Below are 72,089 nucleotides of genomic sequence, written 5' to 3'. Positions count from 1 at the left end.
CAGATGACTACAAGGAATATACATCCTTCCATTCTCTACCATCTTCTTGGATGAGAAGCAAAATATCTCCAAGCAAAATAAGAAAGTCCAGTTGCCTTTTGAAAGAAAGCACCTTTGGGACAGTTATTTTGAGGTATTTTAGGAAAGCTCTCTTGGCTTAATATTTGAGAAAGGTAAACTTTTTAAAAAGAAAACACTTTTTCTGCTGCTATCAAGTGGACTAAAGTTGTCTCACGAGAATATATTAATTACAGTACAGTAGTCAATATGTTGTTCAGTGACAATATGTATTTGCACTGATGTGAATACTTAAAAGAAACTTCAAATCTTACCATTTAATCTCAATTAAATACACACCTTCTTGAAGATTACAGTTTAGAACTGTAAAGGAGCCCCATTTTTTTTAAAAAATTTTTTTTGTCCAGGCACTTAGCAACATCCTAAAATTTGAAGAAGCAAAGAAACAAAAAATGGCTAATGGAAAAATTATTCTAGAGTTATATTTAGAAAGAGTAGCTACCTCTACTCCTTCTTGGACATTCTCAGCATTCTACCCATTTACAAAAGGAAGTTATATAACCATACTTTGAAAGCCTAAGGGCCATAATTTAGTCTTCAACAGCATGCCAGTATACAAATTAGTATTGATTTTATTTGGTTAATAATTTTAACATTGGATCAAAATGTAATTTTACATCTATATTCAGTTGTTTCATGTTTTCCCTCTTCTATTACATTAATGATTCAATCTGGTAATGAAATATGGAGGTGTCAGTGGAATTTAGGCTGTCCTATTACCTTCACTTCCACAAAAGATCAGCTCCCCCTGTCTTTCCTTACCTGCTCCGTAATGTCCAAGTTTGGATGAGGAGGCAACAGTTTTGCCAGAATGGCGTACATTTATTGACCATAGCTAGCAAAGAACCTGAAGGGGGAGGGAATTAGAAAAACAGGCTTTCCCTGTAAGTGCCCTGAATTATCTTCATGGTGAATGGTTGCTGTTCCTCAGCTCACCATTGCAAAAGAATTGGAAAGACGTGCTCAAACTCTGGAAGATTTATATTTATATTTATTTATCTATTAAATTTATTTGTTGCTCGTCTTTAACTTCCTGAATGGTTCAGAAGGGTATGAGTAGCAAAGACATCCACTTTTTTTTGCTTATTATGCTTTCTGCTTATCATGTTTTGATAAGCATGTATGAGCACTCAAAGATACAGTCTTGGGAAAAACCAGTTGCTTCCACAAACGCCTCCCTATTAGATACCAAGCCTCCTCAGGGTGCCGCCAGTCAGGGAATGCCGACTGGTGGCCCCCAGGGGGGCAGCCTTCTCTGTGGGCGCTCCGGCATTATGGAACCAACTGCCGGTGGAGCTCCGGACGGCATCAGATCTCCGAACCTTCCGTCGTGGCCTGAAGACCCACCTATTTGAATTAGCTGGTCTGGCCTGACGGGGGATTATGGGTTTTAAATTGTGTTTTAGAATTGTATTACTGTTTTTAACTGGGCATTGGTTTAATTTTTTTTAATTTTTGTATTGTCTTTTTTATATATGCCCTGTGAACCACCCTGAGTCCCTACCAAGGAGAAGGGCGGTATACAAATTAAATAAAACTAAACTAAACTAAACTAAATCTCAGGGGGTAAAAAAACCCCAGAGTTAAAATAAAGCTTTTTCAAGCAATTACAGTAAATGTCCATCAAGTACCTTAACTCATGCGCAGTGTAAAGCCATATCTATGATCTCCTAGACCAGGGGTGTCCAACCTTGGCAACTTTAAGACTTGTGGATTTCAACTCCCAGGATTCTTCAGATAGCTATGCTGGCTGTAGAATTCTGGGAGTTGAAGTCCTCAAATCTTAACTTGGCAAGGTTGGACATCCCTGTCCAAGGGTGTGATTCATCTTACAAAATGTCATCTGAGTTTGCTGATGAAAGAAGGAGAAATATACTGATGTTCGCTGTCTTATTCCTAATGACTTGGCAAAGATTAGATGAAACTGTAAGTTGTTTGACAACTTTATCTGGAGTTCTTTCCCAAGCAAATGACCAAATGTTGAGAAAGTTTGGATGTAAGTGGCCCAAGGTACAACAAAAGTTGCACTTGAGGAACACCCATCTTGCAGTTTATTGGTGACAACACTCATACCTTTATAAAACACAGCCAGTGAAGTAGCACGATTGCAGAGGCTTCAGCCTCATGGTATTCATGATGGAGAAAACATCAAGTTTCTACCAGCTCATGCTTATTGCTTCTGCTTTCTGTCTGGCTTATGTCCTGGCTAAAATCATCCAACTGTATCACATGAGACACAAGCAGATTAAGGCTTATAAGAATTTCCCAGGCCCTCCTCCTCACTGGCTGTATGGCAACATCCATCAGGTAAGAAGTGGTAAAATATATGGTGAGGAGATGGGGCAGAAGAAGACAGTGAATTTCTGACACCGTTTAATCGCTAACATATCTTGAAATCATTTGAAGATTGTAATTGTCCCTTTAATTGTTGAATATTCTTAAATAATTGATTGTAGCTCTGTTTCTGTCAGATGAATAACTTCATTCTGATGTCTGTGTTCCACAAAGTAATCTAAGGAGTGGCTAAGTTATTTATTCTATTTATTTATATCACATTTATCTAGCTGCCCATGTCTCTAATTCAGGGAATATACTAAATTTTCTTAAGTGTGCATTGTATTATGAGTGCCTTTTACACATTCTTATCTTTGTTTACATTACTCAGGCTGATTTAAGTGGATGAATATTCTGACTCTGAAGAGTGCCAGAGTTTAAAGACACAACTTTGCAACTACATTGTAAACATAATTTTCTCTTTTCTTTTCTTTTCTGTTCTTTCCTTTCCTTTCCTTTTTTCTTTCTTTCTTTTCTTTTCTTTTCTTTTCTTTTGCAGATACCAGCCCAGAAAGAACTAAAACATATGTTGGAGTGGTCTGAACAATATTCTTATGCTTTTCCCAGATGGTTCGGAAGCTTTTTTTCTGGTATAGTTGTCAGTCACCCAGAATATGCCAAAGCTTTGTTTGCCAGAGGAGGTAAGTGCATGTTAGTTAGAACAATGACTATTTCCCATGCAGTTATATGCATATAGAGATTTTCACTAGACTAGAGAACGACACCCAGGTTCTGTTAGATGCTAATGGAGACATTTCTGTCAGAGTCTCAGTTACCTTTCAGCTTCTCCTATAAAGTTTATAGTAATAGTAATATAAGATCATGCTACAAATGACAAAAAGTGAGTTACCTTCTTGTATATATTCACTTTATACACCTAGGTCAGAACCAAGTTCAAGTTCATCCTTGACCATAAAAACTGATTGAGTGGTTTTGGATCAGTCACTCTTTCTCAGCCCTACTTATCTCAAAGACTTGTAGTGAGGAAGACCGGAGGAGGGAATTTTGTGTATAGCAACTTGAGCTCCTAGAGGACAATTGGGGGTTTAATCTAATGATATGAATTTTTATTTATTTTTTATTTATTTTAATTCCATTTATATCCTGCCCTTCTCCGAAGACTCAGGGCGGCTTACAAGCTTAGCAGTAGCCTTCATTCTATGTATATGCCTGCTTATTAGGGCTTTCATACACCCCCCAAGCGGCATTATTACAAAGTCAGCTTAATTGCCCCCAACAATCTGGGTCCTCATTTTACATGCATAATGCACTCATAACTTCAGCAGAATGACTGCTGCAAATGACAGAGAAATGGGGATAACGCAGTGTTAAAAATAGTCAATTCTGTGATTCTGTACTAGGGCTCAAGAAATGGCCAAGGACATCCAACAATAAACTTACTTTTAACGTTTAGAATATTTTTTTAATGGAACTTTAATAAGGCTCTGCAATGTCTTTGAAAAAGTTGCTTCTCAAGATGTAAGAAGCATGTCTTTCACATTGGCTATTCCTGGCAGTCCTCCTACATATGGAGGTATCCACAGCCACTTCACTTTTCTCCCAGCAAAGCACTGTAAAGAACTCTTTTGAACTGCCCTAATTTTTAACAGGCAGAATGGACTGAACTTTAATAGTTGAAGTGAAGTTGATATTCTTACTATATACAATGGAAATGCTTCACAAAGCACAAAATGATGGTTTTAAGATTTTTGTAGCAACACCAAAAAACAGTGGCCCATTATTTTTGTCATGAACTTTGATAGCCACTAATTTTCATGTAAATTACTTTGGTTGTCATATGTAAGCTGTATATACATCTGTGCCTCACTAACTCTGAGCCACAGATGTGTATGTATATATCAGTTATTGATTCTCTCATATTTGTTCAATGAAAGAAAGATGCAGCATACTTCTGATGTGAACTTTATCTATGCCAAATGAGTTAATTATTTCAGTATATGTTTAGCATTGTATTATAACTTTGTTCTGATCTTCTTTGAATTTTCTAGATCCAAAGGCTGAATTAATCTATGAACCTTTGATTCCTTGGATTGGTATGTGTAAAAATTAAAATCAATTGTAAATATTTTTTCTATTCCCCCCCCCGCTTTTTTTTTTACAAACATAGTTAAATGGACAATTTTAGTATGTTGTTTGTGGTAGTATAGCTTTGCAATGTTAATTTGATCTTCTCCAGTCTTCTGCAGGCTGGTTGTATATAATGGGACCAAAATCTGGAACTAAATTCAAAACCACATCTGAAAGTTATCAAATTGAGAAGGCCTGATTTAATTTACAAGAAATTCAATTTGATCATAAGAGTCTGATTATCACATCTACACTTTAAGCAATTAAATGACGTATTGAAGAGACTTGTCTCAGGTCATCCGATGCCTTCTGTGCCTAATGGAGGACTAGAACCAATCAAGTCATACCTTCTCAGCCCAAATCAGTATCAGACTCTTCAAAAACCTTCTCATATTATGTAGTGATAGTTTTGTTAAAAGAATTGCCGTGAAGGTAACACAAAGCAAACTGACCCTGCAAGTGGGGCAACACTAGGAAGAAAAACAACAAAGTATAGAATAACCTTTAATATTTGATTTCCCTAACATTCAAAGAATGGATGAAAAGCTACAGGGAGATAAAAAGGTAAATTTTATCTATGTCCCCGATGAATAAGCAAAAGAGAGATAAAGAAATCATATTCCTGTCAGGAATTCTAAGACAACTTGAAATGATATGCAACAGTCCTTGAGCTCTGTGGACGAAATATGGTCATCACTGTCAAACAAATATCAAAAGATGCAATTCTGGTTGGCGCAGACCCATTTTTAAAACCCTGCTGACATTTCTGATGAGATTTGTTTCATGGGATTTTGAAAGATGGGCCTTGACCCGGCAGGTACATTGACTCTGTCTTAGCACTTTCAAATATGTCAAGCCTGGGATAAACTGCCTATCTATTCTGAGCGCAAACGATCTCTTAGCTCAGTCAGAACAGATGGAAGAATACCATCATCACCATCACTGCCACTATCACTTAATTCATTGTAATTTATCTTTTTCTTTTTGTATCTATAGGAAAAGGACTGATTACCTTAAGTGGCACAAAATGGCACCAGCACAGGCGATTGTTAACACCAGCTTTTCACTATAATATTTTGAAGCCCTATGTGGCATTAATTGCAGATTCCACCAAAATTATGCTGGTAAGGAAAGTTTTCCCCCCCCCGTCAGACTGAAAAAAGTGACTTATGACAGTTTTTCACACTTATGACCACTGCAGCTTCCCATGGTCAGGTGATCAAAATTCAGATGCTTGGCAACTGACTCATATTTATGTTGGTTGCAGCGTCCTGGGGTTCACCTTTTGTGACCTTTTGCCAAGAAAAGTTTCAATGGGGAAGCCAGATTCCCTTAACAGCCATGTTACTAACTTAACATCTGCAGCCATGTACTTAACAGCTGTGGCAAAAAAAGGTCATAAAATGAGGCAAAACTCATGTAACCACTGTCTCACTTAGCAACAGAAAATTTGGGCTCAGTTGTAGTTGTAAGTCAAGGACTACATATAAACTATTCCAGAGCAATTCTAGAAAATGAGAATGGGAAATCTAGGTTGTTGCTAAGTAAATAATATGGTCATATCTATGTAGTTATCTGAAGCTGAGTTGAACTCAGTGGTATATTGGACAGCAGTTCACTAAAACGGCACATGGCATGGGAATCCTATAAACAGCTTACACTGTTCCATCTCTATTTTCCACACTAGGATAAATGGGAGAAACTGACTGCAAAGGAGCCCACAAAGTCTTTGGAAATGTTTGACCATGTTAGTTTGATGACTCTTGACAGCCTCATGAGATGTGCATTCAGTCACAATAGCAGTTGCCAAACTGACAGGTTAAAACTTTTACAGTTATACTTTCTAGTAACATAAGTATTGGATAACATTGATCATATGGGTTTTTAATTGGTTTTTTATTATTCTATTATTGTTGTATTTTAATTGGGCATTGGTTTAATTTCCTTTTAATTTTTGTACTGCTATTTATATATGCCCTGTGAACCGCCCTGAGTCCTTCGGGAGAAGGGCGGTATAGAAATAAAATAAAATAAAATAAAATAAAATAAATAAATATTTGTGTAGCACACATATTTTTTGTAAAAAAGAATCATTTTTTTCCTCCATCAGAGATCTGGATTGTTATGTCCAAGCTTCATCTGACTTAAATCTTCTATTATTTCGGAGAATTACCTCCACTCTGCTTTGGAGTTATTTTCTATATTCATGTACCCCATCAGGGGAAAAATTTAAACAGGCTTGTAAATTGGCACACCATCATACAGGTAAGTCTTGTATTCTTTGGTAAGATTAAGATAAAATTACTGTGAGTGTGTCTTGGGTTGCCAGGATATATGAAGATGGAGGAGGAGTGGCTGTAGCCTAAGGTCAACTTTTGTGTACTGTTTCATTAACTGAAAGCAAACATGTTGAAAAACACTTGGAGTGAAACTCTTCCTTCTTATGCCATTCTATAAGAGCTATTATATGACAAGTAGAAACAAATAAAACATTGTTTTATTTGGCAGCAAAGTAGTTCAATCTTCATTCAAAAGTTAATAACTTGCATACATTACTGTATGATGCTTAAAACAGCATATTTAAATTTTTCACTTACTTCACAGTGCCAGCCTCTGTATGTCTTCTTAGAAGCACGTCCCATAGACTTCACTGAGGCTTATTATAACATAAGCAATGTCTTCTGATTCTGCTAATTAGGGGGATAAGCCTCATTAGGGTCTTAAGATATGTCAGTGAAATCCTTGACCTGCCAACACACAATAACCTCTATTCAGCACTAGTAAAAATTGACTAGCATCAGGAAGACCTTGTTGAATTTTCTTGGGAGCCTAATGAGGAATTTCGGTATATTCAGTGATTTTATTCTGAATATCTCTTAGCTTGCATATTGCAAATTTTATATTCTGGATCAAAGCCGTTGTATTGTAATTAATCCCTTGTTAAGACTTCTATGGTCTATATAAGCAGATGCCATTACCATTAACAGCTCTCTCTCCAGATAGCTGAAGTTGTGGAAACACCCTTTATCATCTAGAAATAACTTTATTGCATGTAGAGTAGAATACAACAGGTGGGGTGCATTAAGATGATGTTCGAACAGTATTTCCAAGGTCAGAAGATGGTAATAACTCACAGCATCTGCATGTGGATCTGGAGCACATGTCTGCTGGTTATTACATGTCTGCCAGTAATGGAGAATGAAAATCTCCAGGGATGAAGAAGGAGGAAGTCCATCCCAGAAAAGGGGAGGGGAGAGGAAATACATCATAGGGTAGGAGGGGTTCTGGCTGCCCACATTGTAATTTCCCCAAAATGGCCACGTGTTGGCAGCAATTTTGATCCAAAAAGCTTTTATATTTCTACAAGTCCACCACATGTGAAAATAAGTAGCTTCTAAACTACCACACCTCCAACATTTAGACTGTAGATTAGGATACATGTTGGACAGCTTCTTGGGATCCAGATGCCATCTACAAAACATTTTATAAAAATTTTCTCTTAAATTTTGAGCCTGGGTAAATTTAACATTTCTGACTCAAATTATCTCCCAGGTGTCCAACGAAATAACTTTTCTTCTTGGAGTCACGATCCAACCAGGAAAGGCGACAAATTCAGTCTTCAAGAGGCAAAAGCAAGACAAGTTCTGAAATAGTCTGATGAAAGTTTTTGGTGCCTTTCGATTCTTGAGCTTGATGGTCCTTAAATAGAACAAGGTCTCTGACTTGAAGATTGGGGTGAAGATGAGACCTTTGTGACTGGAGCGTGAGCTTGTTGCTCCCCGCCATAATTTGAAGCAGGGTTGGATACAGGTGATTGCTGTAGATTGCCTAGAGGTGGAGCAGGATGCATAGCTGTATCATGCTTGTTGCTATCACATTCTGTGCACTTGACAAAGGCTTTACAATTTTTAGCAAAATGGTCAGCACCTGTAGCATATTCCAAGTTTTTGGAGAACCTCTTTCCGCTCTTGTATAGTCTTAGCTCTAAGCTCACAACATTTTCTAAGAGGGTGAGGTTTTTTGTGAATAGGACACTGACGATTAGGATCTTCATTCCCACCACCTGAATCACTCCATTGAGGAGGAGATGGTACAGGATGTGAGATGCCGCCACCTGAATCACTCCATAGAGGAGGAGATGGTACAGGAGGTGAAATGTCCGTCTTTCTTGTAGACACAACTCCACGTGAGTCTCTGTGTTGAGCTGCTGTGTTAACATACCTTGATGATGATGATGATGGAGCAGGCACACTGGGTTCATCGAAGTCGAAGCTGGGATCGTTGTTCATCCAGGCGTGGTGGCTTATGAACCTGCAAAAATATGAGAATGGGGGAAAGGAAACATTATTGCGTAGTTTGTAGTCTGAGCCATGCCATTTTCAGTCCACCTGCAGGCCGTATGGAAGTTTTGACACCACTGGATTGACACCATGGGAGGTGTCCAAGTAGCTTAGACCAGGTAGACGTGGGTCTTTTTTTGCCAATTCTGTCTCCATGAGGAGATCATTTAGTTCCTGGAGCTTGAGATTGTCTTTGTTGCCTATCTTCAGAAAGTTTTGTAGTTTTTTGAATAGAGCCTTCTCTAATGCTTCTGGGCTTCCGAAGGCGGTAAGGTTGAGATCAACAACAACAGCTTTAAAGGTTGCTTTCCAGGATCTGTAGTTTTCTGGACAGTCATCAAACCTTGAGATGCTGTTGGCAATGAGCTTTTGATGAGTCATGCGTCTGGAGTAGTCAGAATGGTCTGGTCTTTCACTCCTTGATGCCAGAGAAACTTGTGGGCCCCCTTGGGTGTGAAAGTTCTCTGGTGAATTAGGGTGAGGCATACCAGGATAAAATGATGTTGCACGAGCGTTCAGCTGTGGTGTAGCTCCTGAGGCTTGTGCTGCCTGTCGATTCAATTGTTGTTCATTGCTGGAAGTTATGTTGTCATTGGCAAGATGTGATGCAGTTTGAAGTGTTGGCGCACCTGTGATGTGGGGTTGAGGAGGTGCAGGCCTTTGTAGGCTTGGGTTCTGTGTGTTATTCGTAGGAAGCGCAGTTGATGCACCTGCTTGTGTTGTTGAAGAGGTGTAGGCCCTTGCAGGTGTGGGGCTTCTGTGCTGTTTGTAGGAAGCACAGTTGGCGCACCTGCGTTGTGTTGTTGAAGAGGTGTAGGCTCTTGCAGTTCTGTGGCCTCTGAGTGGTGAGTCAGGACAGCATTGTTCATAGGAGGTGCAGAAAATGGCTCTGCATCGATGCAAACATTATGCCTTAACACATATTGACTGGTGCATTCCATCGGATCTTCCACTTCTATTGGGATGGAACAATCTGGATCGGTGGCTTCCTGCATTGCCTGTTCATAGACCTTCAGCTTTGCTCACGCAGCTGCTCGTTCCTTTTCTATTTGCAGAATTTTCATTTGGGCTTCCTCCTCTGCTTGACGGCTTTTCTCTGGGCTTCCTCCTCTGTTTGACGGGCTTTGCTCTGGGCTTCTATTTCAGCTTCCCTTCTGGCAAAGGAAACAAGCATGTCCTTTTCTTCTGCAAGCACATGGGCTTCTACTACTTGTCATGTATGGATGAAGCCCTGGAGCGAGAGGATCTAGCGGAGCATACTGTGTTTCTACTTGATGTGGACTTATGAGATCTGGTCTCCTGCAGTTCAGCAATATGGATTTTTGCCTTATTCTTTACATCTTGCACTAGGAGATCTCTTTGCTGGTTCAGTTCCTCATTCTTGGTTAGTTCTGCTGAGGAATCATCTACATTAGAGTCATTCAAAAAACCTGTGTATTTTGCAGACAACCGCTGGTAGCTCTCATATGCTGCAGATAGACGACTTATAGAGTCTCTTAATTCAACAGGATTATCCTTAAGGCTTAGCAAGACTGACATGCAGTATTCAGTTCTATTCCATAGTTCTGACAGATTACTGGAAAATTCATCTCTAGTTGCCTCATAATTTTCTCTGAGTTTCTGGGTTGGTTTTGTTGTACGCTTAGGTTTTACAGCAGGATCTTTGTACAAATCAGGGTTGTCTGGTCGAACCAGCTCTTCTGAATCAGTGGGACACTCCACCATGGCTAGGATAGGTACAGAAAACTTCTTAGGTATTTTTAACTACTTTGGTGAACTTTGCTCTTTGACCACCAGGAGACGTCTTCTGCGTGGTTAGAGACTTCATGAAAGTTCACCCTTTGCCCACTGGGGGGCAACTTCTGTGTGGTTCGTTCACGGAAGTTCACTCTTTGACCACTAGTGGGCACCGTACACATGCCTGGGGACAAGCCTTTTATTTGCTGAGCAGACGCTGGGGTGCTGCTTGCGTAAGTGGGTACTTCAACGAAGTTCACCCCTTGACCACTGGGGGTCACTGTTTGGAAGCAAGCCTGTTATTTGCAGATCAGCCACTGGGGAGTGTGCTGTTCTGCATGAGCAAATACAATTCTGTTATTGTCCCTAGCCTTCACTTGGACACAAGATCAGCCAAATTGCATCTTCTTAGGACCACAAGTTGTAAGCCAGTCTGGAACCCTTAAGGAACTGCCTGTCCGTATTAAGAATGTCAACCGTAGGCTGTAAATTGTGCCGTTAACGAAGCTTAATTTGCTCCTTGTGCTAGCAAGACTGGGCAGGATTGCCTTGCTTTAGGCCTTCAGTTGCTTGGTAACTTAACTGTAGGCTTGCTGAATAATCTCTTTTCTGGAGATTCAAAACATATTTTAGGATTGTTAGCTAAATCACTTGTTTTTTTATATATACAAAGATGCTTTCCTGGCTTGCCATAAGTGTGAATCAACGTCTTCACATGCTGCCTGCTTTAACAGAAATCCAAGCTGGCAAGCTGCTGTATTAGCCTTGCATTCCAAGGGTGAGGGCCTCTTTCACTCATCAGTAAACCAGGGGCTTGGTTGCCAAAAGGCATTTAATTGTTTTATGGCCCTTTTATGGCTGCTTCTCAGCAGTCTACTGAACAAAGGGAGCCCAGCAAACTAGCAAATTTTTGCATTCGAGCAAAAATTCAGCTCTGAACACAAATAGGATTTGCAACACAAGATCTCTGTTCTTCCCAATGAAATTTGGGTGACTAGGAGATTACAAACAGTCTCTGCATTGTAAACATTCAAAGTACATCTTAGCAGAGTTCATTTGCATTTCAAGGCCTCTCCAATTACTTAAGACGCTGGCTAGTGATTCACTGGCAAGGAGACAGTAAGATTTTAACAAGCCTTTTTGGCTGTTCTTCTCAGGAAGATAGGAAGAGAGAACAATTCACAGAGACACAATCCCAAAGGCACGGCTCTGCCTCTTGCAGAATCATCTGGAGAATGGTGAATTAATCATCTCCCTTTTATTGCAGGCATGCACTATTTTGAAACGCCTTCTTGCTTGCAGTTAACATGCACACATATGAGATTCCAGACAAAAGGAATTCACATTACATCTTCTGACTATTCTGGATCAAAGCCATTGTACTGTAATTAATCCCTTGTTAAGACTTCTATGGTCTATATAAGCAGATGACATTGCTATTAACAGCTCTCTCTCTCCAGATAGCTGAAGTTGTGGAAACACTCTTTATCATCTAGAAATACCTTTATTGCATGTAGAGTAGAATACAACAGGTGGGGTGCATTAAGATGATGTTCGAACAGTATTTCCAAGGTCAGAAGATGGTAATAACTCACAGCATCTGCACGTGGATCTGGAGCACATGTCTGCTGGTTATCACATGTCTGCTGGTAATGGAGAATGAAAATCTCCAGGGATGAAGAAGGAGGAAGTCCATCCCAGAAAAGGGGAGGGGAGAGGAAATACATCATAGGGTAGGAGGGGTTCTGGCTGCCCACATCATAATTTCCCCAAAATGACCACGTGGTGGCAGCACATTTTATTTGCAATAAAAGGAACCAAATTAATCTTTCAGGACAACATAAGAGCCTTTTTTTCTGAAGTCAAGGGATAAAATGAGGTTGTTGTTGTTAGTTGCAAAGTCGTGTCCGACCCTTCGCAACCCTATGGACAATGTTCCTCCAGGCTTTCCTGTCCTCTACCATCTTCTAGAGTCCATTTAAGCTCACGCCTACTGCTTCAGTGACTCCATCCAGCCACCTCATTCTCTGTCGTCCCCTTCTTCTCTTGCCCTCAATCTTTCCCAGCATTAGGCTCTTCTCCAGTGAGTCCTTCCTTCTCATTAGGTGGCCAAAGTATTTGAGTTTTAGCTTCAGGATCTGGCCTTCTAAAGAGCAGTCAGGGTTGATCTCCTCTAGGACTGACCAGTTTGATCGCCTTGCAGTCCAAGGGACTCGTAGGAGTCTTCTCCAGCACCATAGTTCAAAGGCCTCAATTCTTTGGCACTCAGCCTTTTTTATGGTCCAACTTTCACTGCCATACATTGCAACTGGGAAGACCATAGCCTTGACTATACGCACTTTTGTTGACAGGGTGATGTCTCTGCTTTTTAGTGTGTTGTCTAGATTTGCCATGGCTTTCCTCCCCAGGAGCAAGCGTCTTTTAATTTCTTGGCTACAGTCCCCATCTGCAGTGATCTTGGAGCCCAGGAAAATAAAATCTGTCACTACCTCCATTTCTTCCCCATCTATTTGCCAGGAATTGAGAGGGCCGGATGCCATGATCTTGGTTTTCTTAATGTTTAGTTTCAACCCAACTTTTGCACTCTCATTCTTCACTCGCAACAAGAGACTCCAGTTCCTCTTCAATTTCTGCCATTAGAGTGGTATCATCTGCATATCTTAGGTTGTTGATATTTCTTCCAGCAATCTTTATTCCAACTTTTGATTCATCTAGCCCTTCCTTTCTCATGATGTGCTCTGCATATAAGTTAAATAGGCAAGGTGACAGTATACAGCCTTGCCGGACTCCTTTCCCAATTTTGAACCAATCAGTGGTTCCATGTCCAGTTCTCACTGTTGCTTCTTGGCCCACATATAGGTTTCTCAAGAGACAAATAAGATGGTCTGGTACACCCATCTCTTTAAGGACTTGCCACAGTTTGTTATGATCCACACAATCAAAGGCTTTAGCATAGTCAATGAAGCAGAAGTAGATGTTTTTCTGGAACTCTCTAGCTTTCTCCATGATCCAGCGTATGTTGGCAATTTGATCTCTAGTTCCTCTGCCTCTTCAAAATCCTGCCTGTACTTCTGGTAGTTCTCGATCCACATACTGCTGAAGTCTAGCTTGTAGGATTTTAAGCATAACTTTACTAGCATGAGAAATGAGTGTAATGGTGCGATAGTTTGAACATTCTTTGGCACTGCCTTTCTTTGGAATTGGAATGTAAACTGATCTTTTCCAATCCTGTGGCCACTGTTGAGTTTTCCAAATTTGCTGGCAAATTGAGTGTAGCACTTTTACTGCATGGTCTTTTAAGATTTTGAATAGCTCAGCTGGAATACTGTCACCTCCACTAGCTTTGTTGTTGCTCAGCTTTTCTAAGGCCCACTTCACTTCACATTCTAGGATGTCTGGCTCGAGGTCAGTGACCACCTCATTGTGATTATCAGGGACATTAAGCTCATTCTTGTATAGTTCTTCTGTGTAATTTTGCCATCTCTTCTTAATCTCTTCTGCCTCTGTTAGGTCCCTGCCATTTTGGTCCTTTATCATGCCCATTTTGCATCTCTCCAATTTTCTTGAAAAGATCTCTGGTCCTCCCTGTTCTATTGTTTTCTTCTATTTCTTTGCACTGTTCATTTAAGAAGGCATTCTTATCTCTTCTAGCTATTCTCTGGAATTCTGCATTCAATTGGGCGTATCTTTCTTTTTCTCCCTTGCCTTTCGCTTCCCTCCTTTCCTCAGCTATTTGCAAAGCTTCCTCAGACAGCCATTTTGCTTTCTTGCATTTCTTTTTCTTTGGGATGGTTTTGGTTGCTACCTCTTGTACAATGTTGCGAACCTCTGTCCATAGTTCTTCAGGCACCCTGTCTATCAGATCTAATTCCTTAAATCTACTTGTCACCTCTACTGTATATTCAACAGGGATATGATTTAATTCATACCTGACTGTCCTAGCACTTTTCCCTACTTTCTTCAGTTTAAGCCTAAACTTTGCAATGAGAAGCTCATGGTCTGAGCCACAGTCAGCTCCTGGTCTTGTTTTTACTGACTGTATAGAACTTCTCCATCTTTGGCTGCAGAGCACATAGTCAATCTGATTTCTGTGTTGACCGTCTGGTGATGTCCATGTGTAGAGCCTTCTTTTGGGTTGTTGGAAAAGAGTGTTTGCTATGACCATCGTATTCTCTTGACAAAATTCTATCAGCCTGTGCCGTGCTTCATTTTGTACTCCAAGGCCAAACTTGCCTGTTATTCCGCTTATCTTTTGGCTTCCTACTTTAGCATTCCAATCCCCCATGATGATAAGGACATCATTTTTTGGTGTTAGTTCTATAAGGTGCTGTAGGGCTTCATAGAACCGGTCAATTTCATCCTCTTCAGCACTGGTGGTTGGGGCATAGACATGGACTACTGTGATATTGAATGGTTTGTCTTGGATTCGAACTGAGATCATTCTGTCATTTTGAGGATTGTATCCCAGTATTGCTTTTCCTACTCTTTTATTGACTATGAAGGCTACTCCATTTCTTCTGATGGATTCTTGCCCGCAGTAGTATACCTGATGGTCATCTGAATTAAATTCACCCATTCCTGTCCATTAGTTCGCTGATGAGGTAAACATAGTGAATTTCTCATTCCTGGCATTTAACTCATCTTGTATTACTTCACAGAAAAAGTAATTGAAGAGAGAAAGAAATCACTGCATAATGAAAGAGAGCTTGAAAAGATCCAAAAGAAGCGACATTTGGATTTTTTAGACATTCTTCTTTGTGCCAAAGTAAGAAACTATAAGAAGTTTTTTTTAACAGCCTCTTGCCTCACACTGTTATGAAAGATATTGCAATACAAAATGAAATATTGGGAGTGTTTTTTTACAATGGTAAGTAGAACAACTTGGACATAAATTTGATGTGCTAATGAAAAACTCATTAGATCTGAACAGGTAGTATAATAAACTTGGGACAATTAAACTTGGGACAATTAGAGCCTTGGTGGAGCAGTGGGCTAATGCCTCCTTAACTAACACCAGCTGCCTGCGATTAGTGCAGGTTCGCATCCCACCAGGCTCAAGGTTGACTCAGCCTTCCATCTTTCTGAGGTAGGTAAAATGAGGACCCAGATTGTTGGGGGCAATAAGCTGACTTTGTAATAATGCCGCTTGGGGTGTGTGTGAAAGCCCTAATAAGCAGGCATATACATAGAATGAAGGCTACTTCTAAGCTTGTAAGCCGCCCTGAGTCTTCGGAGAAGGGCAGGATATAAATGGAATTTTTTTTAAAAAAATCGAATCTTTATCAGTGGCTTATTTGCAATGTTTGTAAAAAGAGAGAGGGAGAGAGAGAGAAAGATGAGAAAGTCAACAGTACCAGAGAAAAATACAGTTACAGCAACCTTTAATTTAAATAGCTTGCATTTTGTACACTGCAGATAGGATTTTTCTGTATCAAATGGTTGCTGACTCAAAGCTTTTGTGCAAATAAATTATGGGACAAATGGGGCTGCTAGGCCAGGGATTTGATGTTCTCCCTAAAAGTTGCAGAGGAGTGAAAATTTCATCTGATCTGTTACTGCAGCACTTAAGAGGAACAAAGTTTATATGGTAATTCTGATTTTGTTTCTATTACTGAACAAAATGTTCAAGGCTATAAAGGGGAAAACTTCCCTGTTTTTCCTTTTATAACACTTTTCAAGCCATACGGCATGCAGATGCAATGGGAAACAGAAGTAATTCTCATTTCCATTAATGAGGTAACACTGGAAATTTGCTAAACAGGGTAAAAGGCAAATAGCTATGGGCTCATTTATTATGCCCTGCTCATCTTGCCATGAAATCATATTATTGTTTTTAAAGGACCTGCCCATGTGACAGTTGCCTTGGCCTCATTCCCAGCCTATTGTAGAGACAATGTTTTCCTTTTACCAACATTTTTCGCTGAGGGTGCGATCTGTGGCACTTTATTGGCTAGGGTAGGATAAAGAGTCTTTGAAGTGTACTGGTTTTTTTTTTCTTTAAAAAAATCCTATTATTATTTACAAATACAGAAGGGAAGATAGAAGGTAGGGTGGTAAAATGTCATAATTCTTGCAAAAATAGCACTAAAAGAATCAGATGTATTTGTGGTATTATTTGGAGAGGGCAGGGAGAAAGAAAGCAAAATAAAATTTTTTATCACACACTCTGCTAGAGAGAAGTCCCCTGAGGAGGGCTCCAGCACAAGTCCAAAAGTTTGGAAGACTAAACCCCTGGTCCTTGTGACTGGCCCAGATTGGATCCTGCAACATTATCCTGGAACACGTATATTCACCTTCATTCGTCAAAATAAAGACTCAAAGGCAGCCAGTTTTAGAGCAGTCCCTCTTCCTTCCCCTCTCTTTGTTGCTTTTGTTTCTCATGATTCATTCCATCTTTTTCTTTGATAATCGTAACCAAAGTTTGCAAGTAAAGGTAACCATATCATTGATGCAGCTGAAAATCCTACTTCACCTTGTAATCACATGTTGCACCAATTATCTGTTTTCAGGCTTCTTTCAAAGCTGGTTTGAAAGCACTATTTCAGAACAGCACTAAACTCACATTAAAAAAAAGTGTCCACTTTCTAATAGAGGGACGATCAAGAGAATCCTGTCATATTGCACTAAGGTCTGGTTTGGAAGCATCACTGCTTCGGACAGGAAGGTGGTGCAGAGTGGTGAGGATGGCAGAAAAGATTATTGGAATTTCACTTCCTTCCATTCAGGACATAGCATATAAGCAATGCTTGAGCAAGGTCTACAGGATTGTCTGCGATACTACACATCCTCTTCACGACCTGTTTTCCTTGTTACCTTCTGGGAGGAAGCTTCATGGTATTTGAAGCAGAACATCTTGATTCAATAATAGCTTTGTTCCATGTGAACTCTTTTTTTTAATTAAAGAGTTTTACAAAAACAAAGTTTTACAATATATCCCCAAATCCCCCCCCACCCCAAACCCGCCCACTTCCCCCCCCCACTTCCCAGAGCTAAATACAGGATTATAGTTATAGTAATCATATTCTAAATAAAGATTATGCATAATATACAATTAACCAAATTCATAATGTGCTTTAACTCCCTTTTAACATGACTACAAACAAAGTACCAATAACAATATCCCACTAAAATCTACTCATAAGCTAAATGGAACTTTTTAGTCCCATATTTGTTCTGAATATAATTTATCCATCTCCTCCAAACTGAAATATATCTTTCCTGTGAATGATCTTTCAAATAAGCAGAAATCTTAGACATTTCTGCAAGATTCGAAACTTTAAACACCCATTCTTCTATAGTAGGCAAACTATCCTTCTTCCAATATTGTCCCACCAGTAACCGTGCTGCTGTTATCATATTCAACATCAAATTAGTTTCTTTAACATCACAATCTACAACAATACCCAATAAAAACAATTGCGGAGAAAACTTTATCTTTCTCTTAAAAATCTTTTGAATGTTCCACCAAATTTTGATCCAAAAAGCTTTTATATTTCTACAAGTCCACCACATGTGAAAATAGGTAGCTTCTAAACTACCACATCTCCAACATTTAGACTGTAAATTAGGATACATGTTAGACAACTTCTTGGGATCCAAATGCCATCTATAAAACATTTTGTAAAAATTTTCTCTTAAGTTTTGAGCCTGAGTAAATTTAACATTTCTGACCCAAATTATCTCCCAAGTGTCCAACGAAATTGGTTCCTGAATATTTTGTGCCCACTTTATCATACAGTCTTTAACCAATTCCGTTTCTGAATCCAATTCAATTAAAGCATTATATATCCTCTTTATATGTGCACAATTTAAATCTCTAATTTGTTTTACTAAGTTTTCATCTGTAATTGTGATGCCAACCTTCTGATCCAGCTTCCACCTAGCTTTCAATTGAGTATATTGAAACCAAGAGTAACTTATGTTTTCTTGTCTTAACTCATCTAATGATTTAAGTTGCCAATCATGTTCCATGTGAACTCTTAAGTTTCCTCTTTCTGCTAATATATAGCAGCTAATATATAGCAGCAAAAAAGTGACTTTTAATCATTTTTCACCCTTACAACTGTTGCAGCATCCCCATGATCATGTGATCAAAAGTTGGACACTTGGCAACTAGTATGTATTTGTGACGGTTGCAGGTCATGTGATCACCTTTTGCAATCTTCTGACAAGCGAAATCAATGACTTCATGCTTTATTTTTTTTTCTTTAAATGAATGCTCATTGAAAGTGGTCCTTGTTGATTCTTCTTCTCTGTTTATCAGTATGAAGACGGAACTGGATTATCTGATGAAGATGTCCGTGCTGAAGTGGACACTTTCATGTCCGCAGGCCATGGTACCACAGCCAGTGGCTTCTCTTGGCTACTATATATAATGGCTAAGTATCCAGAACATCAGCAGAAATGCAGAGAAGAAATCAAGGACATATTGGGGGATCGGGAGGACATCCAGTGGTGAATACAGTATTGTTTGTTTTAGTTTTCTTTCATTAGTGACTTGATTTAAGCATAACACTACATAAGTATTTTTAAGTAAATAAAAATCAGAACACTTGGAGGCTGTCAGAAGGATGAATTGGTGAGAAGGGATGTTTAATCCTTTCGCTAATATCACCATATTCTGCCTTTTTTTGGGTCCAAGAGGAAGCAAAGGGAAGGACAGCCACCACCATAGTTCTTTATGTTATATTTAGACCCATAGGATTGCCTATACTATCACTGTCAGTCAGTGCTATCATTATCTATAGCAATAGGCTACAAGAGGAAGGATACTGTATCTTGCTGTCTGTCTACTGCACAACTTCTTCTGCACTCTATTTCTTTAAACCTATAGATGAAAAACAGCTGGAGATGGGGGGTGTAGGGAGGAAAATTGCCCATCTACTTGTTCATTCTCAATTAAAGCTCCCAAATCTATTTTTCAATGAACAGAAAATAACTAGCCAAAAGATTGTTAGTAGCTTAGTGTTTAGTCTATTATTCTTGAAAGAGAATAAAAGACTTGCTACACACTTGCTAGTTCTGTCTTAAATGTTAAGCAGCAGCTCAAATTTGCATACTGATTTTATACGCCAAATCATTTATTTCCAAAGTTCCAAGATTTATAGAAAAGATGAGTACAATTGGATACCATATGATACCTGAACACAATACACGACACAGTCATACTTACGTGGTTATGATTCAGTGAGATGTAACTATCAGTGAAACATATTAAAATTGGCCATTTTAAATTTAAAATATTCAGAAGTTTAAAGATGTCTTTTATCTTTAATCTTTATTTTTGTTTTGTTTTATCGGTGGTGAGGTCAGCCCCAACAACTACACAGGAAGCTAAATCTACTTTTGTTGTGATGGTTTCTAATGACAGAATCCTGCAAGTCTGATTGTGTTGTATCTTCTCCACCTCCTTATAGTTCAGTGAATTATGTGGGTATCTGATCCTCTTCCAAATGTTTATCTGGACATTCTGCACTTATAATAAAACACTTCAGCCCTTTTTCCCTGGGCAACAGCCTTTGGATACTTCCATCAAGGTCATCGTCCTTACTTTCTACAGTGAGACTGGTCCATATGCCAAGGAAGGACTTAATCCTCTAGCTTTATATTCTTCTTCTAAGAAGTGGCATTCGAGAAATTAGTTTGGTCCGGCTAGTTCTCAGAAAGGCAGGTTGGGTTGTGTAAGTCTTATCTCTCACCCTGGGAAGATAGATGATGACAGCAGGAACTACCAAGACAGAAGGTAGAGGTGGGATGTGAGCACTCAGAGGGATTCTGGGGACACGGGTTTGAAACTTTGATCCTCTGCCTTATGACCCTAGACATCAAAAGCTAAAAGACTTTGCCCATTACTGAATTGAAGCACTATATACCCATCCTTGAATCAGCAGAAAACTATGCTAGAATTGAAACCACTGTCCCCATTGTCAATCCATGCCAATCCCTGCTTCCACTCCTTGCACTTACTTTCCACCGATGTAATGGATAACAAAACCTAGTACCTTTTATGCACATTGAAGCTGCCCTTGGATAACCTAGAATGGCAATGGGGGATGGGGCGGGGTGGGGCGGGGGCAACACTATTTTACATCATTGCAGTTAAAGGTAAATTAAGCTTGCCTCATTCATGTCCTGGGGATCAGATGAAGGCAATTGTCACAGGTGGAAGAAAAAAGGTGATACCATGACACATTGGGGTCAATGTTAAGTGTAAGTAAATAATAAAATTGCTTGATTTAGTTCCAGGCAATACCCTCCTTTAGCACCTAGCAGTTAAGTAATAGAAAGGTTAATTGTTTTTCTCTATACCTTTCAGGGATGATCTTGGTAAAATGACCTATTGCACAATGTGCATAAAAGAGAGTCTTCGTATATACTCTCCAGTTCCAGTGGTGTCCCGAAAGCTCAGTAAACCGATTACTTTCTTTGATGGACGCACTTTGCCTGAAGGTTTGCAATTTTTTAATTGAAAACAAAAATGTTACTTTCATTCCATTTTGTGCTGCTCAGTGTTGGATGAATATAAATACGATTGAAAAAAGGGTAAAATCACAGTACCAATGATAAAATGTTTGACACACTCCGATCGAGGCAAAATGTTTCCTTCCAACCTTCCTCTTTGCCTTCTAGGAGATACAGTTAAGAAATTTTAACACATTCATATTGTATACTGTAGTAAAATGTAAAGCAGCCCATGATAGTTAACATTTAGAATTCACTTGAATGTAATCTTTGCCTGTTTAAACCACACCAAAATAGTTCAAAATTGCACCAAGAGTTCTGAAATTAAACAAATTAAACACTGCGTTGTGTCCATAAAACTATACTGATAGCACATCTATCTAAAGAGTTACTCTAGTTAGAATAAGCAATTGCCATTATAACAGAATTATTAAAAACACTCAACTTCAACCATCTGAATTGATTGAAGTTCTCTGATACCTTTGTTCCAAGAACCTAAATCATTTTTTCAGGCATTAGATAATCACTAATTGGAAGTCTGCAAAACAAACTGCCAAGATAGCAACTTTGTCTGATTTCTAGAAAAACTAAGCAAAGTAAAATCTTGGATGAGAAATTATTAGAAAATTTGGGGCTGTTTAACTTGGGAGCTTAACAAAACATCCTAGAACAAGACAGTGGGAAACCATGTCTATATTGTTACCAAGAAAATGTGTGAATGTACTAGGAGTTGACTTGGATTCTTCACCATCATCTAAAGTTATGGTTCTGATTATACAACATTATTTGGGTTTCTTTTCTACAAAATACTTAGACTCCGCTTAATGGTAACTTCATAGTTATGCTATAAAGGTCAAGATAAGCTATTGCCCAGTTGCAGCTGGAATGAAATTGGATATATTTAAGAGTGATTTGGATACTTAACTGGGATCAGGATCTACCCTTTTCCTATTGTCAAATATGGAATTCTTTTGCATCTTCAAACTAGTTATTGACTGTATAGGTATTTATACTTTTATATGTAGGATTACTTATTTATCATAACACAAGAGAAATCCATGGAACAGATCCATAAATTAATAAAAATGTGAGCAGTTTGCTTAACAGTGCCTATGAACATTTTCTTTGAAAAATGTAAATGCCAAATTTCTCTGGCTGGATAGAACTGGATGCAGAATTTTTCTCATCCTGTCTGGTTGATCTTGTTTCAGCCACTGACAATGTTTTGATCACTGTGATTCTTTATTTTACAGATATTATAGTTGCAGTTGACATTTATTCTCTTCATAAAAACCCCAGCATTTGGCCAGATCCTTTGGTAAGTAGGGTTTTTTTTAAAATCAAATGATGACAGTGATAAAGGGGACTAACTGTTGTAAATAAAATTTGTCACTCTTTATCAAGACTTTTATAAGATTCTCTATAGTGCAGGAAATCCCATTTATCACCTTTAGGATCTTGTATTGACTCACTATATTTTTCAGAGCAAAGCGCAAAGTTATTCTGAGATGCTTCAATAGCTTTATTATAGCACAAGTACTGTAATTAGAAAAAGGGTTGTAAGCATAGCAGATTCACTTTTTATTTCCCCCCAATTTTTATTGTTTTCTTATTCCAGGAGTTTGATCCCATGAGGTTTTCATCAGAGAATGTCTCTAAAAGACATTCTCATGCATTTATTCCTTTTGCAGCTGGAGCAAGGTGAGTCTATGATCTACTTTTTAGACCATTTGTTTAAAAATAAACATTCCTGTCAGTGTTTCTCATCCTTGGCAACTTGTTGGGACTCTGGATGCAAATTCTGAGAGTTGAAGTCCACATATCTTAAAGTTGCCAAGGGTGAGAATAGCTGCTCTATGCCTATCCCTATTACTTGTGGTCTTTTAAAAAATCCTATGAAATGTTCTTACAGCTAAGAATGACAGACAGATACCAGTATGTTACATAAGCAAGATAATCATTCCCCAAAGCTATGCAATCGACACAGCTGTTTTTTAAAATTAAATGTGAAAATGTTTTTCCAGTTAGGACAGACCCTGTACCTGCGGTTGTGTATTCTAGCATCCAACACTGCGTTTACAAGCCTGTGTAACATGGAAAATCCCAGCCAAAGGTTGAAAACAGGGTATAATTTAAATATGATACTCAGTCCTGGATTATAATTTCTTACAGTGCTTTCCTGCTTAGTTACTTCAGTTAAATTCAGCCCCTATAGATTAAATGCTTTCACTGAAGAGAAATATTTCATGCATTCACACTTTAATTTAATTGATTCAATACATTGTCGTCATGTTTTCAGTTTTAAAGATAACTATAAATGTTTGCAGTTTTCATTACACTCTATATTTAATTTGCATGCATACTAACTGGTAGCTAATTGGGTAGGAAAAAACAAATCCCACTCTACCTTGTTCTGCATGTCAACCAACCTCCTGTTATATTGAGTATAACACAAGGGGTTTCTCTTTCTCCTTAGGAATTGCATCGGACAGCAATTTGCCATGAATGAACTAAAAATAGCATTTGCTCTGACGCTGCTTCGCTTCGAACTAATGCCCGACCCAGAAAAAACTCCGATTCCAATCTCCCACATTGTCCTCAAATCTGAAAATGGAATACACCTCATTTTAAAGAAACTCAACTGATCCTGAAAAATTATTGCAGGAGTTGATACCAAGAATGCTGTAAGAAAATGGGCCATTACTGACTGTGCAAAACCACCAAGAAGCATGATGCATACTACAGCTTTTTTAATCATAATCAGTCTCTCCACTTCGCTAAAAACTATTCTCATTTTTAACTTTAATTACTTGTAAATTCTTAAAAACTCATCCTTCACTATTTGTCAGATGAATGTATACCACCTGTCATGAAGTCATGTGCTCCCCATCTCAGAAAGTAAAATATTGCCTAGAAAGCTCTGCTAATAAGTTACACCTTAATATTTCATGCAATAATTGTCCAACAGCAGCTTAATTGTAGAACCCAAGCCTTTAATTTCAAATTGTTCTATGCTTGTGATTTCCCCATGCATTTAGATAGCAATAGTAATAGCAGTTAGACATATACTGCTTCATAGTGCCTTACAGCCCTCTCTAAGTAGTTTACAGAGTCAGCATATTGCCCCCAACAATCTGGGTCCTCATTTTACCGACCTCGGATGGATGGAAGGCTATTGAGTCGCTCAGAATCAAACTCCTGTCATGAGCAGTACTGAATTCTAACTACCACACCACCATGACTGACCAATTGAAAAGGTGAGAGTTATTGGGCTTCACAGTATTCTTTGTTTCCTTCTACAACTTTGTCTCTGCGGAAAGGATAGTAGTTGAATATAAGAGAGCAATACAACAATGAAAGGAAGCATCAACTGTACAGCAATACAGCAACAAGGCAGAACAAACTGAAGAGAGCTGAAGAAGCTTGTTGGATGAGAAGCGAAACATCTTCCAAGAAAAACAAGAAAATCTGGTTGCTTCATGAAAAAGCATCTTCGGGACAACTATGACCTGGATGACTGAGAATCTCCTTGGAGACAAAGACATATATTCCCACTCCCCAGTTGAATACTGACAAATCTATTGCAACAATAATAGATTTCCCTTCTGCAAAGCAGGTCCAAAATTTATAAGCTTGTACATCTATTTGCAACCCAATTGAGCTGTTATACATTACATATACTGTATGAAAACAAAAATAGTTAACAGATTAAACAATAGCAAAGTTAAAGTTCAAAGTACTGTGTTAACAATATGTAAAATGTAATTTACTCCTAGAAAGTCTACAGTGTTTTCTTATTTACCATAACTCACCCCAATCATTATCTCTGAGTCCAGGGTCAAATACTCTCATTTGGTTCTTAATAGTGAAAACTTTCCTTTTTCATTGGGAACTTTCCCTTTAATTGCATCTCATTTCCAAAGTTCATAAGTCTCTGTTGTAAATATCTCAGCAACATCCACTAATAATTCTCCTTGATAACACAGCTATCCTCTTGCCAAGAAAGTTCAGATTGTTTACCAATGGGTATGATAACTCTATCTTCTTAAAAGAGTCCAGTTCATCACTCATCAAATCTGTCAATTTTAAGTCTGTAAAATCCAGATCTCCTTCAAATTTCTGCAACAAGCCTTCTGCTTGTTAAAATTCTACAGGATTAGAGTATACCAGCCTTCAACCAGTCAGTTAACTTTTAAAAATAAGAATCAAATTAAAAGAAAAAAAATCTCTTTGAAACATGCAGTTAAAAGCCAAGGTAAGTTTAAAAAACCAAACAGCTGAGAGGAAAGATGAAAACTGAGACTCTCCGATCACTCCTGCCAGGAATTGCAAGCTCCAGGAGTCCTCTTCCCAGGACTGTTCCTGGTTGTCTGATAGTCGTCTTGGGTTATTCTTGCTGCTCCCATTCAATCTAGGGAGCCAGGTGCCAAAGAACCTTGCTTGGCAGCAAAATCAGCTGTTCATCAGCAGGAGAAGCAAATCCCCACCACCCCTCAGCATGCTATCTTGGAGGCCTCTCCACTTGTTCTACACAATTTTTGGAGGAGTGGTCTTAACAATAGTTCAATTGAGGCATGCTTTTTTATTTCAGCCTACACATTGGGAAAGCAATTTGTGGGATTTTCTTCCTAATGTGCTAATGTGTTTGTTGATTTGGAGTATTATGATACTTAATTTGTCTGATTTGGGATATGATGATTCTTAATTTTGGTATTTGGGAATGCCATTTGCTGCTTACAACAGTCAGAAAAAAATGCTTTGGCAAGATCTGAATGTTAAAGAAAATAATTCCTATATCTACCACCACATTTGGTCATAAGTTGAATATTTCAGGGGTACTTCAGAGACCCTTATTCTAATTTGGTTTAAAGGTTAAGGAGAACTGTGAATACAAATACTCTACTGGGCCCATTTTGAATCTGGACTAAAGGTCTGGAATATTTATTCTGAATACAAGAATTATAATAGATTGAATATAAATGAATTGCACAGATTGACTGGATTTAGATTTGTCAGACGTATGGAAATTGTATATCATGTATGGGAAAACAAAAATAGAAGCAACCATTTCTTGTCCTATATAGTGTTAGGAAAGAAAACAATAGAATTGGAGTAGTCAAATCATGGTGTAGCAAATTGTTAGCCATAACTGAACTTCTCAGCCTGCTAGTGATGGCTCATTATTGTCCAGAAGCAAGAGCAGATTGAAGGGGAAGGGGAAGCCATAGTCTGAATATAAAAATGAAGACTTGCTGCTTGTGGTAAAGAGGAAGTGTACAAAGGTCATTGTTTAAGCAAACATAGTCTTGTCCTTAAGGTAGATGTTGATTGGGATACCTATATCCTGTCTGTGAAACTACATGTACTTCATGTAATTTTCTTCTGTAAACTTGTCTGATAAGAATGTGCAGGATGTAACCATATAAGGAACAATGTATAACAATGTATAACTAGGAATTAGAGGTATATAAATATGTCTGTTCATGAGCCCTTCGGGGTTCAGACCCTTTGCTTTGTTTAAACCTTCTGAACCTGTGCAATAAACCTTTCCTTTCCTGAAGAGCTTGCATGAGTCTCTTCTTTCTACAACAGTTTCATGGCGACCACGAAGAGACTCCATAGCGAGGCGATGTTTCTCTGAGGGCAGCCCGACCCCTCGGATCTGACAAGAGGCCACTCCTGAATCATTCTCCAGGTGCCATGGGGGAAAGCACCTCCGGGAGACAGCAGTGACACATCTGCGGGGCCGATGGTGCTGACGGCTAGTCCAAGATCCCTTGAGGGAAGGAAAGGAGGTCTGAACACGAATCCTGGCCAGGACGGGGGGGGGGAGGAAGAAGTGTGAAGATGCCTCAGGCGAGTATGTGTTAAAGAGGAAAAGTACCTATCTCATTTGAAGATAGAAGAGGGGGACTGATCATCCTCCTGGACTCGGGACAGCAATCCTAAAGTAGTCCTTGTTAAGCTGTGTATGTTTTAAAGTTGTAAAGTACCTATCTCACCTGAAGATAGGAGAGGGGGACTGTTCACCCTCCTGGACTCGGGACTGCGATCCTAAAGTCCATGTTAGACTGTGTGGGAGGTTAAGCCATTGCAGTTCCTATCGGTGACCGTTGGAACGTCCGGCACTGTAAGTCAGTGTCAGTGTTCTTAGAATGGGGAGGGAGAAGATCACAGAGGGACATACAGTGCATATGTCCCCTGTGCAGGATATGGTGGAAAAACAGCCTGCTCATGGTGGGAATGTGTTTGTGAATATACCAGGGGAGGATATCAGGGGTGCAAGTACTTGACTAATGTCCACCGAATGGCTCAAAGTAATCGTGTGGTACTGGAAGTCAGCCGAGAGATGCCTAGTCGATATGTGTATGCCATAGAAATTGATGGGACAGGGGAGGATCCAAAGGGGAGGATCCAAAGACCTATATCACAATTGTAAAACAAGTATGATGGAGAACATATGATGGAGAACAAAAATCTCTAGGATGGTCAGTATATGACAGTTTAGCCCGAATGGAAAAATCAAAAGACCAATTTGAGGTTTCTATGAAAGCAACCAATCTATTTCTGTCATTAACAGAGGAAATAGCAAAAGCTCTGACTGTAAAGAATTGTTTTGTATGTGGAGGAACGAATCTGGAGGAACAGTGGCCATGGGAGGTGATGGAAGCTAACCCAGAAATATGTAACAATATGACAAGGGCAGGTAATATCACTCAAAGAATGCATGTATATGGCACAATGTGGACTCTCACAACAAATCTGGTTGGCTGAAACTGCTTTACACACAGAGGGGATCTGCAAGTGGGAGATCTTATCTGTTTGGGGGATTGGGATGAACAGTATAAGGTATGGACATCTTTGGGAAATGCCTCTGAACCTTTAAAGTTTGATATGACTATCATGCCTTATCTGAACTCCAACAAGGAAGAGGAATGGGTAGCCCCCAGTGACATGTCCTGGATTTGTGGCCCCTTTGCTTATGAGGTGTTACCTAAGAATTGGTCAGGATCATGTGTATTGGGTTGGATAAAGCCCTCATTCTTTCTTTTGCCAATACGATCACAACAGGTGCTTGGTGTGCCAGTCTATAATCAAATGGGAAATCGAAGAAAAAGAGAGGTTGACACAGCCTTCTCTAATTTCCCTTGTAGAGAATCCGATTATTATGAGAAAATGGGGGATTTGTGGAATTCAGAGAGGATAGTTTGTGTGTATGGCCAAGCAACCTGGGCAGAGGATGGCACCTATGGTTACAGAACACCAATCTATATGATAAACCGTATAATTAGGCTGCAGGCTGTTGTGGATCTGGCATGGCAACGCCTAGATACAGCCTTGAACTTGTTAGCTGTAACTACTGATAAACTCCGGACAGCAGTCTATCAAAACCGATTGGCTTTAGATTACCTATTGGCAAAAGAAGGTGGAGTGTGTGGAAAATTCAATCTTTCAATTTGTTGTCTTCAAATTGATGAAACTGGACAGGTAATCAAACAATTAACCACTGAAATGAAGCACTTGACACACAATGCAGTTCAAACCTGGAAGGGTTTTAATTTCCAAGAGATTTTCAGTGGATGGTTTCCCAAACTTCCAGGGTTACAAGCAATCGTGGCTCTCATAGGACTGATAGCTGAAGGATGTGTGTTGATTCCTTGTATCTTGCCTATTTTTATAAGAACTATACCCAATAGCTTAGCTTTACTTGCTGAAAGAAAAGCTACTGCACAGGTAATGGCAATGTGGGAATATGAAAGGTTACAAACCAAAGAAGACCTCTGTTGAGACTCATCATCACAAGTTGAGATAAGTCTCAAAAGGGGGGAATAAAGAGGAAGTGTACAAAGGTCATTGTTTAAGCAAACATAGTCTTGTCCTTAAGGTAGATGTTGATTGGGATAGCCATATCCTGTCTGTGAAACTACATGTACTTCATGTAATTTTCTTCTGTAAACTGTTGTCTGATAAGAATGTACAGGATGTAACCATATAAGGAACAATGTATAACAAGGAATTAGAGGTGTATAAATATGTCTGTTCATGAGCCCTTTGGGGTTCAGACCCTTTGCTTTGTTTAAGCCTTCTGAACCTGCACAATAAACCTTTCCTTTCCTGAAGACCTTGTTTGAGTCTCTTCTTTTACAACAGTGGAGACAGTAGTAATGGCAGCATTAATGCCGAGAACCAAGGATGCAGAAATTGGTATTTCTCTGATCACAGGGACCACATCCTTACCCCTTTTCCACCATCATTCCCAGTCTGATAAAGGCTGGTGGCTTCTGGGAATGGGACAACAAATCTAGATTATAGGAATTTGTCTAGAGGCCTCATTCCTATAAGTGTGATTTTTTAGCAGATGGTACACATTTTCTTTTATAAGAGGGTGTACAGGAAAAAGGGGTGTAAAATAACTGTGAAACCATGTGCATAATCTTAGGCATTACTTCCAGCTTGCCTTGGCTTAAGCAAGGATCCCTTACCATCTGTGAAGGACAGGAATTCATGGATATCATTTTTAACTTTCTCCACATCCTACAATGAAGGAAGATGTCTTTTCTTGGACCACAAGAAAGCTTTAAGCTTTGCTGAGTAGTTAACACTATTTCATGGTGAAAGGGTGAACTTTTGTTATTTTTTCCCAAGTGCACTGAAAATATGGTGATTTTTTAAAAAAAGGTGAAATTTGTCAGACGTTCTGTGAATTCCCATTTCTAGCCCCAGTAGTAGGAGAAATAATTAAAATGTAGTGTTTTATTTCTTTTTTATACATTTTCTGGTGGACATACCAGCCTGGAAGATACTAAGCAGGGGCTCATCAAACGGCAGCTTATAGAAAGGTCCACTTGTGGAAACCACATGGTCCTGAAGACCCATAAAAAGAAGAGAATTGCTTTCTCAGCACAAAGGAGAGAACCAAGGGAGGAAAATCTACTAATCAGGGGCTGTGGTAACCACTCTCTGGCCAGAATACCTGACTAGCATCCTTGTCAAAGGGGAGGAGTGATTGAAACACAGACAGCAATTTCTTGAACAGGATTCATTTCCAGCTTCTTTCAGTCTGGGAGACAAACAGCATAAGACTGCCGTGTAGAATTATCCATAGAATACTCTTTATTTTAATCGGCAAAGATAATCTTTATGGCTTGGTAGTAATCCTTTTTTGAACCTTATATATCATGCAAAGTGGCATTCACAAGAAATCCAGGATAAAAGTGTACTGCAAAAGATTGGCAAGGAGTGGTTTGAAGCTGTTTCCTGTTGCACATATGTGAAACAAGATATGTTTCTAGAACATCTAGAAGACTTCCCAAATTTATGGGTTCAGAACAATAAAGGGGTATGCTAAGTAGTTATGCTACTTAGGATCTAAAGAGATCCCTGTGTCTTCTACCCTGATGGCATTCCAGAAGGCTTAAATCTTGGCTGTTTTCCTAGGCCTTATTAGAGGGATTTTGCAATTAAGGAGTTTGCATTTAGAGCTGCCCAGGTGGAAGTTGATTATTTTGTATATTTCATACTCTGTATAATATATTGTTTTAAATTGTGAGCCTCCCAAACTTCCAGACACACTTTGGAGTTACGGTCTAAATCTAATAAATATATTTTAGACCAAAAGTGTTCTTGGAAATAAAGATGGTCTGCAGTTGATTGCAATGTGCAGCATGCCATAACTATTTTCATATAAATATTTTTGAATGCAAAATGTAAGATAGAAGAAGGAACCTGGAGGTCACAAAGAAATATGATTGTAGATATGTTTATTGAAAATCCCAACTTTAAACCTTGATATTTCTGAATTTCTATGGGAGCTACCAAATTTTCCACATAACTCAGTAGAACATTAGATGATTATAGATCATTTGAGGGGTTCCTCAAACAAGAAAACATCCCAGTAGTCACAGAAATAAACATCTTCTTATCTGTGAAGCTCACTTTGCACAAGTAGAGAAAATCCAACCACAGACACCTCAATTACAACAGTAGACAAATCCAGTAATGATGGCGTTTATGCTGTTGGAGTCGCATCAGGGCAGGCAAGGATCTATTAGATGTTTTAAAGTTATCTTCTACTGAAAAAAGAAGCTTGTTCCCAAAGCAACTCAGAAACTTTGCTGATCCAAAATTCAGTTTTGTTATTTTCCTTCCCATAAGTCAGTAGGATGGAAAGTAAAACAAAGAGATATAGGAGTGAAATATAGTATAATAAACAAAACTGTTATCTCATTTTTCAATGTAATTGTAAAAGGTCCAGTATCTTGCAGCTGTACTTCCATATTGTTACCCAAGCACCTTTCTGGTCATCTGATGATGTATTCAAGAAGTTTAGGCCTGGACTTCTGGTTTTATGACTGTAGCACATGGCCGTGTGAAAGCAGATCTCTGCTACCCATGGCTAGTTTTGTCCTGCCAGGGGGACCCTAGATCAGTTCAAAGTCACCCCGAAGAGGTCACCGTGAAGGACAGGCACCCTGTTGATCATGAAGCGATAGCAATCTCTTTGTTTGATCCGGGGGAAGCCCTCTGAACCCAACAGGAGAAAGGATAGCCACATGCCAGTGTCTAGCCCAAGCTACCTGTAGCTGAAGTCCAAGAGCACTAACCAGAACAAAGGTGAACAGTGTGCTTGGAATTGTGAGAGTATTTGATCTTCTCTCCCTTATTTTGCAACTAAGTCACTGGGAAAGATTCCCAAAGCAAAAAACCTCCGAAAATGAGGGGAGGGGACACATTCCCATTCCCCCATAGACGGAAGCGGCGAATTAACCTTTAAGGAGGAAAGAAGCATATTGAAATTAAATTTAAAACACTACAATCTGATCAAACTTAGAAACATAAAACAAACTGCTAAGATTTATATTTATATTGATATTGACTTTATTGAAACCTTGACAATTGAAAATTATAGTGGATTATAAAAATTATATATAAAGACAAGAACTATACAAAATTGGACTGTTTGGACTTTGAGTTCTGGCCAGCTTGACAAGGCTAATTACAGAGACTATGGCACTTATGGTGGATTACTCGAAAAGGGGAGATAACATGGATATGATATATTCATCAAAAAATGGTAGAAAACCACACTTAATATCTACTCTTGAAGGATTCAGCTGGAAAGATCAAAGACCTCTAGAAACAACATTTCAAGACAAGACAAATACTTTCCAAGAAGAAATTTATGGAATGCTATGACAGATACAAATCACAATAGCTCCAACAGGTGGGAATCAAGGCCGTTTTTTTCCTGATCTGTGCCAAGGCAGGCGAAGCCATCAGTATGTGGAGGGAAACATGCGCCTGCCTGACTCCCTCCCCCACCCACTATTGGTGACTCTGTACAGCTGGCCCCGACCTCCACTGACTAGAGCAGTGTTTTTCAACCACTGTTCCGCAGCACACTAGTGTGCCGCGAGATGTTGCCTGGTGTGCTGTGGGAAAAATTGAAAAGTAATTATAAAATACTTTCTTTGTGTTTATTTGATTCCTATTCAAGAGAATTACTTTATATATAGTCAATATAGGCGCAGAGTTAAATTTTTTAACATTTTCTAATGGTGGAGTGCCTCGTGATTTTTTTCATGAAACAAGTGTGCCTTTGCCCAAAAAAGGTTGAAAAACACTGGACTAGAGCCCGTCAGCGGAGGTCGGGGCTGGTGGTACGGATTAGTCAGCTGATCAGCGGTCTTGTATGTGTCCTCCTGAGCCCACGGCATCGCGCCGACCCACCAGGAGCTCTGGTGACTCCATAGGGCCAGCCTCAACCTCCACAAGTGGAAATCGAGGGGAATTGCCAGGAGCACGAGATCGGCATTTCTCAGCATGCACTGATCTCGCACTCCTGACAATCTCCATCTCTTTGTTTCAGCTTGCTTGCCGATTCATTCTCCTGCGTGTCCCAATTGCCTTCCTTGCAGCAAGTATTTACTGGCCTCACTTAAGAAGCAACCTCAAGCTCTCAGAGAAGGAAGGGAGGGAGGAGGGGAGGGAGGGAAGGGGAGGGGAGGAGGGAGGGAGAGATGGGATTGAAGGAAGGGAAGGGAAGGGCTTTGACATTACAGATGTTCTTCTTGGAGGGGAGGTCTCCAGGTGGACAGAGCAAGGCAGAAGGGAGACTTCTGGAGACTTCATCTTTGCAGCAAACTCCTCTGCCACTATACACATCTGATAATGGAGAGAAACATTATCTAAGGATGTTTTCCATTAGAATTCCCTTTCTAGTGAGATCTACCCTGACACCTTCACTACATGCATTGTCTCTCTTGTTTGAATCTGCTTAATTGTAATCTCCTTGATTAGCTACAGTTTTCAAGCAGTTATAATCTCTTTCAATCTTGATCTATTTGATTTCTCCAGAGTTTCTTATTTCTTCCTGTCAGTTGTAATATGTTACACATCAAGATCCTTGGCCCCAAAATTTTAATTACTTTATTTTTCATAGCAAATTTCTGCCAATTTGAATCAAAGCATAGCGCTCTCTGAGCTTTGTTGCAAAGAAACAAAAAACCTTTAAGATCACTCCTCTCTATACTTACAGGGCAACCCACTACTAAAATATAACACACACACACACACACACGTAGCCCGCTTATCCTGGGGCTCCACTTAGCAAGCAGCATATTTGCCCTTCAGAGTATAAACAGTAGCATGCCTACTGAAAAGTTTGGTTTCCCTTCTGCCCACTCACAAAAGTAACAACTTTTGGGGTGTCTTTTGGGGTGGGTTGTAGTTCTTACACAAAGGCTGAGATTTCTTGCACCAGAATCTTGGCATGAAGTTTTTGCAACTGTTCCTGTATCAAGAGTTTTAGTCATTCCTTTATATTGGACTTAACACTGCTCATCTTAATTATTACAGTAGCGGAGAGAGAGAAAGAGAGAGAGAGAGTGAGAGAGAGGAAGAACAGCAAACCAGCCATCTGACCATTAAGGTAGTGGTGCATATTATTATGGAGAAATTCCTTATACCTTCATCAGTGCAAAAGGAAAGTGATTTAGCAATGGAACCACCACTGAAGAAATCAAAACTGGCACCAAATCGAAAATACAGTGAAGATTATTTGAAGTTTGGATTTTATTTCCTGGAAGAGAGTGATCAGCAGCTTCCTGTTTTTGTTATCTGCAATGAAGTATTATTCAAGGATTCCATGAAGCCTTCTTTGCTCCAGAGACATTTTACAACAAAACATAAAAAGCACAGTGAAAAGCCAGTAGCATTTTTTTGTGAAGAAGAGAGATGAATTTATAAAATGCCGTGCTGCTTTCGTGAAGTCCACTACCATCTCCAAAAAAAAAAATGTCTGGAAGCATCTTACCAATTGTCCTTGATAGCAGCTAAACAAAATAAGCCTCACACAATTGTGGAAGAAGTCGTGATTCCCTCTGCCACTGCAATTTCCTCAATCCTCTTTGATGGAAAAATGACTGCTGCTATTCGTCATATTCCATGTTCTGATAACACCGTCCAAAGATGAATACAAGATATGGCCACAGATGTTATCCAATAAGTGGTGGAAAAAAATCACAGCAGCAGAAAAATTAGCATTTCAATTGGATGAAAGCACAGACATCGCCGATGAGGCACAATTAGTTGTCTTTGTGCGTGTTCCTGATTCGGACGATATACTGGAACACATATTATTTTGCCGTGCACTACCTAGCAGAACGACTGGGGAAGAAATATTCACAATAATTTACAATTTTTTCACTGAATGTAGAATATTATGGACTTTGTGTGTAGGAATTTGTTCTGATGGTGCAGCAGTTCTTCCAGGAAGAGCTTCAGGGGTGATAGCACGAACTAAGGCAAGAAACAGCTCCATTGTTTCAAATCATTGCATCTTGCATAGACATGCACTTGCCACTAAACGGATGAGCCCAGTGTTACATGAGACTTTGGCGGATGCTGCAAAAATAATAAATTTCATCAAAAGCCGGCCATTGAATGGACGTTTATTCCGGCAATTATGCAAGGATTTGGATTCTGAGCATATCACTCTTCTCTTTCATACAGAAGTATGTTGGTTGTCAAGAGGTGAAACATTATCGAGTTTATTCGAGCTACGAGATGAAACGCACCTGTCCTGACAAATGTTTCATCACCCCTAGCAGAAAAGTTTCAAAATGTCTTTTGCGTATCCTGCCTTGCCTATTTGGCTGACATATTTAAAAAGCTAAATGAACTTAAAAGGTCACTGCAGGGCCACGGTCATAACATGTTTGTTATGGAAGACAAAATTTGTGCCTTCCACAAAAAATCTCCCCCTGGATAGGACAAATAGAAAAAAAGAATATTGCCTCATTTCCCAATGTGTCAGAGTTTATTGAACTAAATTCTATTGTTGACACTGAAGGCATTGAAACAGCCATCAAAAATCATTTGGAAAAATTACACAAAGAGTTTGTGTTGTATTTTCCATTTGTCTCAACAGGATGCGATGCTAGAATTTGCAGGGTTGCATCACCCTTCACCATGGGCAGGGGTCGGCAACCTCGGCTCTTTTATGACTCGTGGACTTCAACTCCCAGAATTCCTGAGCCAGCTGGCTCAGGAATTCTGGGAGTTGAAGTCCACGAGTCATAAAAGAGCCGAGGTTGCCGACCCCTGACCATGGGTAATGTTCAGAATTCTGACCTTTCCTCTCTGTCGGGCCTGGCACGCCCGACATTCGGACGGGCCGCAGGGTGACTCGCCAGACCGCCGACTCCCGCGGAGCACCCCGCCAGGCCCCGAAGCCCACTGCCGACGCCCACGGAGCAACCCGCCAGGCCCCGAAGCCTCCCGCTGGCTCCCGTGGTCACCCGGAGGGCCGGCACAGCATACGGCCCCCCCCCAGCACTCCGGCAACCGCCCGCCCGCTACAAAGTGTCCTACCGGGCTCCAGAGACGTTCGCCGGCTTCCTCGCCTCTCCGCTGAGCTGCCGGGCTCCGGAAACGGCCGGCCACACCCACGCCATCCCGACGTATCGGGGATAGGAGCAGCTGGGAGAACGGCGCAGCAGCGGCCCGCCTGTCAGCTGGGGAGGCCGTGGACCAGCCAGCTGGCCCCCGGAAGCTGCCAACAAGCCGGGAAGGTGTGCGGCCGCCGAGCGTGGCCACGGGGCTCTCTCCTGGCCTCCAGGGACCGGAAAAAGGGACGGGGACGTCGACACGGCCCAGAAGCCTCTGGGACTAACCAGGAGGCCGGGGAGGGGCCGTATGATGGAGCGGCCGGTGGCTGTCCAGCGCCCGAGCAGCAGAACAGGAACGGGTGCCTGGGTAGTCCAGGGGGTGGCGGAGACTACCGGTGGGCCGGGGAGGGGTTCAGGGCACAACTCGCGGCTGTCTGGGGAGGTGAGGGGAAAGAAGAGCCTAGGCGGAGCTCTGGGGGAAAGGAGGGAGGTTTGGGCTGGGGGGTAACTTACCGGCTGCAATGGTGGTGGGACGGGAGCCAAAAGGAGGGAACCTTGGGAGGCGGTGATTAAGTAGGGTGGGGGTGTGGTGGTGCAATTAAGGGTGTGGTGGTGGGTGTCGGCTTTGCCGGTTACTTAACAGCGTTGACTGTGCTGTGAAGTCAACGCTGACTTCGTTTGTCTTCGAGCAACTGTTTATGCGGCTAATAAACGTGGCTTAGGAGAACCAGCTCCCGTTCCGGTTTCATTTTTTTGGTGACTCGTCGGACGGGGCCTGAAACTCTCCAGAGCAAGAGGCCATTCTGGAATTGATATCAAACCGCAGTTTGAAGGAACTTTTCAATGAAAAAACACTGACTGAGTTCTGGAGCCAAGCTGCAAAACTATGCCCAGAAGTGGGGGGAAAGGCTATCGCAGCCTTATTGCCATTTGGTTCCACATACTTGTGCAAGAAGGCATTTTCTTCCTTAACATGTGTAAAAACTAAGGAAAGGAATTGCTTTCAGCTGGAACCTGACTTAATTCTGTCAGTAAGCACTCTCCAGCCACGACTGCAAAGATTAATGGCAGAGAAGCAGGCACAAGTTTCCCATTAAAAGTGTGGTAAATTGGTTCACCTTTTTCCTGTTTTTGTTTGGTTAGTAAAGTTTTTGACACTTTGCTAAGCCACTGGTAGGGACGCGGTGGCTCAGTGGGTTAGGACGCTGAGCTTGTCGATCAGAAGGTCGGCAGTTTGGTGGGTCGAATCCCGAGTGCCGCGTAACAGAGTGAGCGCCTGATACTCATCCCAGCTTCTGCCAACCTAGCAGTTCAAAAGCACGTAAAAATGCAAGTAGAAAAATAGGGACCACTCTGGTGGGAAGGTAACAGTGTTCCGTGTGCCTTTGGCATCTAGTCATGCTGGCCACATGACCACGGAGACGTCCTTGGACAAGCGCTGGCTCTTCAGCTTTGAAACGGAGATGAGCACCGGCCCCTAGAGTTGGAAACGACTAGCACGCATATGCGGGGGAACGTTTACCTTTACCTTTAATCCAACTGGTGGTACTTGAATATTGTCATGTCCTAAAGGTGGCACTCTCCTCTGCCTCTGCACATGCACAGGGAGGGCTGTGATTTTCTCCAGGCTGGGGTCTGGGCAGTGTAGCGCTGGACAATGGGAGGGAGGGAGGGAAGGAAGGAAGGGACAAAGAAGGAGATAAGAAAGGAAGGAAAGAAGGAAGGGACAGTGGGAGAGAGGGAGGGAAGGAGGGCACCAACCCCAGTCCCACCCCTCTCCACCAGAGACCCATGGATTCCCCACCCACCCACCTGTACACAGGTACCCTGCAACCTGAGGAAGGGAGGGAGGGACAATGGAAGGGAGGAAGGGAAGGAGGAAGGGACAAAGAAGGAGGTAAGAAAGGAAGGAAAGAAGGAAGGGACAATGGGAGAGAGGGAGGAAGGAGGGCACCCACCCCAGTCCCACCCCCCTCCACCAGAGACCCATGGATTCCCCCCACACAGGCACCCTGCAATCTGAGTGATGAGCTGCCCCCCCAGCCATTGACTTTGCTTGTCAAAAAGTTGCAAGAGGTGATCACATGACTCTGAGACACATTTTTTTTCTGCCCAAGATGGCGACGGTTGTTCTTTGAGTTCTGTGCTCTCTGCGATGGGCTCCAAATGTGCTTTTGGGGAAGCCCAACCATGGCGTGGTGACCCGATGGAGAGTTAGAGGTATTAACAGCAGTTGGGGCCACTTTTTGGCGGCGCGGAGGCTCTCCTCTCTTTCTTGTAATCCGTTGGCCCGAAGATCGGCCCAGGTGTGGTTATGCCTCCGGAGCGTTGTTGCTTCCTTGAATCAGCTGGTGAGCTCCCTTCTCCCTCCCTCCGGAAGGCCTCCCGGCCTGAAGATCGGCCAAGGTGTGGCCTTGTTATTCGGTGTGCTGCCGCTTCTAGGAACACCAGGGGGGCTCCTTTTCCCCCCCGGAAGACCTCCCGGCCCGAAGATCGGCCGAGGTGTGCCCATGCCGCCCGGAGCGCTGCCATTTCCATAGCAGCAGGTGGGCTCCCTTTTCCTTCTGGAAGGCCATTCAGCCCGAAGATCGACTGAGGCATGGCTGTGCGGCTCGGACTGCTGCCACTTCCACTGACAGCAGGTGGGTGCCGTTTTTAGCTGCGCAGAGGCTCCCTTTTCTCTTGGGAGGCCTCCCAGCCTGAAGATCGGCTGGGGCGTGGCTTTACGATTTGGACGGCTGCTGGACACTTTTGCTCCGCGGAGACATGGACAGTGAGTGGGCACCCTTTTTGGTGGCATGGAGACCCCTTTCTCTGTTTCCTGCTGGGCTGAAGATCGGCCAAGATGTGGCCTTGCTGTCTGGACTGCTGCCGGGCACTTTTCTGCTGAGGATAGTGGCTTAATGACTTGTGGACTTTCTGTGACATGGCCCTCGTGCTTTGTTCGGTTGGGGGGACTTTGGTTTGATCCCCCTGGATTGGCTGTTGTATATTGTTTTGGCACGAAGGACTGCCTCCTTAATGCCTGGTTGGTTGGAGCAGGGTGGAATACGAACATTTGTGCCCACTCCTAAGACTTCCTATTGCCAGTTGATATGGTACCGGGATCAGGCCGTGGTGAGAGGGCGGTCTGGATTGTTCATCAACCACCCACTGATGTGAGAGATCAGTGGATGGGTTTCCCTGGCACTCTGGACTCAGTCTACCCTAGGTGGGCTTCCCTCAGCGGCGGTGAGAGAGCGGCTGCAGTTGCTCCACCTGGTTGACTTGGGTGACAGCCAAGTTGAACTGAGTTAGGGGACTGAGATATATATCCTGGCCCTATAACATCATCATAGTCATCTAATTGCTCATTTGGTTTATTGCCCTATGCAGTTTTTATCGTGTTATGGTCCGTTTTCAATATTCTAGCACGGACTTGTACACTCTCAGGGGGGCTCCTCCCTCCTGGATACGACCTATCGCCATGTCCCTTACTTCCCTTAAGGACGGGCCCAATTGTTGGGACCCCGAGAGGTGGCTGGGCTTAAATAGGGGCCTCTGGTGGAAATGCATTAAGAGGCCCCTCGTATGTTTTTTAGCTGGCTGTTTTAAAGGGTTAGGGAGGGGGGAATGGGAGGGGGGAGGGAATTGGGGTGTGTTTCATCAACCGGCTGTCAGTCTGGGCCTACAATAGTTCCCGGTGAGATGGGGTTGGGGGAATGGGCTTTTGGTTCCGCTAGTATTGGGGTGGGATTGCAAATCCCCACGACGATTGGGAACGGCAGCAGGCGGTTACACGGAGGGCCGCATCAATATCTCGACTGCACCCCCGCTGTCTTCGAGCAGTGGCATGTTCTGACCCTCCGGTTAGTACTCTTTTATCCGGGGGTGAGGGGGAGCAGGACCCTGAGCTCAGACTGGTGTATTTTAATGCCAGATCCATTGTGAACAAGGCTCCCCTCGTCCGGGAATTGATCGAGGAGGAACACGCAGAACTGGCATGCATTACGGAGACCTGGCTGGGCCCAGAGGGCGGTGTCCCTCTGGTTGAACTGTGCCCTCTGGGTTTCTGTGTGCTACACTAGCCTTGGGCTCAGGGCAGGGGCGATGGGGTGGCGGTGGTTATACGGGAGACCTTATGTCCGCGGGAGACCACCATTGTCCAGATAGGCGGGAGTGAGTCCCTTCTCATGAGATGTGGCCCTCTGGCTCAGTTGGGCCTGTTGCTAACATACCTGGCGCCCAGCTGTGTAGCAACGGCCCTGCCTGAGCTGCTCGACACCCTCTCAGGGTTGATGGTGGAGGTTCCCAGACTTATAGTTCTGGGAAACCTCAACCTGCCTTCCCTGGGAGAGTCGTCAGAGTTAGCTCGGGAGTTCATGGCTTCCATGACAGCCATGGACCTGACGCAAGTAATTCAGGGCCCGACTCATGGGGTGGGTCACACTCTTGACCTGATTTTTCTATCTGGGCAATGGTTGGATGATCTGGGAGGGGGCTTGCCAACTATTGTCCCCCTGTCATGGTCTGATCATTTTCTCCTGTGGCTGGTCTTCTGCTGTGTCACCCCCTGCCGCCAGGCGGTGGAACCGACCAGGTGGTTCCGTCCCAGGCACCTAATGGACCCAGAACAGTTCCAGATGGTGCTTGGGTCCTTACCTATCTCCCTCACTCACAGCCCGGTCGATGCCTTGGTGGATGCCTAGGAAAGGGCAGCCACCGAGGCACTCAACCATGTTGTACCCTTGCGACCCCAGACCCGGCACAGATCCCGTTGGGCCCCATGGTTTTCTGTGGAGCTCTGGGAGATGAAGCATCGGAGACAGGGTCTAGAGAGCGGTTGGAGATCCACCCGGTCTGAATCTGACCGATTGCGACTAAGAGCCTTCACAAGGTCTTATCTCACTGTGATGAGGACAGCGAAGTCTAATTACTTTGCTGCCCTCATCGCGTCCGCAGATAATCGCCCAGCCGCCCGGTTTAGGGTGACTCGCTCTCTCCTAAATCAGGAGATGAGGAAGGAACCCTTACAGGGACGGGCTGAGGAGTTTAGTCATCATCTGGTGGACAAAATCGCTCAGATCCAGACCGGTTTGGATTCTGACTGGGCAGAGTCTGACATGGAGGAATCAAGCTGTCTTGAGCATGTTATCTGGACTGAGTTCGACCTTGTTTCCCCCGATGACATGGACAGGATCATGAGGAGACTGAGCTCTACCACTTGTTTACTGGACCCGTGCCCCTCCTGGCTGTTTTATGCGGCTTGGAAGGAGACACGAGGCTGGTTCCAGGCAGTAATATCTGCTTCCTTGAAGGAGGGTATCTTTCCTGCCGCCTTGAAGGAGGTGGTGGCAAGACCCCTCCTCAAGAAGCCTGCCCTGGACCCGGCTGTTTTGGCAAAGGTTGTTGAGAGTGTGGTGGCGCATCAGCTTCCTCTGTTCCTGGAGGAAATTGATTATCTTGACCCGTACCAATTGGATTTCAGGCCTGGGTACAGCACGGAGACGACATTGGTCGCACTGGTGAATGATCTCTGGTGGGCTCGGGACAGGGGATGTTCCTCTGTCCTAGTCCTTTTAGACCTCTCGGCGGCTTTCAATACCATCGACCATGGTATCCTACTGCGGCGTCTCAGGGGGTTGGGAGTGGGAGGCACTGTTTTACGGTGGTTCTCCTCCTACCTCCTGGGCCGCTCACAGTCGGTGTTGACGGGAGGGCAGAGGTCCGCCCCGAGGTCTCTCGTTTGTGGAGTCCCTCAGGGGCCGGTCCTCTCTCCCCTCCTGTTCAACATCTACATGAAACTGCTGGGCAAGCTCATTCGTGGTTTCGGGGTGGGATATCATCAGTACGCTGATGATACCCAACTTTTTCTTTCCACCCTGAACCAACCCAGTGATGCACTCGACGTGATGTCCCGTTGCCTGGAGGCGGTCCGGGTCTGGATGGGGAGAAACAGGCTTTGTCTCAATCCTGACAAGACTGAGTGGCTGTGCATACTGGCATCTCGGGTTAACCAGGTTGTTCCATCACTAATGATGGGGGGTGAGGTGTTACCCTCCATCGATAGGGCTCACAACTTGGGCGTCCTCTTGGATTCATGGCTCAATTTTGAAGACCATATAGGAGCCATGACCAGGGGGGCTTTTGCCCAGCTTCGTCTGGTGTGCCAGTTGTGGCCCTATCTGGACAGAGATGCCCTACACACAGTCACCCATGCGCTCATGACCTCCCGGCTAGACTACTGCAACACTCTCTACATGGGGCTGCCCTTGAGGACCACTCGGAGGCTTCAACTGGTGCAGAATGCAGCCGCATGAGTTGTTATGGGAGTCTCCCAATACTCCCGTGTAACACCTCTTCTCCGTGAGCTGCATTGGCTTCCGGTTGCCCTCCGGGTGAGATTCAAGGTGCTGGTAATGACCTATAAAGCTCTAAATGGCTTGGGTCCAGATTATCTAAGGGAACACCTGCTGCCGGCATCAACTTCCCATCGTCCTGTGCACTCCCACAGGGAGGGCCTTCTCAGGGTACCGCCGGTTAAGGAATGCCGGTGGGTTATTCCCAGGGGAAGGGCGTTCTCTGTGGGCGCCCCGGGCCTATGGAACCAACTTCTCACGGAACTCAGGACTGCCCCCGACCTTCGCTCATTTCGCTGGAACTTGAATACTTGGTTCTTGAAGCTGTTTGGCCCAGACTGAGGGGTTTTACCTGATTTAATTTAATTGGGTTTTAGTTTAATTCAGGGACTGTAATTTAATCATAGTTTTTAACTGCTTTTAATTTTTGTATGCTATGTATTTTAATTCTCCCTGTAAACCGCCCTGACTCCTACGGGAATAGGGCGGTATATAAATTTAAATAAAAATAAATAAATAAATAAATAAATAAATATGAATCAGTTTCCAAGCATCTGAATGTAAATCACATGACCCTGGGGATGCTGCAACAGTCATAAGTGTGAAAAATGGTCATAAGTCACTTTTTTCAGTGCTGTCATAACTTCGAACATTCACTAAGTGAATTGTTGTAAGTCGAGGACTACCTGTACTTTATCATTTTTTTCTTTTTTTTTGGTCACGTTTTTGACACCTTGATGGGCGACTGGTGGTACTCAGAGAGTGCCTTATTGTAAAAGTGGTACAATGGGTGAAAAGGTTGTAAAGCCCTGCTCTACCCTAACAACTACTACAAAAATACAAGAACTGTTTGACAAGTTGAAAATATTAATTCACGACTAAATGCAAACACTTATTAAAAAAATAAGTGGGTTAATTAGTGAGTACAACTTTTGTTAATGTTGTAGTTCAGACATGTCAAACACAAGGCCCGCAGGCCACAAATGGCCTGCCACGATTGAATTTGGCCCGCACAACTCTCCTGGAAATTACAAAGGTCCGGCCCCCACCACCTTGGCACCGGCCCGGCTGAGCACTTGCTCAGTAGGAGGCAAGTGCACGTGGGGTGGTGGAGCCCAGCACAATTTGCAGGTCACTAGTTTCCTGCCAACCAGACGCAGAGGAGGTAGGTAGGAGGGAGTGAGGTAGGATGCTGGGGGGGGGGGGAGCAACACCCAGCCAGTGAAGGGGAGAGGTGCCCAGGCAGGAAGGCAGACTTGAGGCAGCCAGAGAAAGAGCCGCAGATGGCTCCTCTGCCGGGCTGGCTGGAAAAGCTGGGGCGGATCTCCCATTTGGTCTGCACAGGGAAAGCAGGACCAATTGGAGGAGAAGCTCCAGACGGAGGCAGAGTGTGATTTTTTACAGGCTGGGGTCTGGGTGTCTTTCCTTCTAAAGTTGAAGAGCAGCTGCAGTCTATCCCGACTTGAAAGGCAGGCGGAGAGCAGCTGCTTAGCTCTAAGGACGCCTTGGACTCAGGAACTGGGCTGGCTGGCTGGAAAACCTGGAGCGGATCTCCCATTTGGTCTGTGCAGGGAAAGTAGGACCAATTGGAGGAGAAGCTGCAGCCGGATTTTTTACAGGCTGGGGTCTGGGCGGTATAGTAGAGCTGAGCACTAAAAACTGTTTTTGCCACCCTGCCTGTCCCTCAGGGACACTGCTGTCAACTTTCTTTCAGCAGGAGTCATACTGGGGCATCTCCAGATGCTCCTTTGTGCCCCAACTGTTCCAGAGTAGGTGCCACCCTTGGCTCTGTGAACACCACAGCCCTGGGCCTTGATGGCCTGGGAATGTCTCCAGATTTGTGTGGAGGAGAAAATGTGCTGTTAATTTCAAAGTCTCCTTGTGCCCTTCAGTGCAAGCGGGCCTGGGGCTGCGGAGAGTTGGGAGGGGGTGAGGCAGAATGCTGGGCAGCTCTTTGGGGCCACAAGAGTGAAGCAGCAGCCACCCTCCTGCAATTTTGGGCAGTGCCCAGACTGGCTCCATCCCTCTGTCCTGGAGTTGCTCCCCCCCCCCGCATGTTCCCAGCCTGGATCACATGCTGCTGGCCTCCTTTTCCACGGGCCATCCCTGCCAGTGCCCCCATGAGCCCCATCCCCTTGTCTCCTGGGTCCCCAAACCACATTATGCTCAGTCTGATTCTTGGTGGAAAATATGTTGAAATCAATGGAGGGATGCTTTGGGTCTCCCCCAAAGGACAGACTGACAGACCTTGAAAGAACTAACCAGCATTGCTTGCAAAAGCTAAATTTTGGATGGTTATTTCAGGGATTTTGAACTCTATTTCTGGGCTTCATGGACATAGGAGAGTTGTTGGGAAAAAATGGAGCAAGTGGTTCCTTGTTTCCTATTTGGGAAAGCTTGATCCCCCCCCCTGCAATGAGAGACTGGAAGGCAGCCCTGAAAATATCAGAATCTGATCAGAAATGGAGGCTGAGTAGTCCTTGTGGCTGCTAGACCAGCTTCTGAGTGATGGTGGATTGCTGATTTTTTCCTCCATCCACACGAGTGGAAATGGGGATTCCCTTTCAAGAACGGCCAGCCTCCCTCATGCAGGACTGGGAAGTGCTGCTCCCTGCCTCCTCTTGCTCTCCAGAGATCTGTCAAGGCAGAAGGAACTCTCTCTCTCTCTCTCTCTCTCTCTCTCTCTCTCTCTCTCTCTCTCTCTCTCTCTCTCTCTCTCTCTTTCTCTCTCTCTCCCTCCCTCTCTCTCTCTCTCCCTCCCTCCCTCCCTCCCTCTCTCTCTCTCTCAGCTTGGAGACTAGGAGGCTATCTACATCTGAGCTAACAAACTACCAATCATGCCTGGGCTTGGGAAGAAGGCCTTTCCATCCTATACACATTCTTGGCTGCAGATGTTTGGGGAGGTGAAGAGCTTGTAGGGCAATGAGATGTCCCCACATCAAATTAGCTGGTGCAACTTGTTCTCTCCTGACCCAGGCATTTCGAGTAAGCTGTGCTGAGTGAGCAGCATTGAGCTGGCCACGCCCACCCGGCTACGCCCCCCCGCCCCCCCCAAGGGCAACCATAATGCTGATGTGGCCCTCAATGAAATTGAGTTTGACACCCCTGTTGTAGTTAATCTAAGAATGAATTGACAGTAGATGAAGCCAGATATCTTGGCCATTCAACCTTTCAGCAGGAGAAAATATGTTTCCTGGTAATTATTGGCAAATATCATTTTATAATTTTTACATTCTCTTCCCATTTTCAGTAAGTCCCCAGAGGTATTAGGATTTTAATTCCCAGCTACCATGATTAAAGTCTCAACATTTTTTCAAGAGCAACAGAAGTATTCTGGGAATTATAATCTCAAAACATGTGCAGGGCACCTGGCTGGATAAGAAAATTCTGTAGTGGCCCTTCCCTGCCCCCCACATGAATGATTTCTTCTATTATCATAGGTTCACCCCAGTTTCTTCAAACAAAGATGAATTCCAGTATCAGAACGCAAGACAATCAGAGGCACTGGAACAGGTGGAGGCTTTGAAAAATCAGGTGACAATTCAAATCGAAGCAAAGTCATAGCAAGAGCCACTTTCATCTCATTCATGGCAAATTGTTGTCCAATGCAGTTTCTGAAAGGACAAGAAAAGTTGTTATCAAAGCTGCATCCATCTGGAAATTAATTTCCAAACTCCTAACCTTCTCCTTAGATGGCAGTTCACTAAACTGTTATCTTACAGTTGTCCTAGGAGTCCCAACTCCTCAAATTCTCTGATAGTTAATTTATCTTGCCCAGAGTGTACTTTGAAATATACTACGAGACATAATAGCAACATTCTAAGATGCTTCTGCCCCTTCATGGATTACTGCCTTGTCGTGGCAAAGGGGCTTGCGTAATTCAGTGAAGCTATGAGCTATGCCATGCAGGGCCACCCAAGACGGAAAGGTCATAGCCGAGAGTTCTGACAAAACGTGATCCACTGGTGAAGGAAATGGCAACCCACTCCAGTATCTTTGCCATGAAAATCCTATGGACAGTACCAAAAGGCAATACAATACGACAGGAAGGACTGGAGGAACGTTGTCCATAGGGTCGCGATGGGTCGGACACGTCTTCGCAGCTAACAATAACAAAGATGCTCCCGAGAAGACTCTTCTATAGGTAACTATAGGTTACTTTTTCCATTTTTTTTAAAGACCCAGAAACCCTTTTGGATTGATATTCTGACAAATTATGCAAAAAAATTAAAAGGAGAATGGAATACCATACAAAGAGTATTACTTTTTCTACCACCATTTCTTCTGTCAGCAATGGTGGTGAAAACAGTAATTTTAAAAAGGAGATGACACCTACTGCTACTGCTACCATCTAGAAAGCCCTCTAAATATATCCACCTTTATATACCCTTTTTATACCCACTTTTCTTTTCTTTTTTGCTGCTTTAGTAATAAATAGCAAATCTTTGGAACCAAAAATCCTAATGAAAGAATGCTCATCTCAGCACCAGCTGATTTTGTTCGCCTACCAAAGAAATCTGCTCATAAGGATCAAGATGTTGGGTTCATTGTGTTTAGCTCAGTTTTGGCAAGACATGAACAAAGACATTCTAATTAATATGCCTATATCTATACAATATGAGCTCACCTTGGCCCAGCAGCAAAAGGAAGAAAAGCATGAGGATTTCTATTGGATAAGTTCTCAGGAGAAAATCTCAGGGGGTCAAACATCTAAAAACAAGAAAGGGTTTTTTCCTCATTTTAAAGAAACTTATTTTCAGTAGATGGTTACAAAAGAAATAGCAGTTGACCAAGTTATTAGAGAACATCCATTTCTATCGAGTGCCATAAAAAGAGAAAATTAGGATCACTTTAGCTGGTCTTTGAACAGATACAAAGCTATCCAATTTGTTCAGTGCAGTCTACTTTACAGTGAGCAATTACTCTTTAGGTTTTTAAGCAATTTTCTTCCAATTTGTATCTGGAACTGCTGTAGACTGAAACTGGGATCTTGTGCACCCTAGCATGAAATCTATCATTAAACAATTGCCCCTAATCTGAGAAAATATTTTTCAGTTGTTGTGTTAACAATAAATGTTTTACAAAGTGAACCTTTTGTTTCATTTTTATAGATTATGTTTGTATTAATCTTAAATGCCATTTAGAAGGGTACTGTGACAACTCTGGACTTTGTTCTAGTCAACTCAAAGGATATGGCTTTCTTTTGGAGAAAATAATTACAACATCACCAAATACCATACCTCTGGATTATGCCATATACTGGGGTTCTTGTGGATAAGATGAATGCTTATCACGGTCCAAGTGCCTGTGAAACAATCAATGTGGCAAAGGAGTCATGTTGGATTGCATGTAATGAGATGGCAATAGAAGCTCTGATGGACTCAGTGCTGGAGGTTTTATGTCCATTCACTGATGGAAATTGAGATTGGTGCCTATGGCTGCCATACGGTACACAAATAATAGGAACTTAACATTCCCTGATGTTTCTGAACCAAAACAGTAGTTCTGGTATATGTAATCATAATGTATCTGCATTTAAACTATGGAATCCCACTGGGATAGCCTACACCAGTAGAAGGGCAGGCAGAATTTCTATTAATTGACTTAGATATCTCAGTAGTTTTCAGTGCCTTCAGGTATACTATCTTTCTAGTAAGGCTTCTTCTCAACAAAAATAACATGAATTTTTTGCCAGGTCTTCAGGGATTGTTTATTCCTAATTCAGTTCCTAGCAGATAAAGACACTTCAATCAGTCCTAAAGTCTGCCCAATTTTTATTCCATTCTTGTTAGATACATTACTGCCCCTTTGGGCAGTGGAAGGAAAGAGATTGGTAGGCTGAACTGTGAATAAGTTGTTTTAATTCATTTTAAGTTTCATTAGTAAGCTAGCCCGAGTATTATAGAACTGAAATAGAGCCTCCTAGCTAAATAATGAAAGTAAGATAATTTAGAGACAAACTGTATAAAGATAACATGTGTTGCAGATAAAAAGGATCTATGGATATGAGAGTAGAATAAAATGATGTGAACCTTCAGGTAAAGTTTTCCCATCAAAAAATGTAACAGGTTTGGTTAATAGTCGGGACACTCCAGGTACTGGGGAGTAAAGGCGGAGACTCTCTTTAATGCACATGGTGCAGTAAGTCATCTTATTAAGATCATCCCTGGAATATGTTGAAACAAAGTACATTAATAGATTAATTACAAATCAGATAAGTTATTTAAATCCAATCCTATGGACCTTCTGTATTGGTAGTTCTCGTGCTAGAGTATACATATTGATAATTTCACTGAGATTCTATGGCCTCTCAGTAATAAGAACACAATCACAGCAGCAGAACCAAGACCTAACAAAATGCAATCAGTGGGCACCCTTTTAGCGTGTATAACCACCCAATACTTATAATATCACTCACTAATATCCCATACCTACCTACTGAATCAATACACTTGTAGGAAAACTCTTCAGTAAAAACACTTACCACTCGATTGTGTCACGATCTCCCAGAATGCATTTTATCTCCTCTCTACATCTTTCCTGATGCTCTGGATTTTGTGCAAGGCAATACAGCAGCCAAGAGATCCCGCTAGCTGTTGTGTCATGACCTTCAAACATAAACGTGTCCACTTCAGCACGTACCTCTTCATCAGATAATCCAATGCCATTTTCATCCTAAAGATTGAGAAACTTTTATTGGTAAGATTTTATCGAAGAATTCATTTTTTCATATAAGACTCTAAGCAATAAATATATTTTTGCAGGTCTTAACAGTATTTTGTGGTCCTGTCTTCCAGGTAGGGATCTATGGCAGACTAGATGTCCCTGATGAAGCAGGGATGGCATTGTGGTAGAGAACATAGGTCACATACAAATTCAAGCCAGTGCTGTCTTTCCAGATAAAGGAGAGAACATGAGATAGCCCACTTGAATTCCAGACAGCTGTTCCTCATGAATAGACTGCAGGAATACTTTATTGTGGGTGGCTGAAATTCCTTGATTTTTATGAATTCTGATTGGCTAGGACATGGGTCGGCAACCTGCGGCTCTGGAGCTGCATGCGGCTCTTTAAGCCGTCTCCTGCAGCTCCCAGTCCTCCTCCGCCATGTGCAGTCCCGGGGAAAAAAAAGTGGGATTCAAAAAGTTCAACCGATCAATTCAAAATGCTCACAAAAAAAACCTCCTGAAGTTTGAATTGATTGGTTGAACTTCTCAAGCCGTTTGTGGGACTGCCCACAAACCTGTTCTTCAGACTGCAAAGGGTGGCAGCGGAGGAAGCGGAGAGACGAGAAGACTTGAATGGTGAGTGGGCCCTTTTTCTACCTGCTCTGTGGTTGGGGGTGGCCAGTCTTGGGGTGCCCAGGGCCTGCCTCTTCCCTGCCTGGCAGGTCTCCCCTTGCCCTGATCCCCCAAAAGAAGTCTCCGCCGAGAGAAGGGGATGGCAAGCCACCGAGAGAATCGGGCAGTGGAGCGCTCTGCTGAGAGAATCAGGTGGTGGAGGCTTGCCGCGCATTCTCTCGGCAGAGACTTCTTTCAGGGGATCCAGCCTCTGCCGCCCCTTCTCTCAGCTAAGAGAAGGGGCGGCAGAGGCTGGATCCCCCAAAAGAAGTCTCCGCCGAGAAGGGGACAGCAAGCCGCCGAGAGAATCAGGCTGTGGAGCGCTCTGCCGAGAGAATCGGGCGGTGGAGGCTTGCCGCGCATTCTCTCGGCGAAGACTTCTTTCAGGGGATCCAGCCTCTGCCACCCCTTCTCTCAGCTGAGAATGGGCGGCAGAGGCTGGATCCCCCGAAAGAAGTCTCCGCCAAGAGAATTGGGCGGTGGAGCGGTCTGCCGAGAGAATCGGGTGGTGGAGGCTTGCCGCACATTCTCTTGGCGGAGACTTCTTTCGGGGGATCCAGCCTCTGCTGCCCCGATCCCCCGAAAGAAGTCTCCACTGAGAGAATGTGCGGCAAACCTCCACCGCCCCATTTTCTCGGCAACTTTTTTCCTGCGGCCCGGCTTTCTCTTGCAGAAAGCAAGCTGAAACGAAGTGAGGGAGATTGCTAGGAACGCGAATCGGTGCATGCTGAGAAACGCCGATCTCGTGCTGCTGCAATCTCCCTCGCTCAGTTTAAACTTGCCTCGCTGCAAGAGAAAGCAAGCTGAAACCGAGTGAGAGAGATTGCAGCAGCGCGAGATCGGCGTTTCTCAGCACGTGCCGATTCGTGCTCCTGACAATCTCCCTCGCTTTCCCCTTGCAGAGGTCGGGGCTGGCCATAAGGATCAGCTGGCAATTCCATATGGGTGCCTCTTCCAGACGTTCACACGGGTCTGACACAAACACACACACACATGAGTGGGGAAACAACGCCGGACTGCCGGCACCTCTACCAGCCATTCCCGAGTAAGTCTCTCTCTCCCTCATACACACACACACACACACACACACACACACACACACAGAGGGGGGGAAGGGGGGAAAGGAGGGTGTCTGGCTTTAAGTGCAGGATGGCTTTAAGTGGCAGAGAGAGACAAGAAAGGCAGCAAGAGCAGGAGACGAGGAGTCAGCCTATGTCTGTGCACATGCACAGACTTAAATGGAGGCTTTCAAACCTGACAAGCATACATATGTGGATATCTGCAACTGGTTGTTGCAAAAAATAGGATAAAAGGGGGGAAAAGTGTCTGTGACTATTTAAAGACAACACCCCCCCCGCACTTTTCCTTTCCTTCCTCCTCTTTGGCACTGTTGACTTCTGCTCCTCCAATCTTGGCTGCTCCTCGCGGTCCCTGCCTGACAGCCGCTGCATTCAACTTTTATTTGCTTGGTAGACTGGGGAGAGAGGCGCTCCCCCACTTCTTTCCACTCCTGCCATGGCGATTTCCTCAGAGCGGGGAGCAGCTGCCTGCTGGGCAAGCCCCGAAAGGTTTCTTCCTCTCCCCGATCTTGCCTTACTTACTCGTCCTCTGATGTAGGCTTCTGCTGGGTTTCCTCAACCTCCCCCCGCCTGTTTTATTTTAACCCCACCACTGCCTCCCTCTTTAGCAAAGCCTCGGAAGAGTCTTCTCCCTGTCAGCCTGCTCCTCTGCTTCTTTGGAACCTTCACAATAGGCGGAAAGAAGTCCCAGAGAGAGAGAGAGCGCACAGGGCGGAGGGAGAGCAGACTTTTCTGAGGGAGGAAAAGCCAGGACGACAGAGCCGTCCATACCAGAGGTGGACAGGGGCGAGGCTGGTGCACATTTTGCCTTGTTCTGCGCATGCACGTGTGTGCGCACATTTTGTGGCTCCCAGTTTTTTGTGTGTGTGACGGAACCGGTTCCGATTGGCTCTTTTGCTGTTTCAGGTTGCCGACCCCTGGGCTAGGAAAAAAAGTTCTTTGATCACAAGAGGAAGCTAAGAAGATACCTAAAGCACATTTTAGAGACATACTTGAAAATTATCTACAAAAAAATATTCATATTATAAATTATGTTGTAAAATATAAATATTTTAGAAAGATTAATAGGTACAAACAGAAATACATGTTATTTCCTGCACCAAAAAAGAAAAAAAAGTAGAGATGGTTAAATTGATTGTTTTAGTCAAAGAAAACAACATATCTAATTTGGTTTCCATTTGGAAATCGCTTCTGAATTTTGTGCTTCTGATGGAAAAAAAATCAAACTTTCATTTTGGTTTTGCTGATTATATTTGCTGATTATATAAGTTTTTATAGAAATGGCTACTATATATTATTGTGTAAAAGTAAAAAGTTGAGGCAGTAGTGTTATTATCTTTTACTGTGCTAGAGAGTCAGAAGTGAACACTTTTTTCCCCTTTACCCCACACTTTTTTCTTTTCCTTTTTTCATTCATTAGTTTTCCATTGTTTTCATTTTGCTTGTATTTTATATTCTGATACACTAATAAAAATTTTCAAAAAAAAGCTTAAGTAGATGTAAGAAAGCTTTGAAACAATAAAGTGGATAGTTTTTTTGACAATTTTTTACGTGAAAGTGCTTTTGAATAAATTAGAATTAAAACTGACAAACAATCTGCACCTTTATGGATATGTTTTTTGTTTAATATTAAAGAGTGAAATCAATTGGTGGATTTTAAAAGTTTAAAATGGAATTATCCATAAAAGAGATGCATGTAATTGCTTAGATGTACGAACTTCTGTTGAAATTTGAAATGGAAGCACGTGAAAGAATATAACTTGGGCTAAAGTTTTCGTTATGCAGTGGAACAATAGGAAAATATGTGGTTGAAAGAATTAAAATTTACACTTTGTTTTAAACATGAAGAATTTTTTGAAATGATATACTGTTGGCATATGTCATCAGAAAAAAATGTCTAGAATGTATAAAGACACTTCAAAAACATGTTAGAGACATGAAGAACAAGAAGGGACATTTTATGATACCTGATGGATGTGTTAAAAAGCTATACAATTTTGGATTCAATTTCACTGATTCAGAGGATTTTAAAATTAATATACAATTGAGACCAAAGGTCTTTCTTTTGGGACTGATAAACAAGCTGTTGGGAAAAAGTTATGGAACTTTGTTTATATATATTAAAACTGCAGTGATATAGTATGTGCAAAGTTAGAAAGACTCACCAATACCTACAACGTATATAAGGAATCCCCTTCATAGATTACTGCCTTGTCGTGGCAAAGGCATAATTCAATGAAGCTATGAGCTATGCCGTGCAGGGCCACCCAAGTCGGACAGGTCATAGCAGAGAGTTCTGACAAAACATGATCCACTGGAAAAGGAAATGGCAACCCAGTCCAGTATCTTTGCCATGAAAACCCTATGGACAGTACCAAAAGGAAAGGCAAAACGATATGACGTTGGAAGATGAGCCCCTCAGGTCAGAAGGCGTCCAATATTCTACTGGGGAAGAGCAGAGGGCTAGTACTAGTAGCGCCAGAAAGAATGAAGCGACTGGGCCAAAGCCGAAAGGATGCTCAGCTGTGGATGTGTCTGGTGGTGAAAGGAAAGTCCGATGCTGTAAAGATTTTTTCTCCATAGGAACCTGGAATGTAAGATCCATGAATCAAGGCAAGCTGGACGTGGTCAAACAAGAGATGACAAGACTGAACATCGACATCTTAGGTATCAGCGAACTAAAATGGACAGGAATGGGTAAATTTAATTCAGAGGACCATCAGATATACTACTGCAGGCAAGAATCCCTCAGAAGAAATGGAGTAGCCTTCATAGTCAATAAGAGTAGGAAAAGCAGTACTGGGATACAATCCTCAAAATGACAGAATGATCTCAGTTTGAATCCAAGGCAAACCATTCAATATTACAGTAGTCCAAGTCTATGCCCCAACCACCAGTGCTGAAGAGGATGAAATTGACCGGTTCTATGAAGCCCTACAGCACCTTGTAGAACTAACACCAAAAAATGATGTCCTTATCATCATGGGGGATTGGAATGCTAAAGTAGGAAGCCAAAAGATAAGCGGAATAACAGGCAAGTTTGGCCTTGGAGTACAAAATGAAGCAGGGCACAGGCTGATAGAATTTTGTCAAGAGAATATGATGGTCTTAGCAAACACTCTTTTCCAACAACCCAAGAGACGGCTCTACACATGGACATCACCAGACGGTCAACACAGAAATCAGATTGACTATGTGCTCTGCAGCCAAAGATGGAGAAGCTCTATAGAGTCAGTAAAAACAAGACCAGGAGCTGACTGTGGCTCAGACCATGAGCTTCTCATTGCAAAGTTTAGGCTTAAACTAAAGAAAGTCGGGAAAAGCACTAGGCCACTCAGGTATGAATTAAATCATATCCCTGTTGAATATACAGTAGAGGTGACAAATAGATTTAAGGAATTAGATTTGACAGACAGAGTGCCTGAAGAACTATGGACAGAGGTTCGCAACATTGTACAACAGGTAGCAACTAAAACCATCCCAAAGAAAAAGAAATGCAAGAAAGCAAAATGGCTGTCTGAGGAAGCTTTGCAAATAGCTGAGGAAAGGAGGAAAGCGAAAGGCAAGGGAGAAAAAGAAAGATACGCCCAATTGAATGCAGAATTCCAGAGAATAGCTAGAAGAGATAAGAATGCCTTCTTAAATGAAGAGTGCAAAGAAATAGAAGAAAACAATAGAATAGGGAGGACCAGAAATCTTTTCAAGAAAATTGGAGAGATGAAGGGAATGTTTAATGCAAAAATGGGCATGATAAAGGACCAAAACGGCAGGGACCTAACAGAGGCAGAAGAGATTAAGAAGAGGTGGCAAAATTACACAGAAGAACTATACAAGAATGAGCTTAACGTCCCTGATAATCACAACAAGGTGGTCACTGACCTCGAGGCAGACATCCTAGAATGTGAAGTAAAATGGGCCTTAGAAAAGGTGAGCAACAACAAAGCTAGTGGAGGTGACAGTATTCCAGCTGAGCTATTCAAAATCTTAAAAGACCATGCAGTAAAAGTGCTACACTCAATTTGCCAGCAAATTTGGAAAACTCAACAGTGGCCACAGGATTGGAAAAGATCAGTTTACATTCCAATTCCAAAGAAAGGCAGTGCCAAAGAATGTTCAAACTATCGCACCATTGCTCTCATATCTCATGCTAGTAAAGTTATGCTTAAAATCCTACAAGCTAGACTCGAGTAGTATGTGGATTGAGAATTACCAGAAGTACAGGCAGGATTTCGAAGAGGCAGAGGAACTAGAGATCAAATTGCCAACATACGGTGGATCATGGAGAAAGCTAGAGAGTTCCAGAAAAACATCTACTTCTGCTTCATTGACTATGCTAAAGCCTTTGATTGTGTGGATCATAACTAACTGTGGCAAGTTCTTAAAGAGATGGGCGTACCAGACCATCTTATTTGTCTCTTGAGAAACCTATATGTGGGCCAAGAAGCAACAGTGAGAACTGGACACGGAACCACTGATTGGCTCAAAATTGGGAAAGGAGTCCAGCAAGGCTGTATACTATCGCCCTGCCTATTTAACTTATATGCAGAGCACATCATGAGAAAGGCAGGTCTAGATGAATCAAAAGTTGGAATTAAGATTGCTGGAAGAAATATCAACAACCTAAGATATGCAGATGATACCACTCTAATGGCAGAAAGTGAAGAAGAACTAAAGAGCCTCTTGTTGCGGGTGAAGAAGGAGAGTGCAAAAGTTGGGTTGAAACTTAACATTAAGAAAACCAAGATCATGGCATCCGGCCCTCTCAATTCCTGGCAAATGGATGTAGAAGAAATGGAGGTAGTGACAGATTTTATTTTCCTGGGCTCCAAGATCACTGCAGATGGGGACTGTAGCCAAGAAATTAAAAGACGCTTGCTCCTTGGGAGGAAAGCCATGACAAATCTAGAGAACACACTAAAAAGCAGAGACATCACCCTGTCAACAAACGTGCGTATAGTCAAGGTTATGGTCTTCCCAGTTGCAACGTATGGCAGTGAAAGTTGGACCATAAAAAAGGCTGAGCGCCAAAGAATTGAGGCCTTTGAACTATGGTGCTGGAGAAGACTCCTGTGAGTCCCTTGGAATGCAAGGCGATCAAACCGGTCAGTCCTAGAGGAGATCAACCCTGACTGCTATTTAGAAGGCCAGATCCTGAAGCTAAAACTCAAATACTTTGGCCACCTAATGAGAAGGAAGGACTCACTGGAGAGGAGCCTAATGCTGGGAAAGATTGAGGGCAAGAGAAGAAGGGGACGACAGAGAATGAGGTGGCTGAATGGAGTCACTGAAGCAGTAGGCGTGAGCTTAAATGGACTCCAGAAGATGGTAGAGGACAGGAAGGCCTGGAGGAACGTTGTTCATAGGGTCGCGATGGGTCGGACACGACTTCGCAGCTAACAACAACAAAATATAAGGAATTGTTGGGGAAGATGTTGTAACTTGTTGAGGTGTCCAAATTGAGGGTTTTTTTATTACAGAAAAGACAGTATCTACTGTATGTTTATTCCTGACTGGAACCCCTTATGGACTTTTTATGAAAAACAGAACAAAAGTAAATGTATGGTTTATGATTTTGATTATTAGGCAGGATAGATTATAGAAAAAGAGACCAATGTTTTAACTTTAGAGTAAGAGGTAAGATTATAATTGTACTTAAAGCTGCTGTAAAGATCAGAAGCCGTGTCTTTGTATTTTTTCTTTCTTTTCTATTTTACTTTTTTCCCTTTCTTGTAGTTTAGCTCTCTCTTTGATTTTTCTTTTTTCTTTCTTATTTTTTACTAGTTTGTATTAGTTTTTAATATTCTTTTTAAAAACTTTATAAAAAGAGAATATTTGTGACCCCAGCTAACTGTATTTACTACAGGTATAGAGTATATGTTTTGCATAAGGTATAAACCAAGTCTGTTGCTCATTGCTGCTGCATGTAATCCTAACACGGCAAATACTGTATGTCCAACATTCCATAATGTGTATATTCTCAGAAATCAAGTTCTCCTGGCAAACAGTGTAGAAACAGCAACCTGAACAGATGTGTTTCTTGATGCTAGCTAGACAGTAAAATGGAGACAAACAAATATGTCTCCTAGGGTTCAGAGGCAATTAATAGAACTCAGGAGAGGGTGCAATCTTTTCCAATCATGTTATTATCTCCCTTTCTAAAAATTAAAGAGGAAAACAATCCTTGTTTCTTGTATCACCTTAAATCCCCAGACTCTCAGAAATTATATATCTATATCAGTGCTTTTTTTGTAAAAGAAAAAGCTGCCGGAACTCACACGTGTCATACAACCCACCTTGCCTACCCTACAAGGTTCCATCCAAAAAAGGTGCCGGAACTCCGTTCTGAGCGTTCTATGACAAAAAAGCCCTGATCTATATCCATATCACTTCTCTTTGAGTTTCAAAACTTCATAGCATAAATTATAATTGCAGGGTTCTTATTTGATTATATAAAGACTATTGATGCTAAAATCATTTAGAAATTATAATCAGAACAAGTATAATTAACTGACCAATGTTTTCCTCCTTGTAGTACTTACTTTGGCACAGAGAAGAATGTCAAGAAAATCCAGGTGCCTCTTCTTCTGGATCTTTTGAAGTTCTTCCTCAACCTTCAAAGATTCCTTTCTTTCCTTGATTACCTTTTCTGTATTGGAAATATTTGATGTTAATAGCTCATGTTGAGGTAAAGTATTGTCCACTTATGCTTGTGTTGGTGGAGAATTACGCTAGCATAAAATTTGGTGGTGCCTCTGTTGACGCCTTCCTGCCTTTGTGACCTTTGTTCTAATCTACTACTAAATATGAGTGCAATGTTTATGCATACGCAGACCTTGATAGGTAAAGCAATTGTTGAATCCTCCCTCTGACTCTGTTGTCCTCTCACTTGTACAGGTTATCAGTCAGTATGAAAAGCATCTGCTAAACACAACATTAACACACTAAGACTGTGTCATCTCTAAGTTCCTTCTTTCCTATATCCCTCTTTAACTCATTCGTTGATGTAGGATAAAGGTGGGTTTTTTTTAAAAAAAAGTATATTGGTATCACGAATGTTGAGCCACGTTTAGGATTTCTCTCTCCTTCCTTTTCTTTCACGATATAGACAATAAAAGCCAAAGTCCAGATTCCTCTTTGCTCTGTTAGGGAGATAATTGTAATGGAAAGTTGGTTCTATCACTTGAGCATTCACTATTTCAGCCTCTTACAGGCTACTTCATTGTTACACCATTTCAAGCAAATAGTATTCTTCACTTTTATTGAAACTCCATGCATTATTATCTACTATTTTGGGATAGTTAACAACAAAAGGGAAGCCAATAAGAGATTTCCAAGACTCCTTATCCACAAATGATCACTAATTTAGGCACTGAAGCAATGGGTGGTGAAATATTACAGATTTTACATGGCTTCCAGCTATTCCTGGATCTCGTTGGTTTAATAATGGAAAGGTGAAACAGATCGTGTACAAATCTGATAGGCATTTCTTCTATTTCTGCATTCAAGTCATTAGTACAAAAGCTGCAGAGTATACAGTGAAGGGCTGAATTTTGAGGCAGCCCCTTCAACGTGTCACTCCTGCTTGAGAAGGAATATTTGATAAAATACTCTTTCAGTTAAGATTTTCAAGCAAGACATAGTGTAGCCAATTAATGTCATGTCATGTCATCCAGTCTACACTTAACTGGCTTGCCAATCAGAATGTCATGGGTCCTGATATAGAATTCTTACAATCTAGTAAAGAAATTACTTGTTCAAAAATATGAAAAAAAATTAATCTGGCAAGTATTTCCCCCATAAATTCATGTTGAGTTCTTGTAATGACAACTTTTTTTCAAGGTCTTTTCAGACTGACCTCTTCATGAACTGCTCTATAACTTTCTCAGATACTAATATCAGTCTGATTCTGTAGTCCTCTGGATTTTCCTCTACTGTTCCAATACCTCAGGGGCTGCCACAAAGAAGAGGGAGTCAAGCTATTCTCCAAAGCACCTGAAGGCAGGACAAGAAGCAATGGAAGGAAACTAATCAAGGAGAGAAGCAACCTAGAACTAAGGAGAAATTTCCTGACAGTTAGAAACAATTAATCAGTGGAACAACCTGCCTCCAGAAGCTGTGAATGCTCCAGCACTGGAAGTTTTTAGGAAGAGATTGGACAGCCATTTGTTTGAAATGGTATAGGGTTTCCTGCCTGAGCTAGATGACCTCCAAAGTCCCTTCCAGCCCTCTTATTCTACTCTATTTCTATTTCTAATTCTATTTTACTTCCCCCCCCTTTTTTTTGAAGATAGCCACATCTGTCGTCCTCCAATAATCTGTCACTTCTTCAGTTCTCCAGGATTTATGAAACAACATTAGCAAGTTCTTTCAGAACCCTTGTACACAATATAGCTGCCCAGAGTCACTTTGCAGATTGTAAATAAATAAATAAATAAATAAATAAATAAATAAATCTAACCCAGTGATTTAACTCATTCAAAATTAATCGGTAATCTATGCCCATGTTTCTACCAAACACAAACTCCAATCCTCTTTTTTAATCTTCACAAATTTCACCTCTTGATGGAGAAGAACTGAGCTAAAACAGGAGCTGAACAGTTCTGCCTTCTGTTGCTTAATACCATTTTTTTCATTCATAGCTGGTATACTTTATTTTAATCCCATTTTTCTTATTTTTATAAAAAAGGTGGCAAACATATCTAATATTCCTCCTTCCTCCTATTTTCCCAACAACATCAATCCTATGAGGTGGGTTGGGCTGAGACAGAGTGACTGGCCTAAAGTCACTCATCTTGCTTTCATGCCTAAGATGAACTAGAACTCTCAGTTTCCTGAGAGTGGTGCCTTAATCACTAGATAAAATTAGCTCTTGTATTGCTTCAATTTTCTCATTGTTACCAACTATATCCTGCACAATCTCACCCCTTTCAGATTTCAGGTTTCCTAACATGATGTTGTGATTCAGAGTCAGCCTGTGGGTTCGGCATTTGGGTCGGACGATTCAGAGGAGGAGGAGGGGGATGCTGGAGAGGTTGCTGAGGGGGTTGGAGAGCTTGCTGATGAGAGCCCTCAGCCAGGCCCCTCCCACCTGGTTACCACGCAGACCCAGCTGTGTGAGCCTGACAGCGTGGATGAAGATGACCCACAGCTGGCCCTGTTCAAGGACGCCCGACGCAGGAGGCAGTCAATCAGGAGTAAACAGAGGAAGGCAATGGGGCACCTCGGAAGGAGGCAGAGAGAAGCCACGCCCTGAACTGTTTAAAAGGGGAATGCGTGGGAGGGCTGGTTTGCTGAAGGCAACCGTTTGAATAGTTCCTGTTTCATGGTTCGTGTCTTGTTTTGCTCTATTTGCTTTTGTGTTCATAAATTTGGCAGGCTTAGTTCGGTAGTAGGCTGGTATACAACACATGATCTGGATGGTCCATATTACCTGGGCACCCATTGTTTTTTTGATGAGCTGTCTCCCTTTGCAATTCTTTTAGGTGTCCTTTGTTGTGTTCAAGAATTTGTTCAATGTTTTATAAATTGTCATTGGTTCCTTCAGCTTCCTCAATTTTTTAAAAAAATCATTGGAATGGTTTGCAGCGGGGCTTTTAGTATGTACTTCTTTAGAAACTTCCACCCCTTTTCTACTACTTCCTTCTACCACGAGTTGTGAGTTTATTAAACTTAAGAACTGTATTCATCTTTAATTACTTAAAAAAATCAAAATTACTTATTCACTGATTGCAACATAATAATCTTCTATGTAATGGAAATATTTTTTCTATTTCTATTTCTTTCAGCCATGATGACATCTATCAGCCACTATGCTATTTTTTAAAATTTCAAATCAAAGAAAATGTTTAAGGATATTCTGAACATTAAACTGAAAGATGTCCTTTGAAGCCCATCTATGTAAATTTATATAGAGAACAATGAAAGTTATGCCAGTGGTGGTGAACCTATGGCACATGTGCCAGAGGGGGCACTCAGAGCCCTCTCTATAGGCACGTGCGCCGTTGCCCCAGCCCCACCTCCCCCTGCGGCACCCTCCTCACCAGCAGCCCCCCGGACAGTTGCCCCCAGGTAAGGCCCAAGCGGAGCAGTGCAGCCAAGGACATGGCAGCCGGGCAGGAGGGACAAGACTCCGCCCTTGTGGCCTGTCGCATGCTGATGTTGCTGCGGGGCGCCAGCAGAGGGCGTGGCTGCCACGGCGCTGCAGGGCCGCCTGGGCAATTGGCTGCGGTGGGCCGTGGAGGTGGTGGGTGGCCTTGCGGGTGGGTGGGGTGAGGCAGGTGCCATTTTGGGGCACTTGGCCTCTAAAAGGTTCGCCATCACTGTTATAAGCCAACCAATTTCTATTTTTAAGCTTGTTTATAGTAACTCCTTACACTGTAAGAAAATGCAAAATTGTATGTTATGTTAACCTTTTTAATTAGTCATTTTCCTGGTTGTAATAGCACACCAATTGTGTGATTTCTTCACTGAAGTGCATTGCAACATTTGAAAAACTGCAGACTGGAACAGCAACATACTAATGAAATATAAATTACACAAAAACACTTAAAATGATGTATTGAACAAAAATCCTACTCTGTGTGATTTCTTCTTCTCAAACAGTTGTTTAAGATTTGCTTGTTGTTTTTGTTCATTTTTTTATTTTTACCTTTCTTTGGGTCCAGAACACCCAAAACCAAAACCAAAGCATTGGACAAATACCTGTATGAAGGTGAGCAACATGGCAGGCTTTCCGAAACCGAAATCCATGAGGACTGAACCAATATAGAAGATCACTGTAACCTACAATGTAGTGCATCCTGGTATATATCAAGAAGGAAAGCTCAAAAACAGCTTGAATGTAAGAATTTTCCCTAAAGAAGGGCAGGAAAAATCAAAGGATAAATTCAGGATTTTAAATATGAATATAGTTACTACTTTATAATCTTCAAACAATAGCTCTGAAATACCTCAGTGAAGCTTACTTCTGATTTTACATAAAATTATACCATAAACCATTACATTTATTTCAGCTCATTAAAGCTTTCATTCAGCTTTCTGGACAATAGTCAGTGATAAATGTTTAACAATCAACTCTATTGTGCCATCTTGCCACTAGCCACTGAACAGTCTGCTCAATGCTTTGCTCTCACCCACTTCACAAAATTCCAGAAATTTAACAATTAGTTCTCATGAGCCAATGCAAACATTAATAATGTTTGATAATAATGCTGTAATGTATTATAGACAATACAAGGTACATCTATTAATACTTCAGGAACGTTATTTAAAAGCAATTCTGACTATTCGTTAACTAATACAGTATAATTTTCCAGGGCATTTTATTGACATCAAGCCAACTTTGAGTGCTCTGCATCAAAGGCTGCAACTAAATGTCAACTCCTGGTTTGGGGACACCTGAATTCCACTGCCAAAATCTCCAAAAGAAGAGCAACTGTTGCATATTAAATAAAGAGGACAGTTATGAAATGTGTAAGTGGCACCATTGTGATTCTGTATATATGGGAGGGTAAGTAGTAGTTACAGAATACAAGGATGGTATATTTTATAACGGGGATTACTTGGATCCCATTAAATCATTACTGAATATGTTACCAACCAAAGAGATTTTAACCAAAGTTAAAAGAAAAGCAATACCAACTTGGACATTTGACAGTTGCTGTTATAACCAAAGGCACATTTCATGATGCTATCAAGTGTCATCAGGCTCACATGTTCAAAGAGTTCCACTGGTTTTTCCTGACTGATTAGTTGTTCCCATTTATCCTAAATCAACAGAAGAAAAATGAATTATTGCTGTTATGTTGTGCTAGACCCCTTAAAGCAAGCAAAACTAAATTATTATATAGTACATTTTATAAATCTTTCTACTCTAACATAAGATAATAGCCTCTCAATTTTCTCAAAAATAATAATTTTGCTGGGACATTCATTACATTTCTTTTCTGATTCTCTAATACAATGTTTCTCAAGCTTGGCAACTTTAAGGTGGGAGACTTCATCTCCAAGAATTCTGCAGCCAAACACACATGCACGCACAAATGGTGCATGCATGCACCATTTCAGCTGCCAGTTAATCAGTCGCTGAAAATATTTTAATAAATCATTAACACTTACCAACATCACTTTTGTACAGTCTGCAATCAGGGGCACATATGGCTTTAATATATTAAAGTGGAAACCTGGAGTTAGCAATTTTCGATGCTGTGCCCATTTGGGTCCATGCAGGACCAATAAACCTTTTCCTGAAGGAAATAGATACTTCACATCAAATAGGAAAACAGGAGAAGGAAGGAGTATTATATATGTTTGGCATCTTGCATTACTTATAATAAAGACAGGACGAAAATAAATAAATAAATAAATAGCTCTATACAAATTTTTGTTACATTTAGATAATCAATAATAACAATAACAATAATAATAAGATCAAGAAATTGCAGCTTCCTGCAATAACTCCAGCAAAGCTACAAAAAACTGTGCTACTTGGAACATCCTACATTTTAAGGAGATACCTGGTTGATACCTAGGATGCTGGCAACAACCCGTGTCAACCATTAGTGCCAGTCAGTTTGAGTGTTCAGTTGACTGGGTTTCATGTTTTATGAATAAAAGTTTAATAATAATAATAATAATAATAATAATAATAATAATAATAATAATAATAATAATAATAGTTGGAAGGGACCTTGGAGGTCACCTAGTCTAACCCCGATCAGGCAGGAAACCCTATACCATTTCAGACAAATGGCTGTCCAATCTCTTCTTAAAAACTTCCAGTACTGGAGCATTCACAGCTTCTGGAGGCAGGTTGTTCCACTGATTAATTGTTTCTAACTGTCAGGAAATTTCTCCTTAGTTCTAGGTTGCTTTTCTCCTTGATTAGTTTCCTTCCATTTCTTCCATTGGAATACTTGCAATATTCCAAGTGTGGCCTTACTAAGGCATTGTAAAGTGCTATTAACACTTCATGTGATCTTGATTTTATCCCTTTATTAATGCAGCCTAGCACTGTGTTGATGTCAAAGCAAGAACATTTGATGTTAGCAGCATTGACAGCTGCAGCACACTGCTGGCTCATATTTAAGTGATTGTTCACTAGGACTCCGAGATCCCTTTCACAGTTACTACTATTGAGCAAGGTACCTCCTAAACTATACCTGTGCATTTGATTTTTCTTGCCCAAATGTAGAGCCTTACTTTTTTCACCACTGAATTTCATTTTGTTAGATTGTGCCCAATGTTCAAATCTGTCAAGATCCCTCTGTGTCTTAAGCCTGTCTTCCTGCCAGCTTGGTGTCACCTGCAAATTTGATGAGTTCCCCATCTATCCCCTCATCCAAATCATTGATGAAGATCTTGAAAAGCACTGGGCTCAGTGCTGGGGCACCCCACTACTCACTTCCCTCCATATAGATGCAGTTCCACTGAGAACCACACGCTGAGTACGGCCGGTCAACCAGCTACGAATCCATCTGGTGGTGATGCTGTCTAACCCACATTTTTCTATCTTATCAAGTAGTAGGTTGTAATCTACTTTATCAAATACCTTACTGAAGTTCAAATAAATTATATCCACAGTATAGTTTACAGTAGCAATGAAACTTCATTTCCACAACTATTGTATTTCATTAATTTTGAATCAGGTAAGTGATGCTTTATGCAACTGATGTACATACAAAGCAATGAGAGAGAACTGAGATTTCAAACTTCATTACAACTGAGTCTATAGTGAGAACATTTACTATAACCATAAATCATAAACTGTAGCTGAGATACATTATGTAATGTGTGGGGATCAAAAGTTCTTACCCTCTGTGCCTTTCTGTGACTCATGTTACCTTTCTAATTTATTTGGTAGCCGATTGGTTAACCTGAGCATTCTTGATAAGCGTTTTCTTCAGATTTATTCTTTGCTTTATAAATGATTTCTCCTTTGTGTGTTTCCTTATGGGAGGTTTTCAAACAAGTAATGGGTAGACATTTATCAGGGATGGTTTAATGGGTTCCAACAATGAGCAGACAGTTGGACTAGATGGCCTATTTGTTTCTTCCTAGTGTATACATTCTATGATCACTATACCTGGTTGTCAACTTTCATTGCATTGCATCAGTAATATTGTACAGCATAATAATTAAAACTTGAAATGCAGTATTGTGCTCTAATGTTCATCCACACAGACGTGTTGATATATTTTTCTTCCATGTTGTTTTTGCAGAGTGATTTATCAAGAGAGTCTGAAGATCGTGAAGAGCAAAGTTCTTTTGGAGAAAATTCTTTTGCAAAAACCAGTATTTCAAATGTCTATTGAGATTCTCAGTCATCCAGGTCATGTTGTCCCCAAGGTGCTTTTTCCAAAAGGCAACTGGACTTCCTTGATTTTTTTTCCTTTGAAAACATTTCACTTCTCATCCAAGAAGAAGATTCTTTTGATCCCCACATTACATAATATAACTCAGTTTATGGTTATAGTAAATGTTCTTACTATAGATTCAGTTGTAATGAAGTTTGAAATCTCAGTTTTTCCTCATTTCTTTGTACATACATCAAGTACATACCTAAAGAACCACCAGTTTCAGCTTCTGCCTTTTGGAAAAAGCACCTTTGGGACAGTACTTAAAACCATCGTCATCAGATTCATGGGGGGCCCATTGGCGAGCATTAAATGCATTGATTGGGAGGAAAAAGAGCAGGCAGGGAAGACAGGGATTAAGAAGCAAACTGTTGGATATTCCTACCACGATCATATCTCTTTATACTAGAAGATCCAGAGCCCAGTGATTAGACGGCAAGGGTGGCACAGCAGTGTTGGAAAGACCCTGACCTCTGAAGATTCCTCCTCCATAAACATCTACATGGGATGCTTCTTATGCTTTCCCAGAGAAAATGGTACTTTTATCCATTTTAATTCCAGGACTTCAGTAGTCAATAGAAGAATGCATGACATACAAGTTAAATCTGAAGGCCTTGTCTTAATCAGCCAAGCTGTGGCACCTGCTGGGAAGCATGTGTCTGAGCTGGCACAGTGGGCAGATGGCAGTATTGCAAGGTAAACATTGCCCTTTCTGAATAAAGGTAAAGGTAAAGGTTCCCCTGCACGTGCGTGCTAGTCGTTTCCAACTCTAGGGGCTCATCTCCGTTTCAAAGCCGAAGAGCCAGCATTTGTCCAAGGACATCTCCGTGGTCATGTGGCCGGCATGACTAGATGCCAAAGGCACGGAACGCTGTTACTTTCCCACCGGAGTGGTCCCTATTTTTCTACTTGCATTTTTACGTGCTTTCGAACTGCTAGGTTGGCAGAAGCTGGGACAAGTAACAGGCGCTCACTCTGTTATGCGGCACTCGGGATTCGACCCGCCAAACTGCTGACCTTCAGATCGACATGCTCAGCATCCTAACCCACTGAGCCACCGCATCCCTCCTTTCTGAATACGTGTATGTAATTCTCTGTCCAACCTGATGATTTTTGACTTCCTGCAAGTCAATACATTGCCCATAAAAATCAATTTTAAAAAACCCTACCAACCTAGAGGTTTTTTTCCCCCCTCACAAATAAAAGCCTTGCCAAAATCAAGGCTTCTATGTGAATCTCAATTTCTAATGTAAATTGTTTATTTACTTACTGTACACTTCTGCTTCCAGTAACTCTCTAGACAGCTCTTGACCCTTTTCAACTCCCTCTATAAATCATGGGGATACTGGAAGTGATGGCACAATAATATAATAATAATAATACATGTTTATATCACCTATTTGGAATTTTATTACTAGAGAATGCCTAATACATTTCATGTATATTTTTCAGACATCATTATATTAAATAATGTGTGGACTCAGTTCTCCATCATGTATTTTGTCTGTTTGATTGTTATATGCAATCAATACACATTTCCAGAGAAGTGGAAGCAAATGGAAATTAAAATAAGCAAACAGAATAAAGGTAAAGATTGTCTTTCGTTAGTTATGAAGTAGCTATGAGAAAAGTTTGACAATGTAAAGCTCCTAAGGGGGATTCTTTAGAATAAAATTATAAGCAATTTTATCTGCGCTAACTGATCAATTGTTCTTCATTATGGAGAACTGGAATATACATACCAATCCATGGAATTATGTTCCGATAACCAAAATTATCTTTTGGTTCTAAAACAAGAGAAAAAAGAAATAAAATCCTATAGATTAATTAATTACCCTAGGCTGTGATTGGAGAAAAATCTCTGAGAAAAATATCTACTAAGGAAATGATAACTAGATAATTCCTGGGTTTGTTTATGGATAAAAAACTCATAAAGAATATTATACATTAAAATATAGGCATAATACATATACATCCTTACTTTATTTTCCCTGTAAGACCCAGTTTGCAACTTCCCATTTAATATCCCCTAGCTAGTTACTACTTCAATATTAGCCAGGCCATTGGTATATATATATATACCTCAAAACTATTACAATGTAAAATCCATTCATCAAGTAAGAGAATATGTTATTTATGTATATAAATACTTATGCAAATCTTTATGAAAAACTGCATAAGAACATAAAAACTGCATAAGAAAACTGGCTTTTCTTTTTCTTAAGGGTAGGAAATGACATTTTCATAATTGGAAATGACACAATTTGCAACTGTACCGCAATCAACAGCGGTTGTGGAACCTTGGAGTCATAAATGTGTATATAATAATAAACCTTTATTGTCAAAGCACAACATGTGTACATTGAGATTAGCTGAGCCTCCCCCTGTGCTCTCTCCCCCCAACACACAGTGACAACAAACCCTCCATCCCACCACACTATGTGAACCAACTACACCACACACCGGCCTCCCAAGTCAACTCTGCATAAGATTACATCCCATTCAAAAGCCTAACAGCCCACAGATAAAAGCTATTCTTCAGCCTGTTGGTACGGCTGGCTATATTCCTATATCTCCTACCGGATGGTAGGAGAGTAAAGAGATACCGTCCAGGGTGTGAGTCATCCCTGAGAATCTTCCTCACCCTTCCAAGGCAACGAGCCCTGGCGATGTCATCCAGTGGTGTCAGGGAACAGCCCACAATGTCTTGTGCTGTGCTCACTACCCTCTGTAATACTTTCCTATCCGCGGCTGTCAGACCGGCATACCAAACCACAATACCATATGAGAGGACGCTCTCTATGGTAGACCGGTAAAAGAGGGTCATTAGCTGTTGTTCTACCCTGTTCTTCCGCAAGATCCTAAGAAAGTGAAGCCTCTGTTGGGCCTTTCTAGCCACCTGGGTTGTGTTAACTTTCCAGGTCAGATCTTCACAGAGGTAGACTCCCAGAAATTTAAAGGAGGGAACTCTCTCTACACAGTCCTCCCCGATGTAAAGTGGGGCAGGTTCCTCTTTTTTTCTCCGGAAGTCTAACACCATCTCTTTCGTCTTGCTGATGTTTAGGTGCAAGTTGTTGTTACTACACCATATGGATAGTTTTTGTACCTCCGCCCTATATGCTGTCTCATCCCCACCTGTAATAATACTTCCCTTATTACTGACTGGTTAATGTACACCTGCACTGAAGTATTAATTACAACTAATTAATTAATTAAGACTGTTTTGTCTCTTACCCGTTCGAGCAAGTATTGTTTTTGCATAATCAGGATGTGTTATATTCAAACATGCAATGAACCTGCCAAACCACAAAGGAAAGGCAAATGGATACAGACAACTCCACTTCTCTACTTTTTTGTAAACTGCAGAAACAGCTGGAAACTGCATTGATGCAAGATAAAGAAGAAAACAAGAAAAGGTGATATTTGGTGTTTTTTTTCCCCAGGCCAAAGACTTCCCTTGCCCTTTAAGTCACCTATCAGGACCCCCTCCCCTAAAAGCAGGTGGAGCCAGGACAAAAAGTGTGTGAAGCCAAATAAAACAAAATGTTATTTACATTTAATTTCATTAATGAAATATGAAATGAACAAAATACAGTTATTATTATTGTACCCTGTGTTACATAATTTCTCTTTTGATCACATTAAACATTAGTATTTAGTTGCAACTTCTGGAAGAGATGCACCTCAACTGAGCCTTTCAGGATCTCATGCATCTTGGAAACTTAATTTCTATTCTTGTAGGCCACTTTTTAGCTAAGAATGTCAGATATTACTCTTTGTCAATCCAACATAATATAGGATGTGAAACAAAGCTGACATTTGAAAAAAATCTTGCTGCGTTCTGAAAATAATCTGGAGCTCTGTGCAATTGGTTGAACAAATATACAAACTGGGTCTGCAAATCAGACTAGCCCAAAATCAAAGTAAATAATGTTAAGGTTCAGAGCGATGTGTGAATGCAGCCAGCAAGGAAGAAACTCTTTTTGCTCCTGATCAAAATATGAAGAAAGTTTCAGATTACAGATATAGTGATAGCAATGACCATTTCTGTTGCCTGCACTTGAGACTTTGCTGGCCACAAATGGAATGAAAGGGAATTTTAATTTTTTATTTGAAAACCAAAGTGGCCAGAACACTAGGAGGAGAAAAACAGATTTTATTGTCATCCACCCTGTGATAGGAAACTGGGCTGTGCTGCTTACTTTCTATGAGTGGTTGTAGGGAGGCTGGAAAAGAAAATACCAGGGCAGATATAAACAAGTATAAACATGACCTTACCCCAAGTGAACATAAATACGGGCAGCAGTCTTTTAAGATCGTTCAAAGAGATTCTGCCTTAATGAACTCCCTATAAATGAGGCTGAGGAATTTCAATTAGTTTCCAAGATTTACCCCCTTAAGATAACATAGTGAAATCTGTGTTGCTGTTCTTGCTTCCTTGGCACATTTGGCATAATGATGTTTGTTTAATGTTGGCTTTGTGCACTGGATGAATATTTTGCTTATGAACTACAATATTAAGGTTTTGATTACGTGCCATGAAGTTGGTATCAACTTCTTAGTGACCACACAAATAGATTTTCTCCATTTTTTTGATTGCAAAGTAAGTCCAGGAAAGACATTGGGTAGCTGTTAACTGACACAATGTCACACAGGGAATATTATAATCCATAACTGATTTGTACTATGGACTGTCTGATGTGCATATAATACTAAGTCAAAGTTCTGTTGAGTACTGTAAAAGTACTGTAAAAGACATAGCCACAGTGACGCTAGGAAGAAACAGCACAGAAGTTTAATAAATCATTTTCTCATTAGAAAATACTAAACAATATGAGATTCATAATATCTAAACTGTAGCCCCTAAAACTTCCCTGGGTCTCCACTGGAATTGGCTAAGAGAGACTGACATGCTCCTGCTTATACAGGTAGTCTTTGGCTTACGACCATAATTGAGCCCAACATTTCTGTTGATAAGTGAAACATTTGTTAAGTGAATTTGCCCCATTTTTACGAGCTTTCTTGCCACAGCTGTTAAGTGAATCACTGCAGTTTTTAAATTAGTAACACAGTTGTTAAGTAAATCTGGCTTCCCCATTAACTTTGCTTATAAGAAGGTCGCAAAAGGTGATCATGTAACCCCAGGACACTGCAACCGTCATAAATAGAGTCAGTTGCCAAGTGTCTGGATTCTGATCACATGGCCACGGATGCTGCAACAAAGTGTGAAAAACAATCATAAATCACTTTTTTCAGTGCCATTGTAACTTTGAACTAAGTGAACCATTGTAAGTCAAAGACCCATCTGTAATGGGGCATAAGATAGAAGTACTACAAATTTTCACAGCCTCTCATTTAAAAGGGAATAAACCCTCCCAGCCTTCCACTCAAACCTTACCTCAAGTGAATTTGTTAACAGCTGCAAGGTTATTGGTAGGGCAATACTGGAAGAAGGATTGCCTGCCTACTATAGAGGAATGGACGCTTAAAGTGTCAAATTTAGCAGAAATGGCTAAGATTTCTGCTTACTCGAAGGATCATTCACAAGACAGATACATTTCGGTTTGGAGAAGATGGATAGATTATATTCAGAAAAAATATGGGACTAAAAAGTTCCATTTAGCTTATGAGTAAACTTTAGTTTGTTATAATTTAATTTTTTTTATAAGTTGGATATTTTTAGTGTTTGTAATCATGTTATAGGCAGGTTAAAGTGTATTATGTATTTGGTTATTTAGATAGTTGATCAATGTTAGTTAGTTTATGATTATTATATATTTGTAACCCTGTAATCAGCTTTGGGAAGTGGGGGAGGGGGTTTAGGGGTGGGTTGGGTTTGGGATAATATTGTAACTTTTATAAAACTCTTTAATTAAAAAAAAACCTTACCTCAAGCATATGACCGTAAAGCCAATGGGGAGGGGGACCGGCATAATTGTTCAAAGCTTTCAGCAGCACCTGTCTTCGACGATGCAGCTGGATAATTTTGATCAGCACGTACGTCAAGCAAAACACGGCAACCAGGTGCCAAACCCGCGAAAGATCCATAGCAAAATAAAGGGCAACACTGGCTCGGGAGAAAGGGCTGCCCGTCCAGGTTAACAAAAATGGCTTCTCCCAAGGAGAGAAAGCTACAAGGAGCGAAGCTCGTTGTGAACTCTACACGGCCTCGATGAAGAGTTGGCAAAGGAGAGAAAGTGCAAGATAACGCGGCAGGCGTTGCTTCCTCGGGAGCCAGTGGAACTGGAATGTGTACAAAGGCAAGTTTCGTTGCCTTAACGAGCTTACGAAAGAAGATCGGGACGCATCTTCCGCGTAAAAGGGTGTCAACTAGAGGAGAGGGAAAGCCTAGGGAGGGGGGGAATTACGTCATATTCAATCCGTCTTCAAAGTGAACATGGAGAGAATAGCGGTGAAATAAATAAGTTAATATGGCTGGATCGGTGGAGCAATATACTTCTGCATCCTTTTTCCCACGCGTCGGTCTATCAGGGCTATGACACAAAGAGCCCAGTCCCTAAACCAGGGTTGCTCTGTAAAACAGTACTCTGAAGTTTTGTTAATATGTATTAATCAGCATGGTGAAACAGCAGCTCTTGGTCCATTTTTGTTTATCGAATTTCTTTGCCTGCCAGTGAGTTTCACTCACCAATTGATTATATACACTTATTTCAATGTTTCGTGCTTCCACCCCACTTCCCAGCAAAGGGTGGAGGTTATCAAATAATAGTTAATAATTTCCTCTGCAAATTTATATATCCTTGTCATGATCACAGCTATTAATGACTATGCCCATGGTGGGAAAATTGTTTTAAAATGAGTGATGGGCAAACCTGAAACGAGAGGTGTGACAAAATAATGAACAGCATTAACAAGAGAGCAAAAGTTATCTGCTCTGTTGGAGGTTATCAGTCTAATGTTAAGATTAGTGGTGAATAAGCCTAAACCAAAGGCTTTTAAAAATATGACTGAAGTCTTTTTGTAAAGCTAAGACTAGAATCTATTTTATTTCTGAAAGAGTTTCCTCATAGCCAATCAGGAACTGATACTG

General features: G+C 41.5%; 2 protein-coding genes across 6 annotated transcripts; one reads left to right on the top strand and one right to left on the bottom strand.

The window, feature by feature from the left end:
- The first annotated feature begins 2,023 nt into the window (after positions 1-2,023).
- On the top strand, positions 2,024-23,715 carry LOC310637099 (taurochenodeoxycholic 6 alpha-hydroxylase-like). Its single transcript, XM_083357372.1, has 12 exons — positions 2,024-2,385; positions 2,912-3,053; positions 4,422-4,466; positions 5,497-5,624; positions 6,188-6,318; positions 6,611-6,765; positions 15,236-15,342; positions 18,841-19,031; positions 20,893-21,026; positions 22,292-22,356; positions 22,657-22,739; positions 23,515-23,715. Exons 1-12 carry the CDS (start codon positions 2,203-2,205, stop codon positions 23,681-23,683), a joined length of 1,533 nt encoding a protein of 510 aa, XP_083213498.1. The 5' UTR covers positions 2,024-2,202; the 3' UTR covers positions 23,684-23,715.
- Positions 23,716-45,353: 21,638 nt separating this feature from the next.
- On the bottom strand, positions 45,354-71,356 carry LOC310638575 (cytochrome P450 4B1-like). Of its 5 annotated transcripts, XM_083359749.1 has the most exons (13): positions 70,928-71,356; positions 68,273-68,417; positions 66,781-66,825; positions 66,309-66,365; positions 62,802-62,929; positions 62,326-62,450; positions 61,386-61,537; positions 57,224-57,330; positions 48,752-48,942; positions 48,300-48,433; positions 47,508-47,572; positions 46,895-46,977; positions 45,354-45,881 (listed from the first exon to the last, which is right to left on the bottom strand). In XM_083359749.1, the coding sequence occupies exons 1-13, from the start codon at positions 71,084-71,086 to the stop codon at positions 45,710-45,712; spliced, it is 1,563 nt and encodes a 520-aa protein (XP_083215875.1). In that variant the 5' UTR covers positions 71,087-71,356; the 3' UTR covers positions 45,354-45,709. The 5 variants fall into 5 exon arrangements, 4 of the variants coding, with proteins under 4 accessions (XP_083215875.1, XP_083215876.1, XP_083215878.1 ...); XM_083359750.1 differs by lacking the exon at positions 66,309-66,365 and having other exon boundaries at positions 45,355-45,881; XM_083359752.1 differs by lacking the exon at positions 66,309-66,365 and having other exon boundaries at positions 45,357-45,881; positions 68,273-68,334.
- Positions 71,357-72,089: the final 733 nt, after the last annotated feature.

Source organism: Vipera ursinii (genome assembly GCF_947247035.1).
Source record: "Vipera ursinii genome assembly, chromosome: 3".
Taxonomy (NCBI): Eukaryota; Metazoa; Chordata; class Lepidosauria; order Squamata; family Viperidae; genus Vipera; species Vipera ursinii.
Note: the sequence above shows the minus strand (reverse complement) of the source record. Positions and strands in the feature narration are given on the sequence as shown.

Bases quoted from the DNA above. Each gene is read 5' to 3' on its own strand.
- LOC310637099 (XM_083357372.1), top strand. From the start codon at position 2,203: ATGGTATTCATGATGGAGAAAACATCAAGTTTCTACCAGCTCATGCTT. The intron at 15,343-18,840 runs GTAAGAAACTAT...TCTGTTTATCAG, and splicing joins ACATTCTTCTTTGTGCCAAA to TATGAAGACGGAACTGGATT. The intron at 22,740-23,514 runs GTGAGTCTATGA...CTTTCTCCTTAG, and splicing joins CCTTTTGCAGCTGGAGCAAG to GAATTGCATCGGACAGCAAT.
- LOC310638575 (XM_083359749.1), bottom strand. From the start codon at position 71,086: ATGGATCTTTCGCGGGTTTGGCACCTGGTTGCCGTGTTTTGCTTGACG. The intron at 62,930-66,308 runs GTAAGTAAATAA...TATTTCCTTCAG, and splicing joins ACTGGAAGCAGAAGTGTACA to GAAAAGGTTTATTGGTCCTG. The intron at 45,882-46,894 runs GTGAGCTCATAT...TTGTCCTTTCAG, and splicing joins CCTTTTGCTGCTGGGCCAAG to AAACTGCATTGGACAACAAT.